The 71,333-nt window shown below is 34.3% G+C and overlaps 8 protein-coding genes and 1 pseudogene across 9 annotated transcripts; 2 read left to right on the top strand and 7 right to left on the bottom strand.

Moving 5' to 3' along the window:
- On the top strand, positions 263 to 964 carry LOC18599671 (agamous-like MADS-box protein AGL80). Its single transcript, XM_018121043.1, has one exon. It carries the CDS (start codon positions 263 to 265, stop codon positions 962 to 964), a length of 702 nt encoding a protein of 233 aa, XP_017976532.1.
- Positions 3,368 to 7,858, bottom strand: LOC18599670 (3'-5' ssDNA/RNA exonuclease TatD). Its single transcript, XM_007029734.2, has 8 exons — positions 7,632 to 7,858; positions 7,434 to 7,507; positions 7,270 to 7,351; positions 6,930 to 6,980; positions 6,320 to 6,420; positions 4,439 to 4,592; positions 4,132 to 4,365; positions 3,368 to 3,681 (listed from the first exon to the last, which is right to left on the bottom strand). Exons 1-8 carry the CDS (start codon positions 7,752 to 7,754, stop codon positions 3,565 to 3,567), a joined length of 936 nt encoding a protein of 311 aa, XP_007029796.1. The 5' UTR covers positions 7,755 to 7,858; the 3' UTR covers positions 3,368 to 3,564.
- On the top strand, positions 9,575 to 17,320 carry LOC18599669 (DNA-binding protein SMUBP-2). 2 transcript variants are annotated; one of them, XM_007029731.2, is made up of 8 exons: positions 9,858 to 10,689; positions 10,856 to 11,164; positions 11,325 to 11,608; positions 12,847 to 13,878; positions 14,547 to 14,715; positions 15,798 to 15,955; positions 16,788 to 17,044; positions 17,163 to 17,320. In XM_007029731.2, the coding sequence occupies exons 1-7, from the start codon at positions 9,858 to 9,860 to the stop codon at positions 17,028 to 17,030; spliced, it is 3,027 nt and encodes a 1,008-aa protein (XP_007029793.2). In that variant the 3' UTR covers positions 17,031 to 17,044; positions 17,163 to 17,320. The 2 variants fall into 2 exon arrangements, with proteins under 2 accessions (XP_017977299.1, XP_007029793.2); XM_018121810.1 differs by having other exon boundaries at positions 9,575 to 10,689; positions 16,788 to 17,320.
- LOC18599667 (protein BOLA4, chloroplastic/mitochondrial) lies at positions 22,036 to 25,713 on the bottom strand. The gene is made up of 3 exons (XM_018120576.1): positions 25,261 to 25,713; positions 24,140 to 24,207; positions 22,036 to 22,475 (listed from the first exon to the last, which is right to left on the bottom strand). Exons 1-3 carry the CDS (start codon positions 25,588 to 25,590, stop codon positions 22,322 to 22,324), a joined length of 552 nt encoding a protein of 183 aa, XP_017976065.1. The 5' UTR covers positions 25,591 to 25,713; the 3' UTR covers positions 22,036 to 22,321.
- On the bottom strand, positions 28,697 to 31,320 carry LOC18599666 (benzyl alcohol O-benzoyltransferase). Its single transcript, XM_007029728.2, has 2 exons — positions 30,716 to 31,320; positions 28,697 to 29,794 (listed from the first exon to the last, which is right to left on the bottom strand). Exons 1-2 carry the CDS (start codon positions 31,160 to 31,162, stop codon positions 28,868 to 28,870), a joined length of 1,374 nt encoding a protein of 457 aa, XP_007029790.2. The 5' UTR covers positions 31,163 to 31,320; the 3' UTR covers positions 28,697 to 28,867.
- Positions 36,263 to 38,607, bottom strand: LOC18599665 (benzyl alcohol O-benzoyltransferase). Its single transcript, XM_018120585.1, has 2 exons — positions 38,097 to 38,607; positions 36,263 to 37,262 (listed from the first exon to the last, which is right to left on the bottom strand). Exons 1-2 carry the CDS (start codon positions 38,541 to 38,543, stop codon positions 36,351 to 36,353), a joined length of 1,359 nt encoding a protein of 452 aa, XP_017976074.1. The 5' UTR covers positions 38,544 to 38,607; the 3' UTR covers positions 36,263 to 36,350.
- LOC18599664 (benzyl alcohol O-benzoyltransferase) lies at positions 41,756 to 45,669 on the bottom strand. Its single transcript, XM_018122270.1, has 2 exons — positions 44,973 to 45,669; positions 41,756 to 42,895 (listed from the first exon to the last, which is right to left on the bottom strand). Exons 1-2 carry the CDS (start codon positions 45,411 to 45,413, stop codon positions 41,972 to 41,974), a joined length of 1,365 nt encoding a protein of 454 aa, XP_017977759.1. The 5' UTR covers positions 45,414 to 45,669; the 3' UTR covers positions 41,756 to 41,971.
- Positions 56,210 to 58,579, bottom strand: LOC18599663 (benzyl alcohol O-benzoyltransferase). The gene is made up of 2 exons (XM_018122310.1): positions 58,056 to 58,579; positions 56,210 to 57,567 (listed from the first exon to the last, which is right to left on the bottom strand). Exons 1-2 carry the CDS (start codon positions 58,503 to 58,505, stop codon positions 56,503 to 56,505), a joined length of 1,515 nt encoding a protein of 504 aa, XP_017977799.1. The 5' UTR covers positions 58,506 to 58,579; the 3' UTR covers positions 56,210 to 56,502.
- Positions 65,851 to 67,732, bottom strand: LOC18599661 (annotated as a pseudogene).

Below are 71,333 nucleotides of genomic sequence, written 5' to 3'. Positions count from 1 at the left end.
CAAAGATATTTTGCCAATGTTTGTATCAATCCACAACAAATAAAAGACTAGATTTGTATTTTCTGACGAAATTCAAGGGGTGCCCTGATAGTTTTTTCTTTCCTTTTAAGTCCCTATATTACTATATACAATAAGGACCAACACCACTATAATTTTGTGATAAGAACAATGGAATCTCTTCATCTCTATATATAGCATAGGCTGTTTGGGTAGGAAGTGCATAAAAAGCTTTCAATTCCAATTCTTTGCTCTCTAGGTAGCCATGACTAAAAATACGGTGAAGATTTCCTACATCACCAAAGATTCTGCAAGGAAAGCGACCTTTAGGAAAAGAAAGAAGGGTCTGTTGAAGAAGGCGAGCGAACTAAGTACCCTTTGTGGGATAGATGCTTCTGTGATTATTTACAGTCCTTATAACACTCAACCTGAGGTTTGGCCATCTCCTACAGAAGCCGAACGCGTGCTCTCGAAGTTTAAAAAGATGCCTAAGATGGATCAAAGCATGGAGATGATGAGCCAAGAGAGTTTCCTTAAGCGAAGGATCGAACTAGCCAACAAACAGCTCAAGAGACAGTGTAGGGACAATCGTGAGGAGGAGATCACACAAGTCATGTTCCAATGCCTGGCAGGACAAGGGTTCGAGAATTTGAACATGATGGATTTGAATGACCTCGAGTGGTTGCTCGAGCAAAACATGAGGGATATTGACAGGAGGATTAATATGCTTACCAAAGCATCTCATTCCCAAGGGTCCGTAGCAGCAGCATCAGCAACAATGGCAACACCAGAAGCGATGCTGAAGAGTGGAGAGAAGGTGCACGTAGAGAGTCCCGAGCGTGAGGTGAGCCCAGAAACAGAGCAGAGGCAACAGTTGATCAAGGACCTGATGCATTCACCAGAGAACATAGGACTTGATTCGGTGCTCTCATTTGGGGACAACAACCCTATTGCTTTTTTCCCTTAGGAAAAATAGGAAAAACATCTATGAGTATCACAGTTCCAATATTTGTCTGCTTGTATTAATTGTTATGCCTAAGGGATGTTCTTATTGCATGTTTTTATGTTCTATTTTAAGTTATTTACATTTTCTTTTCTTGTTCATAATCACCCGTTGAATCTAATGTACCTAAACAAATTCCTTAGGATCAATCATCGTGATTATTATCTTTATATCAATTGATATCAATCTTCTCTCCATTTTAGATTTCTAGTATTTGATTATTAAACTGTCCATATAGACTCATTTGCAAAAAGATTATAGATTAGTGTTGGCTTTACAATCAAAACTTGCACTGCATCCAGTAAAAAAGAGTAAAACAAAGTCAAATCACATATACTGAGTTTTAAATTGCTATAACCAACTATCTTGTTTGGGTGTTGGGCGTTGTTCGAATTCTTGTTTTTTGTGATTTATGTTGTTGGGTGCTGTTTCAATTCTCTCCTTATGGTGTGTTCTTGTAAATTTCAATCTGACATCCTTTTGTTTATCAAAATTTGTATTAGTCGTTGATATTAAATAAAATTGTTTTTAATTAAGCATATATATATAAGCCAAATCAACATAAAATGTAAATAAGTGATCGTAAGCCCTATCAATTTTTTCTTGTATGTAAATATGAGCAATAGGTTTATCAAAATCATTTTATAAAATATCTATCGTTGATTATTTAAAGAGATGATATATTTAACATATTTAGTACATCAATGAAAATTAATCTTAATTTGCAAACCATTTGCAGCACATCAAAAAAAGTTATAGACTTCCTCATTAGTACACAGCATTGCATCAAATATATATCAGCCATTTGGTTGGATATGAATCCAATAAGTTACTTATATTTCATCATGCAAAGAGCATAAAAATTAAAACAAGCACTCTAGAATTTGTGACATAAACATTATGAATAAATAATTGGATGAACAACTGGTTCTTATCATTTGATGTATTTCATTTATGCGTAATTATTTTTAGATTTCACGAAAATTTTGTCTAATGATATTACTATTGAGATGTTGATAATATAGAAACTTAATCTATGCATATATGTAGATCAATGGATTAAAATTTCTTAGATATTCAATTTACCATCTAGTTCTACCTTAGACTGTAATAAACCCAAATTCATTTCTTGGTCAATATCCTGATATTTTCTGTTGATGCCCTGAATATGAATGTTTGAAAGCATATTAATGAAGATGCTGTTCATAGTAGCTTAATCATGATACGATACTTTCGATATCAAAGTTAGAAATATGATAAGAAAAAGGACTGGACTTCATGCAGCGCCAAGGATACATAAGAGCACTCTTTTTACACTTTACCAGGACGAACCGATCAAGTAAAAGTCAAAAGGTGGTAGAAACCAGAACCTGACCTCCAATGGAATATCGGAGGGATTGAACATACTTGTACTCAAAAGATATGTTAGTTTTTATTTAAATATAGATTAAAATTCCATATATGAAAAAATGAAAAGGGTATGGAATGCAAGTATGATGAGAAGAGAAGGATAGGCAACAACCTGACACTCAACTTCCTCCTGACAAACCCTATACCTTGGCCTCAGAGCAGTGCATTGCAATAGAAATTATAAAATTGGAAATTATGTACATAAGCTACGCTAAAAGTTCATGATTAGGATTGATTTGGTTTGCTTTTCTGGACATGAACAAAATCAGCAATGAATTAGAATGCCGAAAGGAATGAAAATTAAGAGCCACCTTTGATTATTCAGCACTAGGTTGTAGAGTAGGACTAAACTAAACATTAATGTCGTGTCTAAAGGTCGAAGAGTGGGCTATATATTTTGTGAAGAAACCAAAAAAAAGAGGTATGTAGTAACATAGATGTAATCGAAGTAGTGAGTGAGTAATTGATAAGAAATCGTCGACTTTTTTTATCCAAATTGAAAATAATTAGTGAAATAAGAATCCTTATAATTTTCGATAGAAGATAATAATATAAATTTAATAAAAACATAGAGTTAGTTTGTAACAAATATCGTTTTTTTTTGTTTTTCTTTTTGAAAAGATAATAAAATTTTATTTAATTTTTAAAAGATCAATTCTTTAAATTATAACTAAAAACGGACAAAAGGAACGAAATACTTAATAAATAATAATTATTTCAAAATGTAGAAAAATCTTTACCATGAGATACTTTTATTTTTGTCAACCCAGCAATTATAAGTTTATGCAAGTGCAATATATGTTATTCCTAGTGCAAGAAATGTTCTTGCATTTGGCATTAAAACAAATAGTCATCTTAGAGAGTGGGTTATGCAATTGCAAATGCATTATTTCATTTGGATTTGAAGAAAGGAATCTTAAGTGCACAAAATAAATCCACCAGTCAAAAAAAAAAAAATGAAAATGTGAAGGGAGAAAAAATGGCCATAATTATGTATGAAGATCTTGTACATGTTAGAAGTCTCCAAATGCACAAAATGGTACAAGATTTTCTATAAACACATTAGCAGTTACTCAGGTTTTTCACATTTGCAAGATGCACAAAATGGTACAAGAACATGTTCCCAGTGCTGAAAAGGATAAGACACTGATCTATCATTCCAAGGGAACTTTTGAACCTTGATAAGAAAACAATTGGACTGCATTTCTGTAGCTTAATTCTGCAAGTTCTTCTTTTCTCATTTCCAGCAAAGAAGCAACATAATCAAGCACCTGGGAGTAACAAAATTCTCCATATGTTACATATATGATGCTCTCAAGGGCATATCCAAATACATACAAGGCAAATAGGGTAAAGAAATACAGCATATTATGTGGTCAAGACTCAATGGCACCTCAAGCAAATTTAATATCGGTCTCAGAAGCAATAATCAAATCTTTCTTCATGATGACCCAACTCACTGGCATTGCCTATTTAAGGGCTCTTTTGACCTTAAACTTCCATATTCTAGAGCAAACAACACATGAACTTATAATTGTAGTGCATTAATTACTAGAGATGAAGGGCATTGTCTCATATTAGATTTGTTTAAATTAATTTCCTTTATAATTCTTTTGTCTTCTATAAGAAAGTGTGTTGAATGTAAGAGATCAGGAGAAAGATATAAGCAGGATGCAAGCATACATATAAAAGACAACCTTCAACTTTAGTAGAAAACATACATTATGAATGTTTGCCGGGTGATTAAGCATCTCTTTTGGCAATGCTGAAGCATCTCTTGAAGCTAGGGACTGATGATCAGAGGGAGTGCAAACATTTGAAGCTGAACTTCTCCCTTGAGCAAAAAACTCTTGAGGGAGGGAAGGATCTTCGTCAACCAAAAACAGAGAGCCCAACTCTGAATTTGGAAGTGCATCAGGTGCGTCTGACTCTAACAATATCCTTTCAGAAGGTATCTGCAGGAGTTTCAGATATAAGAAGACTAAATACTTTGTCACATCCATAGAACAATGAACCTGATGAACTAACCGCCTTTAGCATTTTCTTGGCCTTCTGAGTTTTCATAGGCATAACATATCCTGACAGTGAAAAGTAAGCACCAGATTTGGCAAATTCAGGAACCATCTCTGCAGAACCTAGGTAAGAATGAAGAATGATGCCATCTGGGAAAGGCCCAATATCTCTGGGGAAATAAATTCATCTTGGTAAGAAAACATGTATACAATAATGGCTAGAGCATGTTACAAGTACATCAGTAAGCAAGTAGCTAGATAACATGAATGCTGAAGGCATTTGAAAGGCATGATACCAACAATCATAGGCATAAAAATAATAAACCCAACAACACATTGACAATATTTAAGTATTAAACTATGAAAATTCAGTTGATCTAAATACCAGCATGACCTGCAAAACATCAGAAGTCCCCAAACACTAAATATGAAGAAGTGAATAGAGGCTGTGAATCGACCGGTACAAAGCAAGGTTGTCATTACTGTACTGGTAAGTGTTTCAATTTTTCTCTTAAAATGGTACACACTGGTATTGATGTGTTTTGATGTACATTTCGGATTTACCGGTATTTAATGATATATATTTTAAATATATTATATATGTAAGTATGTAATTAAATCACTATAAATAAAAATTATGTTGATAAATATATGATATAAACAAAAGTTTATTACGATGATAATATAAAATCAGTAAAAGTTGATCCAATTTTGAATTTATATGAGAGCATAAAATTCTAAAATCAATTAAGCTGTTAAACTAAATAATAAAAAATATCTTTTCAATAGACTAAGCTAACCATAATAAGGCCCACATTTCTCTCTTAGAAACTAAGCCTACAGCCAGTGCAATGGGCCAAAAGATAAGAATAAAGAAGGAAATTAACTAGAAAGAAATTGTCTAGGTTCTAAGCAGATGAAGAAATGTGGTCTTCACTCTTCATAATTTATGCACATCAATCTATTAGCTCCAAACCAAACATATCATTTCTTCAAAGATTGAGAACGAGGTTGGTTGAGCTGAAAACTATAAAGTTTTTGACCAAGACAATAACAAGAATCATACAGTTCTGTACTAACCAAATTCATTGTTTTGACCGGCACCACCAGAATCTGTTGATACCACTGAAAATGACCAGTGCATCCCAAAACTAATAGCAAAACAGAAAATATGGTCGATGAATATTCGCTTTACCTGAAAGGAGTACATACAGTCTGGTACCATCAAACCAGAACAGTATTCTTAGTCCCATGATGCTAATTATAGTACCCAGATGGCTATTACTCTTTTAGGAAGATAAAACATATAGGATTCATGCCAGCGTGCCATGAATAGACAAAAACTCTCGAGGTAAAAAGAAGTGAAACATTTTCAAGTTTCGCTTCATATGGATAGACCACCTGAATTTTCCTCTTTCTCCCCTATCTGGTCATAAAGAACAGACAGATAAAACAAAATTCATATTTAAAGGTAATTCCCATAGGGTCTATAGATATTTGCTCAGAGAAAAGAGCAATTGCTGAGAAAACTTAGTGAACATGATGAAACTTATTATAGTGCCACAGCTAGGATTATGCAACTCCATCAAACTTGTTCCCTAATCAAAGAGAAGATTGCACAAAAAGAAATAGTCATTTGCACAGGGCTGCCAAAAATTGAAAGGAAAAATCTGCCACTGTTCCAATGAAATTTAAATATGCACTTCTACCTAAGATACTGACAGTGAAAAACTTAGGCAATTGTTTCTTAAAGCTTGCTTCCCTTCCTACCATTATTTGCTACCTGCTAACTACCCCTATCTTAGATAAATTGCACTGAACCATTTTCTGAATGATCCCCAATAATTTAATTAAGATAAATAATTTTCATGAAAATCAAAAAACATAAATTCCATACTTCATTATCTGAAGAAGATCACCAAATGCACGAACACAATGGACAGATGCTGGTTTTTTCAACTCTTTTGCAAGCTCTAGCTGTTGCCGAAATACTTCAATCTGGAAGATTTGAACTTAATAACTCAGAAAGCTTTTAGAAAATGCCTATGAAACATCATAAAAAAGTGAAACAATATTTAATCCATTTAAAATGACAAAAAAAAAAAAGAAAGAGATTTTCTTAAGCCTGCTAAGAGGTCCCAAAAAGTTGCAGATAGCCTGAATGAATTTGCATGATTGTGAAAATCTAATTAGCACATGAGTTCTCCAACTGTTGCTTTGCTTAACTAAATTTCATTTACATGTCTGCTAACAGATAATTTCACTTGACAATAAAAGCAAATATGAGGTAGTAACATCTATACAGGATGCATTACTTTGAGGCTTTCTTTTTACATATGAAGAGACCCTTTCTGCCACTAATATACATGCACTCACACAAAGTAAGGAATGGAAGTAATGACACCAGAGAAAGAAGAAGCCTCATCTATGAGAAGCAGTTATATGTAAACCTGTAACAGAGAATAAATGGCAATCGAGTAGCAAGAAACAATAAGGACATTGAAAACCTGATCATTAAAATCAATCTCCCTGCCTCTTGAACCTTTATCTAAACCAATCTGAAAAGGCCCAAAAGCATGTTCTTGTTAGAGGTACCGCAAAAGCATATAGCAAATTCAAGTAGAAATAGTATAAGAATCTACTATCCCACTTTGTCATTGTCTGAAACCTTTTATTTTAGAGGTTTTTTTTAAAAAAAATATGAAAATTGAAAAGCTAAGTTAAACTAGACATTAAAATTCAGAACTATTCATTCATAAACCTAAATAACAAAATACTAAATACCCTTAATTAGATTCTGTGAAATAAAATAAAATTAAATTAAATTAAAGAAAAAATGAAATTTACCTCTCCAACAGCAGCAGCAGGAGTGGTCTCAAAGAATTCCTTGAGAGTACTGAACCAACTCGGACTTCTCTCGGCGACATACCTGCAAAAAAAAAACAAAAACTTCAAAAGGAAACAAAATTGAATTTTCTTAAAAGCTATATGAAGTATTCACTTGACTTTACCACGGATGAACCCCAAAGCAAGGAATAACAGATGGATACTTATCTCCCATTTCTTTGACCAAATGCCAATCTCTCTAAGCATGTCAACAGAAATCCCAAGTTCAATATTATCATAAAGAATAAAAAATCAAATAAAAACAAAAAATTGATTGAGAGAAACAAAGTAAAAAACATATAAATTGTTGCAAAAGCAGCAACCTCAGAGACACCATTGACAGCAAAATTAAGGACCCCAGACTCCAAAGCTGTGGAAATAAGCTTGGGAGCTTTGTTGAGAATTCTGGGATCTTGAAGGTGGCAATGAACATCAAATAACTTCATGCCTCTTTTTTCCTTTAGTATGTTTTTTGTCTTTTTTTGTCTTCGAAGCGGTCTCGTTTTTTGTTTGTGTTTTCAGTTTATGGTTGGCCGGAAACCGTTTTGGGTGTTTTAAGACTTTCAGTCGGTTTTGTCACTGACACTACCTCAGCCAGGGTGATATCCACGTGGCGATATTTCAGTAAGTTGCCCAAAACAGTTAAGCCTTGTTTGGTGTAGCGCTGCTCAGCTGTTGTTGGGTCCAAGGCCCAAACCTTAGGTGATAATTGGGCTTGAAGTTGGATTTCCGGATTTGAAATTGACAATAAAGATTTTTAGTTTAGTCGGAGATAAGTGAATTTGTATTTTTATATTTTAAATGTATTAAATATGATTAAATAAAAAATATATTAAAATTAAATATAATCATGATACAAATAATATTTATATTTTAAATTTAAAATATATACATGTATATATTTAATAATCGTATAACACGATTCAACATGATTAACATGTTTATTAAATATGTTAATATAAAATATAACACGATTAATAACATATTTAATATGATTAAATAAAAATATTTTTAATTAAATAAAATTTTATTATTTAATTTAAAATTGATAATTATAAAAATAATTATAACAAAACAAAAAAAAACATCAAATATAATAAATTTTAACATAAATAATATACATAAAATTTATTATCATATAATATGATAAAATCCATCATTAATATATAATCTTAAAAGATTAATAATATCTAAAATGATCCAAAATGATCACAAAGTAAAAGTTCAAAATTAGGGTTTGGACATGGCATAATTACATTATTATCTTTATAAAAATTAAAAAACTTGTTAAAATAATTGTTCAAAATTATTTAAGTAAAACTAAAATAGTTTTTGACTAATAAATTCTAACAAGTTGATAAACGTGTCATGTATATACGTTTAAACACGATTAATACGATTCATTAAATGTATTTTAAACATGTTATTCGTATTTGACACGTTAAGATACAAAAATTTTTTACCTTAAATTTGTCAAATATGATATTGTGATATTTTAACATGTCATAGTAGATAATAATGTGACATCCTGATATGATATAATGATATGATCATATGATTTTTTTACTTTTCATATTAGTGTTATATGAATATAAAAGTGATAAATGATATTTTGATTAATTACAAATAATTAATTGTTAATTATAAAAAAAATTTTAACTCAAAATAAGTGAATAAAGATTTAATTGAATGTAATTATTTTAGATTTTTAAATAATTTAAAAATATTTTATAATATTATATAAAAAATTATTTAAAAACAACAAAAAAAATAAATAATTGGCCGATGGCCTCTACAATCCTTTTAAAATCCAATCCCTTATTTCTATTTATATTTTTTTATATTTATTTTTTCAACAAACCTAGCGGGAGATTAAAATTCAAAGATATGGTATTTTTCTCAAATCAAGATTCACAATTACATGTCCCGTATAGCGTGAATCTTTGACTTCTCCAGATATTAAAGGAATTTTCAAAACAATATTTCCATGGCTGAGAGGAGCACACGTCTACCTTCCACGTGAAATGGTTTTCTCAAATGTTGCGTTTACCACAAATAGCTATCACCACGGAACAAAACACAAAACGTAAGAGAGAAAAGATAGAACAGCAATAGAACACGTTTACCCCACATTCCCTCTCCACACAATCACTTGTAGCCAATCAAAACACTGTCTCTTAGATCTCCTCCTTTGATTTTGACCCCTCAAATATCTTCGTTGTTCAACTCTCTCTCTCTCTCTCTCTCTCTCTCCTGTGCATGACTGTATTTTTGCAGTACATTCATAAGAGAAAAAGGTTACAAAAAAAGTCTATTTTTTCTTTTCATTCTTCACCTCAAATCCATTTTGAGGCTCAAATTCAAAAACCCATTTCCGCTTACTCAAAAACAAAGCCAAGAGAATCTCCAGAGTATATTTATATTGAAGATCCCTAAAGAATCATTCTTGAGAGAGGCTAAGAGAGAAGGGGAAAAAAATGGAAGCTTGATTTTTCGCGTTATGATGTGGGATTTTTTCTTGGAAAATAAACAAGCTTTTTGCAAGTGAAATGGAAAAAGCCTCATGCTTGTTTTGTGGAAGCATTCCTTCAACAACAACAAGAACATTGGCTTTGAGTGTTCAAAGGAGTAGCTTTTCGAGTTCTTTGCCACTCTCTTTCTCTTCTTCTTCTTCTCCTGTGAAATCTATTTGTTTATTTGTTGGTCATAAATATAATTACCCTTCAACAAAATTTCAGTCCAAGCAGCTTGTTTGCAATGGTAGTAGCAGCAGCAGTCGAAGTAGCAGAAAGTTTACTACTGCTACAAAGAAGAAGCCTAGAAGCAAAAGCAATGTTGCCAGCAAGCCAAAGATCAGTGAAAATGATAACGATGGTATTTCTTCGAAGTCTACTTCTAAGCCTAGTAGTAGTTGTAGTAGTACAAAGATAATAGTGGAAGAACTGGGGTTGTTGAAGAACCAAAAGCAAGAGAAGGTTAAAAAGACTAAGGCTGTAAATGTTAGAACTTTGTATCAAAATGGGGATCCTTTGGGGAGAAGGGATCTTGGGAAGAGGGTAATTAGGTGGATTAGTGAAGGGATGAAGGCAATGGCTTCAGATTTTGTGACAGCAGAGTTGCAAGGGGAGTTTTTGGAGTTGAGGCAAAGGATGGGGCCTGGATTGACTTTTGTTATCCAGGCACAACCTTATCTCAATGCCATTCCTATACCTCTTGGACTTGAAGCAATTTGTTTGAAGGCTTGTACACATTATCCAACTTTGTTTGACCATTTCCAGAGGGAATTGAGGAATATTCTTCAAGAGTTGCAGCAGAACTCTGTGGTTGAAGATTGGAGAAAGACAGAGTCTTGGAAGCTGCTTAAGGAGCTGGCAAATTCAGGTTTTTTTTTCCCTTTATGGCTGGAACTATTTTCTTGTCCAACTTTATTTGTAGGTTAATTATAGCATAAGTTACGTGTTTTAATATAATGCTTGGAATATGCTAGTTAATAAATTTAATAGTTTGGTTAAAGGGAGAGTTTGAGCTGGGAATGGTGGATGTGCAGCTCAGCATAGGGCAATTGCTCGAAAGATTACACAGCCAAAGCCTGTTCAAGGTGTTTTGGGAATGGATCTGGAGAAGGCTAAGGCCATGCAGGGTAGGATTGATGAGTTCACAAAGCAGATGTCAGAGCTTCTTCGGATAGAGAGGGATGCAGAATTGGAATTCACACAGGAGGAGTTGAATGCTGTCCCTACTCCTGATGAAGGTTCTGATTCATCAAAGCCTATTGAGTTCTTGGTTAGTCATGGTCAGGCTCAGCAAGAACTTTGTGACACCATCTGCAATTTGAATGCTGTTAGCACATCAACAGGTTACTACTAATTTATTTTTATTACCCATAGTTGCTTCTTTTATAAGAGGTTGATAAGCCCTGTGTTTATGCCTCCATTTGGTCTTTTATGTAATTTAGGAGTTTGTAGCAAAAATAGTGGTTTGGTTTGGTTATACCTTTGGAGCTGTGATCTGCACAGGATTAGGTGGAATGCATTTGGTGCTATTTAGGGTTGAAGGTAATCACCGACTGCCACCTACTACCCTGTCTCCTGGAGATATGGTCTGTGTGAGGATTTGTGACAGCAGGGGAGCAGGTGCTACTTCTTGCATGCAGGGATTTGTTGACAACCTTGGGGAGGATGGTTGTAGCATCAGTGTGGCTCTGGAGTCTCGTCATGGTGATCCCACTTTCTCTAAGTTCTTTGGAAAAAATGTGCGCATTGATCGTATTCAAGGATTGGCTGATGCACTCACATATGAGGTATTTGATAGATGCATTTAATTTTTTCATATTTTGCTGTTACATTTCCTGGATTATGAAAAGATTAGTTTTAGAACTACTATTATATTTAATAATTCTTAGTTGTATTTAAAATTTTTGCTTGACCAGTATAAGTTCATTCCTACTTTTATTGGCTATACTCTGAACTAGTAAGATGATATTGATGCTTTCTTGTGATGCTTTTGAAATGTCATGAAATTGAAGGAAATTATTTTAAAATGTTAGGAAATAGATGTTCCTTTAATAATATTTACATGAAGCCATATTGCCAAGGCTCTGTACCATTTTTAGTCTCAGTATATTGCTTTTGGAGTTCCATAGACATTTAAGTGGGTTCTGGCTATAATATTTCTGAGATGCTTTCTGGATTACATATTATTTTTTTCACTTGTTGTAATCTGTTATTATGCTCATAAATATGCTTAGAGCATAGATTCTGTAACTCTATTATCCATCCTTCTCAGTGCTGACCTAATGAAATAACTGGTTTCTTCATTTTATTTAAGGAACACTGAAGTTATCCTTCCTTACATGACTAGCGAATCTAGGTGATTTGTAGTTGGATCTGCCCAAGAGCCATCATACTGACAAAGTGAAACACAAACCTCTCCTTTCAGAGGTATGAGGGATTGCAAAAAGCTAGAAAACCGTAATGTTTGATGGAACTTATTTAGTAGTTTTTGGGACTAGACCCAACGCTAGGTCAACATGTAATGTAGGTTTCTTGATCTCTACACAAGATGGTGGCACAATGTAAACCTTGTTATTTACTTATGAATGCCTTTAGTAGCATCTTGAAGACTTTTCCCCCTCTTTCCTTATGGTAGCATGCAAATTGTAAAGTGAAACCAATAGATTTGCCAATGTAAATCGGCTATATTGAAACTCAATTGACCCAAGAAAATTTCTATAGATTTCCTATTCTTTTTTCTGGTGATTTCAAGGTGCAGTTATTGACATAGGCTACGCACTTTTTTTACTGAGGTTGCATGTGTTGAATGATTCACTCTGCCACATGCTATAAGGACTTGTCTCATAGAAGAAGACATTTCTTAGCTTTTGAGTTAGTTTTTATCAGTACTAACTCCAGACAAATGTTTCAGCCTCTTTGTAATAGTTTCTATTTTACCCTACTTCAGCTAATTCACTTTCCTGTTTGCTTCTGTTTGCATAAATGCTTACTATGTCATTAACGGCCTCTTATGGGTTTTTTGTAGCGCAATTGTGAAGCCTTGATGCTGCTTCAGAAGAACGGTTTACAAAAGAAAAACCCTTCAATTGCTGTTGTGGCAACACTGTTTGGGGACAAGGAAGATGTGACATGGTTGGAGAAGAATAGTTATGCAGACTGGAATGAAGCAAAGCTGGATGGATTGTTACAGAATGGAACATTTGATGATTCCCAGCAAAGAGCAATTGCCTTAGGCTTAAACAAGAAGCGACCCATTTTGGTTGTCCAAGGACCTCCTGGCACTGGAAAGACAGGTTTGCTTAAGGAAGTTATAGCACTTGCTGTCCAGCAAGGTGAAAGGGTGCTAGTAGCAGCGCCTACTAACGCAGCTGTTGACAACATGGTTGAGAAACTTTCTAATATTGGATTGAACATAGTACGGGTTGGAAATCCAGCACGTATTTCTTCAGCTGTAGCTTCAAAGTCTTTGGCTGAGATTGTAAATTCTAAGCTTGCAGATTACCTAGCTGAGTTTGAAAGAAAGAAGTCAGATCTAAGAAAAGACCTTCGACATTGTTTAAAGGATGATTCTTTAGCTGCTGGGATCCGCCAGCTTTTAAAGCAGCTTGGCAAGGCACTAAAGAAGAAGGAGAAGGAGACTGTGAGGGAAGTACTATCAAGTGCACAGGTGGTGCTTTCTACCAACACTGGAGCAGCTGATCCACTGATCCGAAGGATGGATACTTTTGACTTGGTTGTAATCGATGAAGCTGGGCAGGCAATTGAACCCTCTTGTTGGATCCCAATATTGCAGGGGAAACGTTGTATACTTGCTGGTGATCAATGCCAACTTGCTCCAGTAATTTTGTCTAGAAAAGCTTTAGAAGGTGGCCTTGGAGTATCTTTACTGGAGAGAGCTGCAACTATGCATGAAGGTGTTCTTGCTACCATGTTAACAACTCAGTACCGAATGAATGATGCAATAGCCGGTTGGGCTTCAAAGGAGATGTATGATGGAGAACTGAAATCCTCTCCTTCTGTCGGATCTCATCTTCTTGTTGATTCTCCATTTGTCAAGGTATGACACCCATCACTTTTTATTCATTCTATAAATTGGAGCATAGATCTACCCTGTTGTTGGATGTGATTTAGATCTTTCTTAATGTTTTGAGCTTCTTCCACCTACCATAACATTTAGTTGTTTGGTTACCTAAAATTCTCAACAACACTCAGTTGATAAATCCTCCTTATAAATGAAATAGTGGCTACTGGAAATGCTAAAGGGCAAAACTCTTGAAATTAATTAAAGGTTGAGAGAGCACAATATTTTTATCTAATTGATATTTTAAGTTCTAATGATCTGAACTTCTCTTTTTCTTACCGTCCATTTTTTTTTTAATCTGAATTTGTGTTCTCTTCTCTTTTTCTTTCCCCTTTCCCTCTTATGACTTTTATGCTTGTATGGCTTTCCACTGTGTGCTTGATATTTAATAGGGTTTTGCTTTCTGATAACAAAGAAAAAAAAAGCATGATGATTTATACTAATAATTGTGATACTACAGCTGTACAATGGGAATAAAAATTCTATTAATCCAAAGCTTTTCTTTGAGAAGGTTTAGGATTCTAATTTCGTGAGTTCTTGGCACTTTTAATTATATATTTCTTGTGGGGTGGGTTGGGGATGGGGTTGGGAAAGGAAGATAAGGAAAAGGTTTGAGTTTTGACAATTTTGTTACATTATTGCAGCCTACATGGATAACACAATGTCCATTGTTGTTACTTGATACAAGAATGCCATATGGAAGTTTGTCAGTTGGCTGTGAAGAGCATTTAGATCCAGCGGGCACAGGATCATTTTACAATGAAGGGGAAGCAGATATTGTTGTTCAACATGTCTTTTATCTGATCTATGCAGGTAATGACTCCTTTCTTCATTCTGCATTTTTTGAGAGTGCTTTCTTGTGTTCTCATGGATATTTGGATAACAAGTTGAATTACGTCTTAAGTCCCTTACTGATGCAATTTTATTCAAGTTTTGCATTGCCTCAATAGTACAAATGTTCAAATTATAATGGGTTTGGAAATGTTAGAGGGCAACATACATGTACACGTATGAACATGCCTTTAAAAAAAAAAAACATATATGAGCATGATCATCTTCCATTGTCTGGGTGATTATTTTGTCCTTATACGTCAATCAGGAGTTGTCAAGAAAATGCCTTCTGTCTAGGCATATAGCAAGACACTTTCTTGTAAGAGTTAAGCTGTTTTTTTTTTTTGTGTGGTGCATGAGCAAGCAACATGCTTTGACATCTCTGCTATCAGATGTCTCCCACATGTATTATCTGTTGAATTGCATTTATAAACTGCAGTAGGAAATTGAGAATCTTGATTTTCTTGGGTGCCAAAAATTATCACTTTGTGCTTGGTGAATCTCTCTATAGTTTCACAATGATTATCTATCTGCTTTTAGAATTTTATTGCCTCAACATGTAGTCATGATGGTTCATCCGTCAACTTTTAAACCTCTGATAATTAACTCTTGGCTTTGAACATGAAAGACTTGATTGGCCCAAAAAAACAAAACCTTGAGGACTTGTGAGAATAAGAGTAAAGGTATATGACATAGTGATTGCACTGTTGTTGTAATTCGAATTTAGAAAATTAATAAGATTGTGGCACCTTCTTGTATATCATATCTAGCATACTTGATGGTCAGCCTTGTATAGCACTTCTTACAGAAAGTGTTCTATCCCTGATTTTCACTTTGCACGAGTTTTAAAGCGATTTCTGTTGTAGCTTCTACATAATACTTATTGATTGGTATATCAACGCCTTCACTCAATAAAATTTTATGGTCCACTTCACTTTCTGTTTGTTTTTTTTTTCTTTCAAGTTACATCCTTGTTTGCTTTGTAGCATCAATAGGCCCTGATAGATGCACCATTTCCTTACTAAATGAAGTTAAATTATTTGTGGTTCTAATATTTCACACAGGTGTCAGCCCAACGGCTATTGCTGTCCAATCACCTTACGTTGCTCAGGTACAGCTCCTAAGGGACAGGCTTGATGAGTTTCCTGAGGCTGCAGGCGTTGAGGTTGCAACAATTGATAGCTTTCAGGGGCGAGAGGCTGATGCAGTAATTATATCAATGGTATTGTTCAATTTTTTTTTGCATGAATTATCATTTATTTTTTGAAATAATTGAGATAAGGTCATTATTCGAACCATTGAATTTATGTGATTTTTGTCCTAGTTGCTGATCTCTCTAGAATTTGCTAGTAAAATGTCCATTTTTCTTTAAGTTATGAACATGTTTATCACACAAAGATGTTTGAAGATCATTTATTCAAGGGAGTTTGACATCCTTTAGTTCTTGAAGCATGTGATGCTTTATAGATTTGAGATATAATGGCCACCAACTTAACATTTCAGTTTATTGACATTGTAGTTTATGACAACAGAATAGACAAATGATATGTTCTGTCCTTTTTTCCCAGTTGGGTTAGAGAAGATTTTATCCTTTTCTCACTCTATAGTACCAAGTTATGAAATATTGGAATGTATTATCAGAATTATGATTGTTCAGACTTGCTCTGTGTTCTTGTATTTCATTGAGCAGCTACATTACAGGTGATGCATGTTAAAGGAAGTGGTTAGTGCCTAAGTACATCAGATCTTATTATACACACCCTATAGCAAGATTGTTATCTATCATTCAGTTTATCTAATTAACGCCATTTATATTTACTTGATATAATTTGGCATTTTTTTTGGGTTAAAGCATTCATAGTTTATTTATTCAATGCTTTTTTTTTTTGGGAAAACTTTTAATGGTTTACTAAGTATGAAGTTTCTTTACATGCCACGTGATAATTCGAAGTTCTAAATCAGTGCTTCAATCATGGATTGCTTGAATGAGTTGTTATTGACAGAAATGCTTGACTAATTTTAAGACTCATGTTGAATGCCTGCTACTGTTTTAGGTACGGTCAAACACATTAGGAGCTGTTGGATTCCTGGGAGATAGTAGGCGAATGAATGTTGCCGTAACAAGGGCACGTAAACATGTGGCGGTTGTGTGTGATAGCTCAACAATTTGCCACAACACTTTCCTGGCCAGGCTGTTGCGCCATATCCGCTATTTTGGTAGAGTGAAGCATGCTGAACCTGGTACTTCTGGAGGGTCCGGACTTGGCATGGATCCAATGCTGCCATCCATTAGCTAATATGACACGAACAGGTCAAGTACCAATCTTTAAGCTTCTTCGCGATGATGATTATTTGGGAGTTCAATCGGTATCTTAGATGCTTGGATTCATTTTAACTCGGCATCTGCTTCTGCATTGATTTATGTACAGGTGATTATTTTTGTGAACAGAAAAACTGCAGACCGCTGATTTAGTTGTATATAGAACTACAAATGTGATGAACCCTAATTTGTACTCATTTCAAAGGGGCAAAAAATATTAATGAAAAGGAAAACTAAAAAAAAATAAAATTACCTCCATTTAAATTACACTTCAGTCTATGTTTCATATACACTGTTGTATATGTTCCAAAACATCCAGTTTGTCAAAGCTCTGCAAATAGTTGAGGTGTTTGTGCCTCCTTTCTGGTTCATTAAAACCAAAAAAGTGCAATATTATTACTTCTATCTTCAATAAATAAAATATTTTCCCAGACTTGAGGAAGGAGAATGAAACAGAAATATAAGGATTGAAAACAACTGCCTTTTGCATTGCTTGCAGAAAGATAAACATATACATTAATCATGATTAATTTCAATTAATACTTGTATCCAATGTGCTTATATATTTGTGAAGATAAAGATATCAGTAAGGCAACTTCATACTAATGTTTGTCCCTTTGCAAATAATATATGAGATATTCTCAATATATATATATATATATATATATATATATATATATATAGTTATAGATTATAANTAATGAAATTCTCATATATATATATATATATATATATATATATATATATATACTTTTCACATATTGCAATTCATATTGTCTATATAAAGAATTAAATAAAAAATAATATCAAATTAAAATAGAAAAAAGAAATAAACTGCAGGTAGCAGTTGCAAAATAAAAGTAAACCATACTTTCTGTTCACATAAAAGCCATAGTCATAACTTTTAACTTTAAAAAAAAAAAACTTTTGTTTCTTTTGTATCCCAATGGTTGATTTATGTGTTTTCGTTTTTAAGAGTAATCCACCTAGCTTTATTAGGTGGATAAAAGTAAAGTTGACCACAAGTCCTTGACCAAGTGGTCATCCCTCCTTTTTCTCGACTAGGCTGAGGTATAAAATTTCCCTTTCACCTTTCCTACATCCTCAGTCACGCCCAATAGAAGAAAAGAAAAAACATTAGAAAGACGTAGCTTTAAAAGAAAAGTTCACAGCAGCTTTAAACTTCTTTTTTTCTTTGTTCTGTTCTTATTCCAAAAAATTTTATTTGAAGGTACTTGTTTAATCTTTAAGTAAAGATAAAATATATATAATTTTTTACGTCGAAATAAATATATAATATATATATTATTCAAAAGAGATTAATTTAATTAATAAGTTTATCCATTTTGATGTACGAAAATTACTTTTGATTAGGGCAAGTTTTATTCATAATTTTTTACAATGTTAATCTTGAATCGATTTATGTGAGAAAAAGATACAACATATTTTATTTTGATTTGAAAAATTAATCATATTATAGAAACGAGAAAAATTCGAATCTTCTCTCTCTCAATTATAAAAAAAAAAAAAATTATATTATAGACGAGAGAGAGAGATAAAGTGGGTAGAAAAGGAGGGAGGGAGAGTCCAAATAAGGTAACAAACATATAAATGTGATTCCCCTAACACTGAAAAGGGACTTTCTTCTATGTATCTGGCTGCCTGCAACCTTTCACTCCCGTTTCCTCCCTCATTAATTCTACAATTTGTCTCTTATTACCTCTGCTTTAATCCCACAATTAATTCAACTCTCTCTCCCTTTCTCTCTTTTATTTTTTATTTTTAAATATCTTTTGCTTTCTCTATAAGCATCCGTTACTTCCCAACTTTTTCCTTTGACATTTTTCTACATGTATATCCCAATTTCTGCATATCCTCTCAGATTGCTTTGCTTTTCATACAAAGAAATAAAAAGTCATATTTCCATCCTCTAATCAAAACCCAATCTCCTTTGACTTCTCTTCACATTTTCATTGTACAAAATCTAACCTACAAGCAAACCCCATCATTCATTGCTACTTCTGTTTTTTCAATGGCTACCAGACAGATTAGCCTAGCCATTTTTTTCCTGTTGTTTCTGTCACTTCTCCTTCTCCTCCCTGGAAGCAATGGAGCTGTATACAGAATCCATGATTTAAGCCTCCGAAGCAAACAGAAAGATAAGATGATCAACTTCAGCAAAGTTTCCTTCAATCTCCTCACCAAAGGCGTCCCCATTCCCCCTTCAGGTCCATCAAGGAGACACAATGACGCCCCTGATGGTGATGGCTCGGCTGTTTCAACCAAAGATGGTCTAAGAGTTTAGCCATATGATTGCAAACATGGTTACAATCAACAAAGGGTGATTCGATGAAGCTCTCTGAACTCGAAATATGAAATTGTTTCAATGTTTTTTGGTCAGCCTAGGTAAGTTAGTTTTGATGTTCTTGGGAACAGAAACACACGATCAAGAGTTGTCGTGGCTTCCTTTTATCTACATGATCATGTTCATGTTTTTGTTTTTTCTTCTTTTTCTGAGTTGAAAGATTGTACTTGCAATTTTGATATTTCTTTAGAGCAATCAAGGACTATTTTATGATTTTTATTTAGCATATAGAGACAAGGTCATCATGCACTAAAAAGTCCATTGATGTTTCAATATGAATGTTGAAGCAACAATAATAACTGCAATGGCCTGTGAGATCCACGTAGATTCATGACGATGGAATACCAAACCAAAGCTGTGGGTTGGACAAAAAAGGGTAAACCTCAATCACCTTAGGCTAAACCCGGAATATTAATCTTGTTAATTCTATTATTAGTATGTCTGTATTTGTTACTGGTAGCTCATGTATTCCTTTACTCAAAGAGTTGAGTTTGAATTTGCTTATTTATCAAATCAAAGAAAATGATTTCTCTAAAAAAAAAATCAAAGAAATTAAAATAAAAATTTATAAATCGTGATAGAATAAGATATATGTGATTATCCTTTTTATATACTAATTACGTTATATTCTCTTATTTGATTCATATATTATTTAAATTCTAGAAGTAATCACTTTAAAAAATTTTCCTTCACCTCACTTATACTAATAATTATAAGTTATAAATTATACGAATCCAAATTTCTCGATCAAAAAAATACTACGAACTTATTATAAAGTCATTGATTCTCGTGCTCGTAATATGGAAATATCGATAAAAATAAATTAGATTAGATAACTTTCTATAGATACATGTATAAAGACAATTCAAAGCTGCTCAGTGATCCCATTTTGAACTAAAGTTAATCTTATTTTGGAAAATAATGCATGGATCAGTGCCAAGTTTATAACCTTAAAAATGTACTAATTTGTGAAGAAATTAATAAATGATAACATATACTTAAAAGGATTGAAGTTAACATGTAACATCCTTGGTCTCCGACCTACTAAAGTGTGGTGACATCGGTAAAAGATAGTAATTTATAGCTACTTTGACATGAGTGCTCCCATTTGCCCACTAGGGTATCCTCAATTCAATTTTATAGAAGACTTATCCAATGGAAATATATACTTAAAGCAACCTAATTTCAACTAGACTTAATGCGTGAAATAAATACACCCTGTAGGAAAATAGCACTATCATGACTAAATGAGGAAGAAAGTAGACAAAAAATAGTGTAATGGTTGCAAGTAACCTTAGGAAGTGAAGAAAGCACTACAAATTACGTTTTGTACAAGGGATAGATTTGTTTTCTAGGCTTTTGCTTTATGGGTGGGGCGAAGTGGCCATCACACTTTTTTTTTAATGCAAGCTATGGTCAAAATTTTTATATATTGTAAGGCACTTACTTCTCTGGAGTAGTTTCATAGACGCAAGGCATTATTATTCACCCTTTCTCCTCATATTGCTTCATATATTATAAGACTCTATTTTCAATACATATACACCCCAAGTGAGCAAGAATTATTGCTCTGAAATCAAGCATGAGTCTTCCGCTACAGTGATGGAGGCTGGATCTCAATTTCAGCTTGATTTTGCCATGCTTGGTGAGTGAGAATAGTGAGAGAGAAAATAGAGAGAAGTAGTCTTCCAAGAGTAAAAATGGGAGGTCCCGTTTATGGAAGCTAGCTTGACTTGAATAAAAAGGTATAGGAAATTACCTTACAAGCATGGTTATCTATCTCGTCCAATAGCTGCATAGCTCTTAAAGACCAGAGTTTAACCACCACAAGTTACAGAGGATAAAATAGTTTTAAACAAAGGTTGTTTAGTTGATTAGGTAATGATAGTACTACTAATAATGGAATAATTTATACAGAGTATTGATCTAAAGAGGTGCTTAGTGAATAAGCGCTTACCCAGTTAGTCATAAACGTAACAAATTAATATTCAACACTCATTCTTAATTAACACATTGTAACATTATATAATATATATATATATATATATATATATAAAGCTATGAACCCTTTATCTTGTCATGGCATACTGTAATTATGTATCACATCCTGGGTTCACAACTGACATGGTAACGAAGATTTGTCTAATTAATCCTAAACCCTAAAGCATAAACTCTAAACCTGCATATAAGTGAACGTAGACGCTATTAATTTAAAAAAGGTCACTTGGCTTGAAAGCAAAACAAATCTTTCCATTTTTCATTTTCCTTTGACATTTCCTCCCTACCAAGCACAAAAAGAAAATGCCTTAAAATTATATGGATGCTGTCCATTCCACTCCATTTTCGTCTCCCACCAAACACTGCATAAAGGATCTCCAACCTCATCATAAAATCATTGTTTGTCCATGCATGCGTCTGACCTCACAAGTCATGCCAAATTCCTAGCTGCACCAAACGGTTCAAACTTAATGAAGCTTACCAGAAACAATGCGGGCAATCAGAATCCACACCCTTGGCGACCATTGTGCCTACAAAGTCAAAATAAATTGAATGGCAGATAAATAAAGATATCAGACAAAAGCCAACCCAATTTAAAGATATACCCAATGGTAGTGACTAGCAATAAATTCCATCCTTTGCCTGGCAGAAAAAAAAGGAGGGGGGAGGGGGGAGGGGGGGGTGGGTGGTGAATGAGCAGAATTAATTGCCTCTCCCTTTTTTAGTCTATGCAGCAATTAATCCCATCAAAAGTTTTAACTGTTTAGGTAATGGAATACAAAGAAGAGGAAGAATACAAATTGCTACTAGCCAAACAGATTGAGGACTCATCATAAGACAAGGAAATAATGGAAAATTATTGAAAGGACTTTCGGTGACAGGTTGAAAATATTGGCATTGCTTTATCACTTCTGACTTGTTGCTTCACTTGGGGTTTTAGTAGTCATCTGGTCTACTGCATGCACTGTGCTTTGAAGCTCCTCCCATATGGCTTTGTAAACCATCCTCTGCCTGTTCACGATTGATTGCCCCTCGAATGCTGAAGATACAACATCAATGCTGCAATAAGGACAATAGATTCAGTCCAGAAATTGTGCAAAGTATGAAGCCAATCACAATGTAAGCACCTAAATAAGATGAATTGCACTTTGTACGTATGCAATTTCTGCACACAAAAAGCAAGTCTCATTGATCATATTTTGAAACTTAAAGAAAAGGTCATGTGAGCACATGTGCAACTGATGAGAGTTGGTGAATTGAGCCATTCAAATTCTTAAGCAGAAATAAACCTCGTACCAAAAAGCCCAACAATTTATAGGGTAATTGAGACTTAGTTGCTGCCAACTAGGTATTGACGGCATTAATTATCTTGCCATAATTGTGCTACATCATAGTTCTCAGAGACAAGCCATTCCAGATAATCAGATACATGGAGTCCAACAAATCAATCTTTATATTACAATTATATTAAGGAAAGACCCCACTTGGTCTCCAGCCTAAAAGTTCATTAGACCTCCATGATCAAATCCAATAACAGCATATGAGAACGCAAATATATTTAGGGGCAGCACTCATGCTTCACCTTTCAGTCTTTATTCCATTCATCAGACTCCCAACTTCATATTGTGACTGCCCTGTAAACTGCTAAAATGATACCTTACAAAATATAAATTTTACATGTATTTAAACATAAGCTATGCACTTATATCATGTCCCACTAAGAACATTAAGAAGATAATTTCAAATGAACTTGGGCACGTTTAGAACATGTAATAAAAATGAAGTTTCTGGGAATTATGTATTGGTATTTATTAGAGTGCATAAATTTGCAACAAAGGACAGCTATTGTGCTCTATTAGGCCCATGATAACTGTTATTGCAAGAAATAATTTTGGATATAGTTTTTATTTTAGTTTCTATCTTTTAACCTTTCCAATCCAATGCTGTACTCAAGTTGAACATGCAGTCTTTCACTAACTGGCCTCAGACTCATCCTTACACCATAGAACTAATGAGAGCAATAATATTTTCTAATATATTAATAGTTTTACAGTTTTAATGATTTACATTTTTTTTTTTGCAACAAAGAAAGATACTATAAAGATTTGTTTAAAGCAGACATCCACCAATCTGCTGACTTCTTAGAATCCAAAAGAACCTGCAAAATGGTGAGCTTGACTTTCCCTCAACCCTCAATGTTGCACAAGCCCACAACATCCATGTCCAATTCCATACAGCCATACCCCATATCCTCGCTCCTATTGACGCCTCTTTTGAGGCAAAGTGGCACTTTTTTCGCATAAGGAAGAATTTGGAGAATTTATAGAGGTCCCAATAGCTCAAGTAACAAAATTATTTATTTTACATTTTAGATGCTCATAATGTGACCTCAACACCATAGTAATGACTCCTTCATTATGATTTGTTACTTACAAGCATAACATAGCATCATATCCTAACATTTAGGACATGATTCAAAATCGCTTGTCATTGCTGCACATCTATGGAAGTAGCAAAGGATTTTCTTGCTGATAACAGAGCAATCTCATACGTTGCATCAGGATACTTATTGAGTACACAAAACAACTAATTGTATGGATTCACCACAACTTTTAACTACTACTTACTTGGAACAACAGTATTAAGGAAGCAAGAAGGCAGTGCACCTCTTAATAAGTGTTTTTGGTCAATCAACCAATAAAACCAATGAAAACATGGCTTACCAAACATGTCGGCCGTCTCCAGATGCATCTTTTACAATGACTGATTCTGCATTTAAATGTTCCTTGATCTGTGGAAGCAAAATAAGTCATCAACTCCAATAAACCACAGACCAAGTAGCAAGAAATTTACTACTCTATGAATAACAGTGGACAAAAAAAAAAATCAACGTTAAAATGAGGAAAAAAACTACTTGGTCTACTAATAACAGTGAGAAAGCAAAATCAAGAGGGATGTCTAGGCCTTTGTTACCTCATGTTTAAATTGATTGGTAAAGTTAAAAGTAATTTGTTGTAAAAAGTCCTGATGCTGTGGAGGCAATTCTTCGAAATCTAGATTAAGGCTTGACAAAGTGTGCCTTAGAATTTTCTTAAATTATATGGTAGATGAAATGCATAGATTTGACTGTAAAGATAAAAGGCAATAAGTAGTAATATTCCCCTTTTGGTTTGAATTGCCTTAGTAGGACACGAAGAATGTCTATAATTACTACAAGGGCGAATTACGACACTAACCTTCTAGGCTAACAAAGTTTTTAAGAAACTAGCCTTAGAGACAATGATCAACTAGTAACTACTAATATTGTCTCTCTCTATGCATTACTTCAATTGGGAATCTTGAGATTTTATACAAACAAAGACTAAACATTTTGAATCTTAAACTTGTAACCTTCAAAAAAGAATGCTGAAAAGCGAAGAAAATCAATGCCATGCATCTTGTTCTTTGTCTTCATTTGCATTTGAAATATAAAGAGAACAAACTAATTTAGAAAGCCTTTCATTTTCATACTCCAAAAAGTTTTCTTTTGTTTTTTTTTGAACGATAAGATATCCTTTCCATCAGCTTCACAGATTGCATTACAGAGTGTCAATAGCTAATAATCGATCAAATTGACAACAAATTAAACATAGAGCCCAACATAATTATTCAACTTATTGGCGTTAAGATAAAGTAGAAAAAATAATAAATGAATTATAACAACAATCAAAAAACAATATACCCCATTTCACTGAGCTAAACAGAAACAACTAAATACAATCCCCAACCCCGCCCCCACTATAAAAAGATAAAATCTAAGTAAAACCCAACAGAATAAGAGTACAAAAGAAAGAAAAAAAGTTACCTTTTTCTCCATAGATTGCATGAGAGGGGAATCGATGGAGCCAGGATCATTAACATGAGTGGCTTTGATGGAAAATTTGCGGTGACCCAGAATTCCAAACCCTGTTTTTGAAACAACCCTGTTGTTTTTATCATCATTGTTTATTGGTTTATTAATGTCGGAAGACCAAAACAAGCCTGAATTTGAGTGGTTTTTGGTTGCCAAGAGTGTGGCTTGAGAGGTAAAAGACTTGCTGGAGTGGGTAAAGAGTGGGAAGGATTTGACGAAAATATTGGTTTTTGTTGATGAGAAGATGATGTAAGGGCGAGTTGTTACTAGCGTCTTGGCCATTGGAGAGGTTTAAGGGTTGGGGAAGGTGAAACTGGTTTCTTCCTTTTGCGGTGATTTTCTGTTTATGTTTTGAAAAAGAAAACGGGTGGTGAGAGCAAACGCAAGGAAGGGAAGATGGGCTTCAAATTCTGAGCCAAAGGTGCCCATTTGTTTTTGTACTTGGGAATTCAAGAAACTGGGCCAACTCTCGCGAAGATTGTCCAAGTCCAAAACCGACGATGTAATAAACTATTGCTGGCTTGGGGACATATCTACAACATATAAAAGAAATTACGAGGAATACTTTTTCTTAATTAAGATATTTTAAAAATAATTTTTAAAATAAATTTAATTACTTTTAATCATATTTAGTAATGACTTGATAAAAATATTGTTAAAATTATTTCAAATAAATTAAACCATTCATCATAATTTTTTTTCATTTGTACTTTCGATTTCTCTTTCTCATCATCTCACTCTCTTTAATTTTATTTATTTCTTTCTTCGGCATTCGTCTGCTACACTTCAATTTCTCTCTCCTACGTTTTTAAATTTCTCTTTCCTATTTTTTTAAGACACCAAGTGATGATTTTGATGTGCTTGGTGGATGGCTATTTGAGGAATTTGATTTTTAGGTATTTTGAATAAAACTAAAATAGTAGAAATAACCACAGATGTTTGAAATAGCTTTTAATTGGATCAATTCAGGACCTAGATACCAATAAACTCAAAAATTGAAATTTATAAATTTAAGTTTTCAAAGGAAATTTTTGTTGATTTTTAGTTGAAATAGGTATTTTAGATAAGAAAATTTGTGTTTTGATTTATGAAAACATGTTATAAATACTTTAATCGATCCAAATTGTTAAAAAAATAAAAGAAATGGAGAAAGTTGAGAAGATTTGAAATTTTGGTTCGTAAGTAACGACTACATTTTAAGTATTAAAGTAAAATAAAATGTTTTTGAATATGACGTATAACAACAATATTTTTTCAATATGACGTGTAACAATAATATTTTTTTTTCAATATGGCATGTAACAATCTAACCATGACGTGACACATGTTATTGTACATGGCATGTAACAATGTGTCACATGTTTTTGCACATGACATGTAACAATGTGTCATATGTTTTTGCACATGACGTGTAACAACCTAACTATAGTATGTCACATGTTTTTGTACATGCACGTATAACATGTTTTTGTACATGACGTGTAACAACCTAACCATGTTGTGTTATATATTTTTGTATATGGTGTGTAATAAGTTTTTGTACATAGCGTGAACAACCTAACCATGGAGTGTCACATGTTTTTGTACATGGCGTGTGACAACCTAACCATAATATGTCACATATTTTTTGTACATAAGGTGTAACAACCTAATCATGGCATGTAATATGTTTTGTTACATGGCATGTAATATTATGACATGTAATTTCATTAAGGGTAATTTTATCCAATTTGATTAAAAATAGTTAAAATTATAAAGATAGTTAATTTTTAAAAACATATTATCTATAAGAGTTATTTTTTAAAATGTTCTTAACATATATAAAAAGAATATCCAAAGCTGCTTCTAGATTTGACCACGTCATCATAAGGAAGTGGGGATTTGATGAGTGAGAGTTCATGGAAGGTGAAAATGGACTTACAATTAAAGGATAAAATTCACATTGAGCCCTCTAACCAATGGGGATTCGAAGAGATGGAACTCAAGAGTCCCATGTATTTCTAATCATGCCACTCACTTTTTTATTTATTATTATAATTTTGAAGGAAGCCTCTCTCTCTCTCTTTTCATTCCTTCCGTTTTGACAATTAGATAGAGTTAGTTATAAAAATAGTATAATTATATTTTATATTAGATATAAAAACAAGGAAAGAAATTGCTTATACTTAAGTTTAAACCTAGATGAAAAGATGAAGCATTGCGGTATATATCAGATCACCAACATTATCCAAATAGATCTGGACCATTGCCTTTGCAAATGCTGCAGGGTCTAAGGGTGCAGTAATATTTTGTTTGCGGGTCTTAATTCAAGTACCATTGTGTAATAGATTAATGAAACATATGCACAAAGAACGTTGCTTCATCGATATTTTTTTTGAGTTGAAATAATATTGTCATTTTATGAATTCTAAAAAAAAAAGAAAAAAAAGAACTGAGTCGGATTCACTCAAGTCCAAATCAGTTTAGCTTTAGATTTACCCAATTTATTTTATTTATGTAATTTCTTTTTTTATGCATGAATTAAATTTATTAAATTACTTTAAAAAAGAGATTAGAATAAAAAAATGAAACTATTTTTTTGATAAGTAATAAAAATAAAATAATTAATTGAATAAAGTTAATAATAACTTACTAAAATTATTGGGGGATCCCAAAATTATTTGCAATGGATTAATGCTAAACAATTATGAAGGCATAAGATAAAAAAGTAGTAATTAAAATTGAAGATAATTTACAAAATTTTATCATTAAAATTAAGAAAATTTTAATATGCGTAATTAATATTCATTTTATTTTGACTTTCAAAAAAAATTCATTTTACTTTAATAATTTTGTTATATAATTTATGTAGCTTTTTTTTATTTGGCTACCCATATAAATTATGTAGCTTATGAATAATAACTTTCAATATATTAAATTTTCTTAATTTTAATATAATTTCACTATTAGTATCATTGTAATTAACAAAATATGTTTATATTAATATTAACATATATTAAGGTATAAAAAATCAAATGCTTTTAAAAATTAAAAATTATTTAAATAAAAAATTTGCCTTATAAAACATGGGAAAATATTTTTAAAATAACTATCTTTAATTTATTATTATTATTTTTTTTTTCAAATTTAAAAATACTCTCTTTTACTATTATTATTTTTTTATGAAATTATGTAATTTAAAATTATTTTTGATAAAAAATACACCCACGCAAAGCGAGGGACCACTCTAGTATCTCTTATCATGTTGTATTCAAAAGAATCCATAGCTGCATCTCGATTCTCAAATTTTTTACCTACTATGCCTTTTCTTTATTTCTTTTAATACTTTCTTTCACAAAAGGAACTAAAAACATTACTCAAACTAAAAGTAAAGAAAACAGTCTCAAGATAATGGAGAAAATAAATATTTTTGCATTGAAATTTAACAAAGACTATACTTTTTCAACAGTTCCCAACCTCATTTAACAAGATGTGGAGAAATACAACACCACATCACACATTCTATGCCTTCATGTTCAGTTTATTCCTCTTTTCTAAATTACCCATTATTTCTATAATTTTACAAAGCAGATGAAATAAAAACTGATTTACTCTCAACCTCAACTAGCTGCTCCTCCAACAAGCTATCCAATTCCTTGGCAAATCTTTCCATTGCCGGGGCTGGCAAACAAATTGGCATCGCGATTCCAGCTTCTCCTTTCTTATTCTTGACTGCAATTAAGAAGCTTGACGGCGCATGTAAAGTAGCACCCAACCCAGCTTTTGGAAGCCCTCCATACACTGCTTTACCCCACCCAAAATCAACTTCTCCAAATCCAGCACGTGTTAAATCCGATATTAGACAAGACCTCACCGTTGGATAATGGGGTCGACCCTTAATCACCATTAAAGCTGCCACTGATTTCACATACTCTTCGGTCACGCTCTCCTTGGCTTGTTTAACCAGTTTTACAGCATACCCTAACGGGTTCTGGCAAAGTTTTCTAGCTGTTGTTATTGCGGCTGGAAAGGCGACGGCATTACCAGAATATCCAGACGGTAATGGAGGATTGAACTTGCGACGTACATTAACCATAGATAGCATGCGCACCTCTTCTTCAGGATCAGGTTTTATAGCAATGGTTCGACAACGCCATAAGCAAGCTGCTAAGAGTTCGAATCTCGAGCACTTACAAAGGTGTTCCGGTAGGAGCCTTCGAAGAGTTGAAACTTCGTTGGGACCAAAGAAAAAGGAACGATGAACCGTGTTTTCCGATGGTGTGATGGAGGCTGCCTCAACTTGGTCATACTCGTGGTGCGTGAATGCGGCTCGTGGTGGATCTCGAGCATCTAAAAGGTGCCTCTCCCATACGGGTGGGATTAAAGGGGCAGCTCCATGCGCTATCTCGGCCATGGCGAACATGAATTGTATCATGCCACTAGCATCGCTCATTACGTGGTTAAGGCTGATGGCGAAGATGAAACCACCACATCTCAGTCGTGTTACCTATTGATTAATTTGCAGGAGAAGGCAAAATCAAAAACAAAGTGATAAACCGAAAGGTTACTTTACGATATCTATGCACATTCATCAAACAAAAGTAAAAACATTAAATATAATATAGTAAACTATCCATCACGGTTTTTCAAATTTTAACTTTATATATTGCATTAAGCTGATAAAAATTTAATTGTTTTCTCTATATTGAAATTTCGTGGTCTTTTTTTTTGTTCAGCCATGAGAAAGATATATAAAATCAGAAGAAAAGCAAATATGTGACTGGAAAATAAAAGCAGAACAATGAAACATAAGGAGCTGTGAGTGGGAAAGCAACAAGATGCTGCAGCAAAAACAGAGTCGTGGTAGTAAAGCCGAGGGGAGCAGTACACGAGAGACCTGGTGGCAGAGCAGGCACAATCCAACCAGAAAGAACATAAAAGCAATAACAGCCATCAAATAAGCAGCAAGCGCCAAAAGAGAAAGAATCAATGGCAACCAGCAATCAAGAAAAAGTCGAAGGACAGAAAAGTCATGAATCAATAGAGAATCAGCACAAAGCAGTGAAATAGAGTTCCGATCGGCCCCAAATTTCGTGGTCTTAATCTTGAGTAAATACCTCAAACTACAAATAAATTGATTGATGACTTAATCGAGGAGGGTATAAAGAATATCTGAGATTTTATATCGATTTTTAACTATATTTATGTATCTCTTAAGTTTTTTTTTATTATTTTGGTATACTTTCATCTACTTTTTATACTTATCTTTTTTACTATTATAATTCCTTTTGTTTATAAAAAATAGATAAAATAATTCACCTTGAATTGCAAGAAATTACAATCCGTGCTTAACTTTTTTTATTTTTTTGTATTTAAAAGTTAATATTGACCCCATTGCTGATAAGAACTTGGAGTTAAAAACATGTACCTGAATGAATAACAACGGAGAATTTAGCATCCCTTCGGAGCTTGGGGTATCATAAAGGAGCTCATGTAAGCAAGGGAATGGTGGTTGAAGGGCATCGCCAAATTGCTCAAGTGTAACATCAGCATCAGCCTCGACAAACAAGGCACCCTCCCCATTGCAATCCACCATAAGCTTGCGGTTAGGCCCTTCCCTGAGCCTACCAGCCAATGGATAATAAAATACTAGAGCTTGAGCAAGTGCCTCCCTTACAATCATAGCAGGATCCTTCCCTTGCATGCAAGGATTGTACCTATAAAATTGGATCACCGGAACTTGGAATCGGAAACTCTCTTGGTCATCAATATCGGATAACCGTTTGCACTCATTAGGGGTGGGCTTGGCCGGACCAACGAGTTCCGGTTCACATCTGCGGACAGTAAAGACCAAGGAAGTGGACAATGGTGCCATGGCATGGACGTTGTGGAACAAAGTGTTGGGTGCTTAAAATTTTTACAAGTGCAAGTGATGTTTATAGCAAAGGAACGAGTCGTGGGAATTGTTTCTTGTGGAAGAATTACGAGTCAAAGAAATGAAGAAAAACGTTTTGGTTTTTGCAAGTGCAAGTAAAGCTGCCGATAGCCAAACGTTTTTTATATGGTTAGTTATAAAAAGACTTAATCTAAAAGACACGTGGCAAACAAATATGAACGGAGCAGGGAAAGTGGCACAATGTAGGGGTAGAGGATTTCCGTCCAGGCCGGATAAGATTGTCTTGAGAGTTACATCGTACTAAGGAAAGAGATGAGAGAGGAAAATGGAAAAGAAGGGTCACTTTGAATAGCTGCCGTGCAAAAATTGATGACACGTTTTGTTTTTGTTCAAAAGATGTCATTATAGATTTTCAATAGAAATAGGAAACGAAGTGCGCAGTGTGAATTTCTTGACTAACCACTAGTGTTTTTTATTTTCTTTATTCTCGCCTTATTCTTTCAAAATAGTGCTGCATTAATTTGTTGGGTTGTTTTTCACTGAATGGCTATTCCCAAAATAAAAAGGCTTAGCCATTCCCTTTTCCCCTTGTTATTAGCCATTTCATGACTGAAATGAAATACGGTAAAAATGTTATTAGATAAAAATGTCCCTAGTTCATAGAAATAATTACAACATGAAAACCCTGCAATTTCGTTTCTTTCTCTCTCTCCCCAACTGAATCGAACACAAGTTATCCAACTTTTACAACCTCGAAATCATTCTATCACTACCGAATTTATAAACTCAAAAAATCCAGTGAGAAGGAAAGCTGTCGACAACTAATGTCTTTTCTATGGTTAAACAAAGTTAAAAAAAAAGACCTAATCTAAGAGACACGAGGAAAACAAATATGAACGAGGCAGGGAAAGGGCCACAATATAAGGCAGAGGATTTTCATCCGGCGTGGGACAATAGTGGTTAAGATTGTCTTGAGAGTCACATCGTACTGAGGAAAGAGATGGGAGAGGATAACGGAAATGAAGTGTCACCTTGAATAGTTGCCGTGCCGAAATTGATGACACGTTTTTTTTGTTTCCAGAAGACATCATTATCAATTTTCAGCAAGTTTGGTCGTCTACAAACATCCATTACTTTAAAAGAAAAGTGACATTAATGAGATGAGAAAAAATTTACATAACAACTCCACAAATAAAAAATCTCAGTGTTCATTTACAAACTTTCCATTACTTCAAAAGAAAAGTGACATTAATGAGATGAGAAAAAATTTATTTTTCTATTACGTAGCTTAAGCCTAATAAATTTTCATATGACTAAAAAAACAGACAAAAAAAATTAACCTTATCTTATTCATATATAATTCTTTTTTTTTTTTTTTGAAGTTCTTGTGAAATCATTAAATAACACCGTCATAGGTAGGATGTAGCCCTATGATGAATGTGGTAATTATTTGAGAAACAGGTTTAAATGTGAACTAAAATCAGAACAAAACGTAGGGGCAACATAATGTAGAAGATTTAGACTTTTGCATTGATATTTAATTCTTGTGGATTGAGTTTTTTTTTTTTTTCAATAGAAAGACGTCTTCGAAAGGTCCAAAACAACCTTGACCTTATTAATAATTTTTTAACTCTTGTGCAATTATAATATAACAGCTCATATATAGTCAAACCACGATGAATGTTGTAATTAATTGAGAATTAAGTTTTAACTTTTATTCTAAACTAAAATCATAACAAAATATAGCAAAAAGATAATGATAAGATAAAAGACTTTTGCATTGATATTTAACAAAACATTACTTTTATGCAAACTGTAAATTACAATACCCTTCCACACACACACTCTTGATATAAGTTTTAACTTCTAATCTAAACTAAAATCATAACAAAACATAGCAAAAAGATAATGGAAAAAATAAAAGATTTTTGCATTGATATTTAAAAAAACATTACTTTTATGCGAACTGTAAATTACAATACCCTTCCACATGCACTCTTTATATTCAGTCATAGCAAATCATTACTATAATCTTTTACATAGCAGATGATATAGGAACTGATTTACGCTTTCCCTCAACTGACAGCTCCTTCAACATTGACGCCACCAACATTGACGTTGGGTCGTTGTGAACACATCAATTTTGGTGAGGTTAAAAACTCTACTAAGTTGAACACCAATCTTGATGAGATTAGAAATTCTACTAAGGTGAACAATGGCCAAAATTTCATTTAATTAGCTAAACCAAAAATAGTAGAAATTCTTACACTATTAAAAAAGAGTCTAGAGAAAATAAGTACTTCTTATTTAAGAAAATATTCTTTATTTATTCTCAATTTGAATGTCTAACAATTAACCCAATAGAGCTTTGCATAACTATTTCTAAGGAAGAGAGCCTTCTTACTTTTCCATATGAAATTATTATAATTCTTAAGTAAAATAAATAAAGAAGTAACCTAATCTAAACTTTCTTCAAGTAAAAGTACAGTTAAAGATAAGGAAAGATAATTCTAGAAATAATCTTCCCTAACTTAATCTGCAAGTAACCTAATAACTTACTCATGTATCATTCTCCCTAAATTGGAGAAAAATTGCTTTCAAGATCCATGTCTTCTTCGTCTTCTCCATAGTAAGAAGACAGATCAGTTACGTCGAAGGTTGAAAAAACTTCATAATCTCAAAGAAGCGCGATCTTGTAAGCATTTTCATTAATACATTCCAAGACTAGGAATGGTCCATCAACTCGAAGAGATAATTTTGTACAAGACTTAAGAAAACACTTTTTCCTTAAGTGAATCCACACTATGTCTCATTCTTTAAAACTAGTTGGCTTTTTGTGCTTGATGGTTTGCTTTTTGTAGTTGGCAGTTTGACGAATAATCTTCTCTTGGACTTCTTAATGAAGCTTCTTGATCTGCTCAGCATGTTCTTCAACATCTGCATTAAATCACAAATAGTTGGTAACATAGGAAGGTCTAAAAGACTAAGAGGACATTTTCCATACACTATTTTGAATGCAAATCTTCTAGTGACTTGGCTCACAAAATTATTATATGAGAATTTCGCTTGTACTAATATAAGATCTCATTGACAAATATGTTTACCCACAAAGCTTCTCAATAAGTTTCTTAAACTTTGTTGATCACTTCTGTTTGACTATTCATTTGAGGGTGGCTTGTGAACTAAATTGCAAGTAAATCCTTATTTTGCTCCAAAGAATTCATAAGAAATGACTCATGAACTTCACATCTCGATCTAAAGTGATGATTTTGGAATTCCATGGCGGCACACAATTTCCTTAATGTACAAATCAGCTACTTGAGAAGTATCATCTATTTTTTGGCATCACACAAAATGAGTCATTTTGAAAAATCTGTCGACGACCACCATTGCAGAGTCCATTTACCTTTGGGTTCTTGGTAAATCCAAAATATAATCCATACTCATATCTACCCAAGGTGTCTCAAGAATGGGTAACGGTTTATATGTATTAGTGTTTAAATTTTCAAGTTTGGCAATTTAGCAAGTATGACATCTTTGAATATGTTGGATGATATCTCATTCCAACTTGGGTTAATAAAATTTTTCTTTCAAAACAACAAAATGTAGGCATGAAAGTGCCTTGTAGCGTTTTGCAATTTCCTCTTTGTGTTGTTTGATTTAAGCCAATGTAGGATTGACATACCTTTGCACAGAAGGATCTCCACGTACTTTAACTACATCTTAGAGATAGAAAGCCTTCAAATAGGTTTTCATCTTCACTAACTAATAATTAGTATTTGAGAAAATTGGAGGTGCTGAAGTATTGAAGCCTAGTGTTGCCATTGAAGCTAAGATCAATCAACAATTTGAAGAAGATTCAAGGTAAGAATCGAGTCATAAGTAGGCTCAATAATTTTCATTTCATATTCAGCTTTTATACAACCATTTTAAAATGAAAAATAAAGGACCAACTAACTAGGCATAGAAAACTAATAGAAAACAAACAAAGTTTTCTATGCAATACAACAGCTAAAATAACAGGAAAAATAAATAATTGGCTGTTAAGCCTTACAAAACTAAAACGACATAACAAGTAGGCGTTTAAGCCTGCGACACATGAAACGACACCACTGGTTGACGTTTTCAGAATACAGATAAAAATAAAAGACCAAAACGACAATAAATTGGTAAAGACAGAAACGCTCAATTTTGCACTTCTTTCCAGCTTCCTTTCTTCTTTAAACAATCGTTGCTTCCCTTCAAGACTCTGCTACTTCTGATTTAACAGGCTAAGTATCATTCTTCAACAAGGAGTATGTGGAGTCCTTTTATGGATATTTGTAATTACGATGGGTTATTCTTCAAAAGGGAGGTTTTTTTGTTCACCCGCAGAAATTTTGAGTGCTGGGGTAGGCTTTCTTTGTCTCCCTGAGGTTGCTGTTAATTTTCTGATAATAATGATATTCACTACCTTAAAAAAAACATATGGGTATTGAAATTCAAAGAAAAAGGTTACCAAAATACCATGTAATTTTTAATTTTTAAAATTATCAAATTGTTGATTTATTATTATTATTGTCATTAACCGTTTCAACGGTCTATTTTTTTTGTACTTGATACAAACATTTTTCTTTTTTATTAGATATATAGGGAAGTAAGAAAAATAAAATAAAATGAAGCTAGTTTATTTTTCTGTGTTTATTTGTTTTGGCTACGTGGCAAAACCTCCGGCACAAAGATGAGGCAACAAGAAGAGGCAGGTTATCAGAATACTTGTTAATTTGGAGTACAAATCTCCTGCCCCTGTTTAATACATCCGTTTGTGGCCTTTTATATTATCAAACCACGTGTCCAAAACAGCACCAGCATCATTGCATAAAAAAATGGACATAGCTACATTGGCGTCATCAGCATACTCACATAGAGGCAAATGAATATTGTCTTATTTATGTTTGGTCTATTAGGAAAATAATGTAACATTTATCGGAGCTAAAGATGTCTATATATGGGACCGGCTTGACATCTTTAAAACCTGTGTTTAGGTCTAACTTGTCTATTAAAGTCATGTATTTTAAAATTAAAATTAAATAAATATGATTATTTAGAAATGTAATAATATCTTGCATTGAAATTTAACGCCAGAAAACATTCTATCTTCAGGTCTAATATCTACCCATTATTTGTTTTACATAGCAGATGAAATCTTAATTGGTTTACCCACATCCTCAACTGGCTGCCCCTTCAAAATGTTGTCCAATTCCTTGGCAAAGCTTTCCATGGCCGGAGCTGGCAAACAAATTGACACCAAAGTTCCAACTTCTCCATTTTTATCCTTGCTTTGTATCAAAAAGCTTATTGGCCCAAGAGCTTTTGCTGGGCCTCCAAACACTGCCTTACCCCACCCATAATCGACATCTCCGAATCCGAAACTTGTTACATCTGATATCAGGAAGGACCGAACCACTGGGAAGTGGAGTTGTTTGTCCCTAATCACCATCAAACTTGACACTGATTTCACATATTCCTCCGTTACGCTTGCCTTGGCTTGCTTCACTAGCTCCACTGCATACCCTAATGGATTCCGGAAAAGTTTTCTAGCTGTTGTTTTTGCTGCTGGGAACACGAAGGCATTCCCATAATATCCCGATGGCAGTGGAGGATTGAATTTGGAACGTGTGTTAGCAATGCACATCATGCGAACCTCGTCGTCAGGGTCGGGATTTATAGCAACGGTTCGACAGCGCCATAAGCAAGCTGTCAAGAGTTCGAACTTGGAGCATTGGCGAAGGTGGCGGGGGAGGAGCCGACGAAGGGATGAGATTTCGTTGGGGCCAAAGAAAAAAGCACGTTGAACCATGTTGTCCGGTGGGGTGATGATGCCTTCCACCTCGTCGTACTCGTGGTGTGTGAACATGACTCGTGGTGGGTCTCCAGCATCTAAGAGGTGCCTTTCCCACACTGGTGGGATTGAGGAGGTAACCATGCCACGTGCCATCTCGCCCACGGCGGACACGAGCTGTTTTAGGCCAGCGCCATCACTCATGACGTGGTTGAGGCGGACGGCAAAGATGAAACCACCGCATTTCATCCGTGTTATCTATTAATTAACATAATCAACCAATAATTTAATATTGATTTTTTTTATTTAAAAAAATTAAAATATTTGAGTAAATTGTAGAAATATCGTAATTTTAAAACTTAATTTTAAAATTCATCATATATTAAAAATATTTCAAATTATTTCATTCATTTTATTTCATCAATCGTTATTAATATTCTATCACACAAATTTTCACTATTTCAAAATGTAGAAACCGTTTAAATTTATAATTAAGAAAAAGTCAACTTAATTTAAAAATTATTGAGATTGCCATAAGAATCACAGATAAGTGTGAACCAGACACTCATGCCAAATTAGTTATAGAAATTTTGAGGACTCCAATTTGAAGAGTAAGAATTTGAATTCCAATTTTGAGGTCTTATACAATATCGAGACTAAACAATATGGTTTAGGGGCTTTAATTGGAATGGCCATGATTTTCTTGGGCATTGCCTGCATTGAAAATGAAATATAGGTAGCACTAAATGTTAAGTATTCTTAATTTCCTTTGTATTTTAAAAACAAATTCCTATATATAAAGGATATTTAATGATTAAAAAAGAAATTTTAAGCTAAGGTAAGGTACTACTATTACCATTTTGTAAGAGGAAACTTCCTGACCAGTGTACCTAAAATGCATATTTTCATGGTGCATAGTCGCCAACTGCGGTTGATTTTCTTTCTTTAATGCAGATCTTGGTTTTCATTCCAAGTATGTATCGGCGGGAAGACAATTAATAACTTATCTCATATTGTTTTAACTGAACTTGGACAAAGAAAAAAAGAAGAATGGTGCTGAGTTTATTAGAGCTTGGAAGTAAAAAAGGGTACCTGAATCAACAACAATGGGCAATTTAGCATCCCTTCAGAGCCTGGAACATCATAAAGGAGCTCATCAAAGCAAGGAAATGGTGGGTGAAGTTCATCTCCGAATTGTTCAAGTGTAACATCAGCATCGGCCTCAATAAACAACACACCTTCACCAGTGCAATCCACCATAAGCTTACGGTTAGGCCCCTCCCTTAGCCTACCAGCAAATGGATAATAGAACACAAGGGCTTTCGCAAGTGCCTCCCTAATAATCTTAGCAGGGTCCTTCCCTTGCATGGAAGGGTTGTGCCGATAAAATTGGATAACGGGAATTTGAAAGCGGAGACTCTCTTGATCATCGATGTCGGATAATAGTTTGCATTCATGTGGTGTGGGCTTGGCCGGAGCAACTAGCTCGGGTTCGCATCTTCGGACAGTAAAGGTCAGGGAAGTGAATGGAGTTGCCATAACACGAAATCTAGTACGTGAAGGAGAGAATACCAAGTGTCGGGTGCTTAGTAAGTGTTGGTGGAAGTCATATTTATAGTCAACAAATCGCATTCTTTCTCATTTTCTTTTTCCTCTTTTCCATGGACGGTCTAGATGGATGGAAATCCTCTGCCACATACTGTGGCCCTTTCCCTATCCCGTTCATATTTGTTCACCACGTGTCTCTTAAATTAAGTCTTTTTTAAACTTTACATAATCATATAAACAACGTTAGTTATCTATAGTTTTACTTTTGGCTGGTTTTTTTGAGTTTATAAATTCAATTGTAATAAAACAATTTATAGGATGCAAAAGTTGTATAATTTCTGTTAGATTCAGTTGGGGAGAGAAGGAAGAAACGAAATTGCAGATCTGAAAATTGTAGAGTTTGCATGCTGTAAACTCAAAAAACTAGTATTTATAAGATAGCAAGAAAACCTAGAATACAAATCAGCAATTCAAAAAACCAAAATCTACGAAACAACATAAAACTTGACAAAACATTCGACCTTTCCTTGTGTAATTTTTTGAAAATGAAATAGAGTCTTAAATTTTCTGAATTAAAAAGCAAAATGTCAAAATTTTCTACTTATTATATTATTGAGTGAGATCAAAGTAGATTTATCAAAAAAATAATTTATATACCAATAATTAGATATTACTTGAAAAGTCAAAAAAATTTCTTTTATAATTTAAATGCTAATATGTTTATTTATCAAAAAGTTATTTATATACAAATATTTAGATGTTACTTAAAATGACAAAAATATTTTCTTTTATAATTTAAATATTAATATTTTTATTTTTCAAAAAATAATTTATATATTAATATTTAGATATTACTTAAAACGACAAAAATATTTCCTTTTATATTTTAAAAATTAATATTTTTTAATTATTGTTATTATTATTTAAATTAAACACTATTCCAGAAATTTTTTGAATCCTCCTAATTATGGACCAATTATTTGGACCTTAGAGTTAAGTTAAAAAGAGTGGTGGAGAAACATTGGATGTAGAGATCTGGGTATGAAAGCCAATTTGAGGTTTGTTACAAACTCATGCTAGCGACAAACCTATTAAGTTTCAGAGTTGGTTCTTGGCTACAATGAATTCACGTGCAAAAGATGGGGCTATGAGAGCCACAAATATTAAGAAGCGTGGATAGACATATCTACTTGTATAGTACGTAACCATGACCTCTTTTGTTTCATTACTATTCAATGTGTCTCAATGTTCCAAAAAAGAGTAAAAAAAAAAAACGAAACCTTTAGTATCACGAAGAACCCCGTCAATATCTCCTGGTCCATGCTTTCCCCAGGAATAGCCGTTGAACTGAACCAATGAAGGCAGAGGTGGAGACCACAAAGTCTTAACACACATTTAGCAGAAGGATGACAATGATAGATGTCAGCAATATCTTTAAGAAAATCATTCCATTTTTTCCTTGAACCACCGCCCAATTCTTGTTTTAATTATATCACAAAGTCTTAACACACATTTAGCAGAAGGATGACAATGATAGATGTCAGCAATATCTTTAAGAAAATCATTCCATTTTTTCCTTGAACCACCGCCCAATTCTTGTTTTAATCATATCACAAATTTTTGTTCAGCTAAATTTTAAATCATTCCTGGCAAAATCACCAGGACCAAATAGTTGCAAAAAAGGTCATCATCCACACAACAATTTCTGAACCAGACACAATGATATCTAGCCAAAGCGAGAGTAGAGATGAAGATCTTTAGGCAAGACACAAGAACAACCCTACCAAATTGAACAGGTTGACCAAATTCTCCAGGCAAAACGACATGTAAGAAAGATATTGCTTACTGAGTTTTTTTGCTCAGACAATATGGCTTACTGATTCAGGGCTCCCTCCTCACTGAGAGCAGGAATTTTCGACATTGAGTAAGCAACTTTTTTTGTGTAACCGCAACTGGATGATGTCTTCTTGTACAGTTGTCTTAGTGGGTTGGATTGTGACAGATATTCGAGATGCAAGATCTAACCCTGGTTGTCTTTCTGTTAGGAATCTTATCCATCGATTTTGGGCTGATACCGGAGGGCTGTATTGTTTTGGTCATTGAAAACAGAGCAAAGGCTATGGCAGCATTTTGTAAGTATATTTAATGATATCTAAAAACTCACTTTTCACAAAAAATAAATTAAAAATAAAAAACTTTTGTGTAGCCCATCAATGCAGCCAATTTATACCTTTTAAAGCAAGCCAATAAACGCTTGCAACTTTGAGAGGTGCAAATCTCCAAATTAGACTTCCAATTGGTTGAGGGAGATTCTAATTGATTCCAAAACAATGGAGAAAAATTTAGAACAGATACTAGAAGAACTCTGAGCCCACACAAGCTTATCCTCTTCATGTCGGCAAAGGATCATATAATTAAGGTCTTTTATGAATTTGTTCCACACGTCATTCTCCCAATCAAATAGAGCAGAATTAATTAATAGTACTGAGGTCTGTAAGGGTGCTCCTCGGGTTGAATGGATAGCCACAGGTAAGTTTAATTTTGTGCTTCTGAATGGCTGGCTAGTATCAAGCAATTTTTACTCTGTTACTCTGGTTTTTGATTGGTAAATATATCTGGTTTTGCCCCTTTATGATCTATGAGGGGATCGAAGTACCACTAGCCTCGGTAATGGATGGGAAAAGTGTGTAAACGCGGAGGGTGGGGGCTTGCCAAGGCTATACCAGGTAGTTACTGCAACGAGTATTTTTGTTCCCCTGCAGTTTGCGTTCGAAGGGTAAAAGGCACTAGGCGTAAGCCTCCTCTGTACGTACTTGTATAAAGTCTGATATCAATACAAGGGGTATAACTAGATGACTCTTGAGAGGTTATTATTCTAAGTGGTGGTACAAATATATTTCATGTAATTAGAATGAAAATGTCTCCAGTCTTTAAATATAAGAAAGTTTGTTCACCTATATATATTGTCAATTGGTTGAGTAATGTAAAACTTTAAAACATAATATATAGTAAATAATGTTCTTTTTGTTGAATTATTTATATACAGTAATTGATGGGATTGACAAATTAAAAATGAACTAAAATTTTATAATTACTTTATGTTTGAGGGAAACCAACTACCTGCAAGTCGAAAGTCAAGAATATACACCAACATTGATGTGGGCTAGACCAAACAAGAAATGGCCTGAAACTTGACAGTGCGCTGACACCCAAGAAACACTCTTTGCAGCTATATGCTATCCACATAATTGGGCTTCAAACCCAAATATATAAGCCCAACGACATCAAATGAATTTGAAAGATCGAAGAATGAATATTTGCACTCAACAGGAGAAATTATTTTCCAACCCAAACAAACTACATGGTACACTTATCAAACATTAGTCTCACTACTCTGCTCTCGTATACCAGTTTACTTATTACAGAGAAGATGAAATAAAAACTGATTGACTCTCAATCCCAGTTGGCTTCTCTTTCAGCATGCCATCAAGCTCTTTCACAAATATTTCCATAGCCGGGGGTGGCAAGGTAATTGGCAACACAATTCCGTCCTCTCCTTTCTTGTTTTTAGATGGTATCAAGAAGCTTGCGACCCCAGGAATAGCCCCCACCCCTCCCTTAGCCGGACCACCATACACTGCCTTACCCCACCCGAAATCCACATCTCCGAACCCGGCACGTGTCACATCAGAGACAAGGTAAGACCGAACCGCTGTAAAATGAGGTCGCCCCCTTATCACCATCAAATCCGCTAGTGATTTCATGTACTCTTCTGTTACATCCGCCTTAGCTTGTTTCACAAGTTCTAAGGCATACCCTAATGGGTTTTGACGAAGTTTCCCTGCTTTTGCTACCGCCACAGGGAATGCGAATGCGTTCCCGTAATATCCCGACGGCAATGGAGGATTAAACTTGGAGCGGGAGTTCACGATACATATAATACGAACCTCTTCTTCGAGATTAGCTTGAATGGCAATGGTTCGGCAACGCCATAAGCAAGCGGTTAAGAGTTCGAACCTTGAACACTTACGAAGGTGTAGGGGAACAAGTTTACGAAGTGCTAAGAGTTCCGCGGGGCCAAAGAAAAAAGAGCGATGAGCCATTTCGTCGAATGGAACTATGGTGCCTTGTACTTCTTCGTACTCACGATGTTTACATGTGACTCTTGGTGGATCTCTTGCCCCTAAGAGGTGTCTTTCCCATACTGGTGGGATTGATGGGGCAAGCCAGCCGCGAGCCATCTCCCCTACAGCTGACATGAATTGGGTTAGGCCAGCTGCGTCACTCACGGTGTGGTTGAGGCGGAGGGCGAAGATGAATCCACCGCATCTCAATCGTGTTACCTGTTCACCAAGATTGATTAATTCAATCTCAGGATTATTTAATCTAATCACTACTATTTGTTAATTTAAGGGGGAGAAACCAAGTATATCTGTTTAAGCTTTTTCATGCTGACCATATTAATTGGAACAAATCAAGTTGTTGTCCAAATTTATGAAGAGCTCAATTTCATATCAATATATTCATGCAATCTTTTCATCCTACATCTTTTTACCTAAATTTTGAGGGAAAATGAACAATCATAGAGATGTAAAATATACTATGGGTTAGTTTATATTAATCGCTAGCATATATAGTGGTTTCATAATACTAATTCTATTTAATTAAAATTTTTTCTAGTTTAAGTAGTTCATAGATTTTAATGCAATAAAAAACAACCAACTAACTTTGTTACTTTAAAATTTAATAATAAGATTAAGTTGTGAAAAACGTTTTAGAAATCAAAACCTATACGCCTTTGAGATTAAGACATATCTATAGTTTAATCTTGAATTCTTATTCCTTACATAGTTTAATCTTCTATACTTTACATATGTTCAAAATCATAAGAAGAATAAATCAAATTAAATAGTCAAACTCTAATTTCATAATAATAATGACTCATTGAAAGATTATGTCTAAAGTTGGGAAAAATGCAGTTCCATCGGTGGGCCACTGGTTAATGTTCCACCACACAAATTTTGTTTGAGAAAAAGGTAAAGTTGCGAAAAATGCAGTCCCATCGGTGGGCCGCTGGTCAATGTTCCACCACAAAAATTTTGTTTGAGAAAAAGGTGTCGTGTTTCGCAAATCCATGCGATTCATGCTACTTCCGTAAAACGACGGAGAGCTCTTCATTATTATCCTTTTGTCTGTGTAGTCCAATTCATGTGATTGAGGACCAGTTCCTCAATCCCAATCTTTAGAAGTAGTGGTCATTCCCAGCCAAACCTTATACTCTTCAAGGATTTTATGGTTCCAAATTGTTGATATAAACACCTCAATGTTTTAAATTGGCACATGAATGTATTCTTTTAACTGTGCAAAAGGTTGGCTATCAATCAGTCAAATTTCTTAATTTTCAGCATTTTATGTCTTTCAAGACCTTCATTCATTAACCTACTTTCTCGTATCATTGGTTAATCAAATTATCACTTATTAATTAACAAGTGGATCCCATTGTCTCAATAATGAATGACTACTAGACTAGTGCAACTAGCGAGAGTCAAAAGCAACTTTTTCAGAGTGGATATAGATTTTTCTTTTCTTTCTATAATTTAAGTGGAGGGCCATGCTTGTCTCATGAATGATCATTTCTCCAGAAATTGCAAATTTGCAAGCTTTTTTTTAGAACTCTCTCTCAGGGAATTATTAGCTATAGGAATTAAAAGCATTTTTTAGAAAAATTACTTATTCCAATATTTCGGTTGTTTAATAATCAATGAGAAAAATAAATATTAATAAATTTATTGTTTATTATGAGTAGTCAAATTATCTCAGTTGCAATCTTATTAAAAAAGAATTATCCTGATTAAAAATAAAATAGATATCCCTTTTGTTTGTAAAGCGGATGCCAAATGATAAGCACATGTCCTCCACTATTTCTGTTTTTAAAGTTTTCCGTATTTTTAATCTTTTGCAGGTAAAAAAGAAATATTCTCCTAATTGCTAAGAATAATGGTGAGACCCCATTAACCTAAGCTAAAGAAATGATTTGATAGGTATGCACACAAGTATATCTCTATGATTTGTCGTTTTTGAATCTATGGCCAAGTCAACTATTCAGGAGACTCTATTTCTTTGAAGGAAATTAAAAAATTACAAGTATATTCTACTAATATCATCAGTAACCTCATGTGTTAATTTAATGTATGTATACATATTCATAAATATACCAAAAGACAATCCATATCAATGGTTAAATTTTATGTAAAAAAATATGATGTTAAAAGTTGGGTTAGTGACCTTGTTTGCTGTCTGTTTTTAAAAAAACATTAATGAGACAGTATTATTTTGGAATCGAAGCTACAAAGAACAGGAGAAATAATCCTATTGTCTTTTAATTCAGAGCTGATAGATAAAAATTTATGACAAATATACCTGAATAAGCAATAATGGGCAATTCAGCACCCCAGCGGAGCCTGGAACATCATGAAGGAGGTCCTCCAAGCAAGGGAAAGGTGGCTGAAGTGCATCACCAAATTGCTCAAGTGTAACATCAGCATCAGCCTCAACAAACATCACACCTTCACCAGTGCAGTCCACCATAAGCTTGCGCTGAGGGCCTTCCCTAAGCCTACCAGCAAATGGATAATAGAAAACAAGGGTTTGTGCAAGTGCCTCCCTAATCACCCTAGCAGGATCCTTCCCTTGCATGGAAGGGCTGTATTGATAAAATTGGATCACTGGAATTTGGAACCGGAGACCTTCTTGATCATCAATATCGGATAATAGTTTGTACTCGTGAGGGGTAGGCTTAGCTGGAGCGATCAGTTCCGGCTCCTGCCTATGAACCGCGAACACTAAGGATGGGGTTGCCATGACACACAAGTGGTAAAGAAGATGGAAAGATAAAAGGAGTAAGAGTGCCTTTAATATGATTGTTGAGGGGGAAACGTTAGTGTTGGTTTGCTCAAATGTTAATGTGAGAGTGGTATTTATAGGAAGAAACAAAACAGATAAGTTCTTTCCTTCTTGCAATCTTTGTTAAAGTTTTCCAAGAGAGAGAGAGAGAGAAAAAAAAAAAAAAGGAGAAAGACTTGCTTCAGTAGTTTTGGACAAAATGGGGGTTGTTGCTGCATCGTAAAAAAGGAAACGAAAGTGGGGAGGAAAAGGGGAGATGTTGTAGTGTGAATTTCTTGGCTGCCGAAGACTGACTAACTCATTAAATAAAATTGACTTGACTTGGAGTAGTAAGCTGGATGGGTCCCAGATTGCATATTTCAAATACATATACAGTAATACAGAACAGAAGCCTAATGGATCAACTTAATCAAGGTGTTTTCCTTGCTTTCAACATACATATTTATTGCTACCAAACTATTTTTTTTTTTGTTTTGGCAATTTTTTTATTTGCATTCTATCTCCAATCCTACTTCTCAAAATCATGAGTGCAAAACTATAATCTAAAATCTTGAATGGCACCCATAATTTTTTTTATTTAAAAAAAACTCTCAAATGGACATATATAACTTGAATTTTATATATTTGGTTGTTTGATACCTAGCAGATGGTGCCGAGGAGAGAATCTTTTAGTAGGGCATATGGCTTAAATGAAAATATATTACGACTTTCATGATCTTACAGATGGACAATACTATAGTAATATGTTTTTTTTTTTTTTTTTTTGTGGTTATCTTCTACTTGTTTCATATGTTTTTGAATGTTGTGTCTTAATTTTTAGTTACAAGATTCTGCAATAATGCATGGGCCTAATGTATCATGTACCATTCATTCTCATGTCTTTTTGTTGAACTCGTACCATGCATGATTTGAAGTCCAAATCTAACTGGAAAAATTCATGAAAATGGAATATGTTCTTTCCCATCTGTTACATATGATATCAATTCTGTAAAAATCCCATGTCATTCCTGCATGTCTGAAGCTAATTAATCATCATGACCTTATAAACAATATTAAATTATACTATTAATCAATAATATTAAAGTCAATGAAGCCTTATCTTAGTGTCAAGCAAGTTGAATTGTTGGTTAGTTAATTTGTCTATTAAATTCGATTATAGAAATTATAATTATTATTACTACTTATACTCCTCACTGCATAAAACATAATAACTATATTAAATATTTAATAGCTACTAAACATGTAAAATGCTGCTTAAATACTAAAACAACATATTCAAAATTTTACAGTCAAAACAAGTCCTTGGAAAGGTGCTTTAATAATTCTTTAGTACGTATGGTCGGTTTGCATATATTGAGTTTCACAGCATTCTTACCAAATTATTCTTTCTTTCTTTCTTTTTTATTTTTTTAAACTCGATCAATGATACAAGATTTATTATAATCACAGAAGGTTCACACATCAACTTGGCAAAAACAAGGAAGGATCGAGCAAATGATCAAAGAAGAGAAACCAGAACCAATCTGCTCTCCAAAAGAAAAAGGACAGAAGTCACCTAAAAAGCAAACAGAAAACAAGATAACCCCGACACAAGCTTCAAGACATAAAAGCAAACCAGTTCCCAAAAAGGAGGTGCAGTCGCCAGAGATAATTAAGAAAAACAAATCCATCAAACAAAGCGAAAGACAGCAAAGCCCCGCCAACACATCCAATCAAGAAGGGTTAACAGCCCGTCCCACCAAATCGAAAAACTGAAACAACGAATACACCGTCACCGGGGAAAGGGCCTGAGAAGATAACCACCGGAACCCATCACAGCAGCAACAAATAGGCAAAGCTGGGTTTGCGTATTAAAATGTTTATATCGTATTAGTTCTATTTTTTTAATTGTTAATTAATAGTGTTAAAAATCAAAAGGTTAAAATCATTATTTTAAAATTAAAAGAGTCAAAATATCCTTTTAAAGTGTTTTTAGGAGAGATTTTTTAATTTTTAAAGGGGAGACTCTCTTGCTATTTTTTGCGTACAGGGGTTGATTTGAGTACAGTGCTGTTTTTCTTGTCCCTGCTCCTCTCTGCTTTTAAGGGTTTGGTTTCTTTTTGTACAGGATGGCTCGTAGCCATGAAAGGGACATGAGTTTTGATTCGAGGATATTGCAAACAATTGGACATACTAGTCAAACCTCTGGTCGACTTGAGACTTTTATACTTTTAGACTTTCCTCAGAATAGTGAGTTTTTTCACACCCGTTGTTAATGACACCCTATTACTATTAAAAAAAAAAAAGAGATCAAACTCCGAATCATAATGGTAAAATTACCACCAGGCATAAAACATTTGTCTTAGATCAACACCAAATTTGGTCGAAGTATCAGCTATTGTGTTTGCTTTCCCAAATGCAGAAATACTATTTAGGGGTAAATTACATTTGTTCCCTTGTGAATTCATAATTTTTCACTTAGCATTTTATACCCTCTTTTCACATTTATAATCTTGTGATTATATGTTGTTCTTAGCATAGTTATGTCGTTATTTTTATTTAAAATAGTTATAAAAATACTCTCACATTCAAAAGGTGCTCTAGGTTTGTGGTATTTTTATAAATTAATTTCTTGAGTGAAATTAACTACAAAATCCCTTTGGGAACAAAACAAAACCAGTAAACATTATGGCACATGATAAAAGAAAACACAAGTTGTTAAAGTGAGAAACCTCTTGGTTGGTCTAACTGTATTCCCATTTGATAAGTAGTAATTGGAATAAACTAGTTATTTGTGTGAAATTCATAAATTATTGGATAATTTAAATTAAGAGTAAAATATCTCAAGTCCTTTAAGTATTACCTTAATTCATTTCATATTCAATACTCAAAATAAACATATTTTACAAGGCAGTACTAGGCTAAACATTATGCTTCCCCTACTGTCTGAAGTGGATCAAAGTCTACCAATAATCCTTCTAATAAAAGTGAGTAGAAAAAAAATTTAACTTTTTAATTAAAATAACTAATATATCCTTGGATTTTATTCACCAAAAAAATTAGTGTTGAACCATGATTTATTGGCATTTGCTTGAGTAGAAAGTAGAAAATAAAGAAACAATAGAAGATAAAGAGAAGTAGCAATGAGGAAAATTTTTAATTAAATAACTCTTCATTGTTGTTTAAATGAAAATAAAGAGAAGAGAAGTTGCTTTCCTAACAAATCAAAGACAAGGCTCTACCAAATAGCATGTTATTCTTAGTTATAATTATAAAAAGCAGTGATTATAGCTTGCTTACATTATGTTTAAGTAGGTTGAGTTTTTTTCTTTTGGTAAGAAAAGAAAAATGAGTATAAAATGATATTCAGTTATTTTATTTACATAAAGTCAAATGATAGATTAACGGTAAGGTTTATACATCTTACAAAATACATTATTTTGAAAGTAAATATTTATTTTGAATATTAATAAACTTGAAATGAATTAAAATAATATTTTAAAAATTTAGAGATATTTTACCTTTAAATTAAAGTAACAAAAGGGACTTTATCATTTTGTTTATAACCATATCTTTAGACCAAATGTGGTGGGCTGCTGGAATTCAAAGCACAAGCATAGTTTCCTCCCTCTTTCAAAGCGTCTTGCAAAGTAAGTGGAAGATAGGACAAGTGAAAGTTAAAAGGCACAGGCTTGGGCTGTCATCCTCTTCTACAGCCTTTTCTAATTGCTCTGTGTTTGGTCAACAAGTGAAGTGCAGACACTCACTCATAGAGATAAAATATAATACTTGAGATAAGATTCGTTGAATCAAGAAAAGACCATAAACAGAATACTCTTCCTTTTTTTATTAAAAAAGCATTTGTTTTGGAGGCTAGTGAGACTTAATGGTTTCTTATGTCACTATAACATCACGTATTACTATTCCTCCTCTCCTTTTCTTCCTTTATTTTTTATTCTTAAAATTATGTATTTTTTAAATATTTTGTTTTTTTTGTTATATCCTGATAATATGATGAATGAATCGGAAAATTTAGTATAATATGTCAGGTATTGCTCAATTTGCTATATAATGATCACCTTGTAAATTGAAATCAATATTTTTGTTCCGTTGTATTTGAATTGAACGATTGTATGTCACAATCTTTTTGAAAGGGTTATTACAATTTATTTTTTGGAGTTTCAAAGTTTATACTTATGGCTACGATCACCAACAACAAAGAAAAAATAGAAATAAAATTATTTTTTAAACATTTAACGTTTCGAGACTTTTAATTATATTTATCTAATTTTAAATTTTAATATTTTGATTATTAATTTTATAAATATTATTATTTTAATCACTTATCATTTTAAAAAATAACGAACATTTTATTCCATGTCAGATGCTCTGTTACTAGTCGTATTCAGGTAAAAAGGTTCTTTTCTGTTAAAAAAATTCACTTTTAGTTTTTTTTTTAAATTTTTTGTTACGACATGATCATGAAAATATGTAATCTTTTATAGTCAAGTGAACAAAATTATAATATTTATAAATATTGATGATTAAAATATTATTTTTTAAAATGGGACAATTAAAATAGAAAATTTTGAAAATTTAAGTGATCAAAAAAATAAAATACTAAAAAAAAAATGATCTAATCACCTCTTAATGATATCATTAACGTATGTTTGTAATAGTTATAAAATAAAAAAAAATGAAAACCATTGAAGAAGAAAGTTCATCATTCAACGACAACTGGGTCCACTGCCTAGAGAATCTTTGAAATGCATTTTCCAAGAATTTGCCTTATACCCGGAATATCGGAGCTTCTTTGAAGTTTGAAAAACCAGGGTTTGGTCAAACAAGAAGATAATTCAAATCCCGTTACAGTCGTATGTTGAACATTAGCAATTTGGATGGAAAATCACTCCTTTTCCTTGATGTTCCCTTATGCTAGAAGCCTAGAACAACCATGTTGCCTTTCTTTTTCATCTCTTGGTCAAAAATATAAAGAAAATTACATTGGAATATTTAGTTATTTATTTGCAATGATCAAGACTAACGGGAAGTTGCTTAGAACTTTTGCTCGGTTGAGCTGTAACTTCAGAATCTTAATCCATCGGCATAGTTGAAGTTAAAGAATACTCAAGGTAGTTAATTAACTCAAGCCCTTTTTAAACTGATCAGGGCCTTTTTTTTCTTAGTCAATTCCTCTTCTACTATCTTTCTTTCTAACTTCCCTTTTTTTAAGCTTAAATAGCAAAAAAAAAAAAAAAGAACACCAACATGACCATTTTTACAACTAAACTAGTAAAATTTTACTTTTAACTAAACAAATTTTTAATCTTTGATTTGTATTTAGATAAGCTTTTTAACCTTAACATAAAATTTATTATTATTAAATTTAATATCAATTGATATTCTCTATTCACGTGACATACAATTTAAGTATCTAACATGATTGATGTATTTAATCATCTTAAACGCAACATGTCCATATCAACTATTTTGTGATTATGTTAACTTATCAAGTCATATGTCATATGAGAACAAAATACTAGTTGGTATTAAATTTGACGACAAATTAATTTTTCATTAACATTTTGAGTTTACTTACTTATAAATTAAGGGTTAAATTTCGTATGGATATCATAAAAAGTAAAAAAATTTAGTTAAAAAAATTACAATAATACAAGTTTTTTGAGGGACGGAAATGGTAAGGTTTTACTGCTTTTCTCTTTCTCAGTGGGAATTATGAATGCCGATACCGTTGAGATTAAAGATCTTTGTAAAGCTCTTCAAATTTTTTGCTGCATCCAGATAAGCCCTTCAAAAGATTATATCATAAAGTGACTCTAAAAACGCTGTTAGATGGAGACTAAACCCGACCACAGCTCCATGGAAACTAAGGTCCACCATTATTCAGATTTCACGTTTTAAATCTTTGATTGATTGTTGTGAAATTATTAAAATTCCTAAGTCGGCAAATGAGGTTGCGTACTCCCTCACCAAGTCAGGGGTGCTATGAGAAGACAACGATTAATAACTGCTATTTCCCTCCTCCTTCTCTCGTCTGCTGTGTGTTGGATTCCTATCATGTATGGCTGCTTTTGTTGAGCTGTGACACACGGGATGCTGACGTTTTTCTTTTTGCTGATATCTTTTATGAGTGGCTGGTTGCGAGGGATACCCTGCTTAATTTTTTGGGGGCTATGTTATGTTTGTTGCATATAGCAGCCTCCTTTCAATGTATGGGGATTTTTTGCTACCACTTAGGAGGTTGGGACGCTGCTCTGTTGCGGTTGCCATGGAGATGCCTTTTGTTTGCCTTTTGATGGTTATTATTTTCCTCTGCAGCTGCTGGTTTTGCATTTTGCTTGCTTTTGGGGGGTGACACCTTGAAGTTCCTTTTTTCTGCTCCTTTTTTTGGAGACAGGGGCCATCATGTATTTATTTTATAATTACCTTCGTGAGTGCCTTCTTGCACTCGGTGTTGATAGTCATTTTGTAGGGAAGGACTCCTGGAAACCAATGGTTGAGGTTATGTTTTTCTCTCTCCAGTTCAAGTTCGCTTCTTGGGGACCAACTGAGTGGGGATTCTTGCTTCTCTCCATTGGAGTTTTCTGCAGCTTTTGTACAGAAAGGGGTCTGCCTTTCTGATTTTCTTACTCAATATATTTCTACAGCCTTTTAAAAAATAATAATAATACAAGATTTTTTTACTATTTAAACATTTTTCAAATAAAGATTCCTCTAGCTTTTTGGACTCGGTTTCAGAGGAATGTATCATCTTTATTCTAATGACATATTACCATAATTTGGGGGTTTCAGATTTTGCAAGCTAGAAAAGCTCATAGAATAGAAATCAATTACTCTGTCAAAAATGGTGAAGAAGACGGCGCTTAGGTATGGGAGAAATGTCAGAATATTTTTCATTGAGGTAAAAACCTTACATCAGGGTATACATATCTCCGCAGGTATGTTGAGCAGGAAAGAGTAAAGATAACTTCCTAACTATCTAATAATCATCAGCTAACTAATATTTAAATACAATTGAAACGGTGAGTTTTGTATGCTATTCTAAGAGTCTGCAAAGCCTTATTCAAACGGTGCACTTTGAGTTCCCTGTTTGTCTTCTTTCCTCACCGTCGAGCATCCTGGCTTCATACTCATGTATCTGTGTTTCTCTTCAACACTTATCTGCACCCTCTATTCATCAATTTGATGTCTGATATATTCCAGGTTCTATTCCCCCAAGCTACTGAGATACTGATTTGTCGTTAATTGAAAAAGGTATGGTTTCCAACCATGCCCAAAAGCCACCCAAAGCCCCGTCACCTTGGTAATTGTTATGCAATAGCTTTGATAAAAAAGGCTACAAGACTTTATTATAATAAATTATTGTTGTTCTTTTTTACATAAGGAGATTAATTAGGTCTTGACTTGAGGTACAAAATTGGCATTGTCAACGGAATCAAATTGGGGTAAATTGTTCCACATAAAACTAAAACAAAACACAAAAACCAAGGACAAGAACAAGATGCGTTAGAGAATTAACTACATCAAGTAATCTGTCTCTGTTTGGAGCTGAGTTCTTTCCTTTTTTGCCCCTTTGAGGAGTCATCTGATGTCTTCTGTGGTGGTGCTGCCTCGAGTATTTCTATCTGTTCTCCGCTTCTGCCCTAATCATCTGACTACCCCTATTGTCCACCACTGCTGATGGTGCATGTGGAGGACTACCTCAACTCCTTTTCTTCTTTTTTGTGTCTGGTACAGATTAGTTGTCTTGTCTTTGGGGTTTCATTGGGCGGGTTCTTACTTTCCTATTTGTGGCTTGTGAGACATTTCATTACTCTCACCAGGTGAATATTTCTCTTATGTTGGAGACCATCTCTCTTTTTAACTGATCTTTTCTTGATTAGCTCCCAATAAAATTTCATCTTGAGAGAAGAGGAAAAAAGGGGGAACAGCCTCAATTACTCAACCTGAAAAGACCACCAATAAAACATCTTTTCTATTTCTTATCAATAAAAAACCAGATCGAGAAAGTTGGAGGTATTAATTCTTATAAATGGATGGGGTTTATAATGGGTGTGTCCTAACTTCACGGAAACATTTACAAAGCATTGGGATGAATGTTTTTGGTGGGGGATATCTAGGAAGAGTGGAATGTGGTTTTTGAGGTTACCCTTTAGTTCATTTTACTTGTTCGCGATGATACAATTTTTAATGACAAAGCTTGGGATGAGATAAAAATTTTGTTTTTAATCAATATGAGATCTTTGTTTTGGCTAAAAAGCTGTGAGGGTGGTGAGGAGATTGATGATATTGGATGCTGGGTGACATCATGGAAGTGTAGAAAGAATGCACAATTTGTTAGCCTACTGATTAGACTAGCATGGAATCCCCTTAAACTGGATCAGCTAAAGTTTAACATTGATGGTTCGGTATGAGGAAAATCGGGATCAACAGGTTGTGGAGGAGTATTGAGGAACCATCAGCAATCAGTATTGAGACTTCTTTTCGGACCTCTTGGTATACAAGAGTCTAACTATGCTGAACTTACGGCTACCATACATGCATTGCAAATATTTACATTATATACTATGTTGGTCTCAAAAAATTAATGATTGAATTCGATTCAAAAGTTACTTTGTGATGGGTTCATGGACCACCAAAAAGTTCATGGATTTTGTGAAAAATTTTCAATTGTATTGATAATTGTTTGAAGTTGATCGGAAATTATGAGTTTATTCATACTTTGTGGGAAGCCAATACATTTGCGGATTCATTGGCCAAGTTTGATATGGAAAGACAAGAGATGTTCTTTGCTTGGTGGTAATTTGAGTATCTTAGTCAAACCTATGGTTTTTCTTGAATGTGTGCTGCACGCGTTGCAAAGGTGGACACTACTTTGATGCTAGGTCTGTGAAGGGACACAAGAATGTATGCTGGTAATACGCTATCTTGTGTTGGTGGAATAGCTGTAGTGCAATTGTTGGGAGGTTTTCTTTCTTAACTATCTTGATGTTATGGTTGAAATTAGGGGTTGAGGTGAATTTATTGAGGATGTACAGGATTTGCATATTATGGAACTTCTGAGATGGCTTAAAGGCATTGTGGGAGATTTTGTACTGGTATACCCCTATTATCTTTTGTAAGGGCATAGCCTTACAAAATCTTTGTAAAAAGGTGAACGATGGTTCTTTATTATGATTAATGCATTACGATGGGGATGCCGTACAACATTGGGTGGTATCTATAAGGTGTTGAGTAATTCTTTTAATTTCTATTTGGGAATCTGGTTGTTTAGTTGAAACTTGTTAAGCAAAATCCTTTGTGATTTTCTGGTCTTTGTATTAGGAACTGGTACTGAATAAAATGAACTTGATTGAGAAAAAAAATCTTATCAAACACCAAAGGTTAACTAATAACAATTAATATCATTCCCGCTAATTTTTTTTTTTTTGAGATCAAGAGGAGTGTGCTTTGACAATGATTCCTATTTGTGTGGATGGTGTGGGAGGTGTGAGGAGGATTGTGTACATATTTTGACATCTTCTCAGTCCTCATGGGTGGTTTGGAATGGATTATTCCTAACTCAATGGAATTTCCTTAGATCTTGTGTTGAGGAATTCTTTAGTGGTGGGGTGAAAAAATGTTGGACAATTGTGTGTGGTGCTACTTTTTAGTCAATTTGCTTCGTACGTAATGAGACTATTTTCACATGTAAAACTTGGGATGGTGAGGAGATTAATTCTATTCCTTGTCAAAATACGATTTCTTTTTTGGATCAAAGCAAATGAGAATTAGAATTACGTAAATGATGTGGGGTGGTGCAATGAACCTTGAAAGATTACTACTCCCTCAGCCTCACATATGTTTATAGGTTGGATGTATGCTGGGTGCCATGTGAGGAGTGTGAGATGAAATTCGATGTGGATGAATCCTTAAGAGGAAAACCCAGTCCGATGGGATGTGGAGGAGCAATTTCTGACCATAATGGTAAGGTACTAAGGTTATGGGTTTTTTTTTTTTGGAGCATTAGGAGTATAAGCAAGACTGTAATTTTGTTGAGCTAATAACGACAATTAAGAATGCTTGACAATGTTTTCCTCCTCTTCATGGATGGGTGTTAAACATTTGATGATTGAGTCCGATTCAAAGGTTGCAATGTCATAGATATGCAATGAATCATTGAGACCATAACCTCTACTGAATGTCTTAAATGACATTGATTTACTATGGAGGCACATTGGAGATATCAAATTTTGCCATACATCTAGGACTCACTGGCGAAAGTTGGTTTGAACAGGGCAGACATGTTTCTTGCTTGGTGGTAATAATGTGAGTGGAAGGAGTTAAAACCGTGTAACTGTTAGTATGGGTATGTAAGTTAGTTGGTTAATTGAGTTAGGCGTTTGTTGATGTATTCTTACATCTATTCCCCTGGTTTACCAAGTGACATGTATCCGATTTATCCTGATTATAATAAAAACTTTGATTAGTTGAGAAAAAAAAAATACTCGATTGGCTTAGTTGATTAAATGATTACTTGCTTGAATCTTGTTTTTGTTTTACCCATCTTTTTAAGTAGAGAATGACTTTCTTTTGGGAAGACTATATGTTGGTTCCTATTTAAGCATGAGAATACTTTTACATTGGTCTACCAACTTAAATATTTCAATTCCCTGCCATTATGACTAAGGGATATGAACTAAAATTGACACCTAAGATCTATGTGATTAAAATTGTTGCCTTAGACAGTATAAAGATTTATTAGTAAAAGAAAATAAAAAAAAAGAAGCCATTCTCTCCTTTTTTTCCAAAGCAAATACACAAATAAAGTAGAACTAGATACAATTATTTAAAAAAAGAAAAACTCCTAAGAGATTACAACATGGATTTTATCACACATTAGAAAAACAATAATAAAAAAACAAATAAAGGTGCCTGTCACCAAGCTAAATGATCTTTTAACATGATGAGAGTAACAAATTTGTTTGAAATGAGATTAAGCTGTGATGGCCTAGAATCAGTTAGAATTACTCTCAACTTTAGCTGTTGTTTTGTCTTCGGACTAAATTCATTTCTCAGCTCCAGCTGCGGCCTCGTCCTTGGACAAAATTAAAATTCTGTTCTCTGCTCCAACTGCGGCCTCGTCCTTGGACAAAATTTCATTCTCAACTCTAGCTGCGGCCTCGTCTTTGGGCAAAATTCCGTTCTCAACTCCAGCTACGACCTCGTCCTTGGACAAAATTTCATTCTCAGCTCCAACCACTGCCTCGTTGTTGGACAAAATCCCATCTAGTTCCTTAACAAAGCTTTCCATTACTGGGGCTGGCAAGCAGACTGGCACCACAATCCCACCCTCTCCTTCCTTATTCTTGGATGGTATATAAAAGCTTATTCTATCCCCACCATAGGCTGGTCCACCAAACTCTGCCTCACCCCATCCAAAATCAACCTCTCTGAACTTGGCACGTGTTAAATCTGACACCATGAAGCACCGAACTGTGTTAACATTTGGCCGACCTCTTATCACCATCAAATCAGCCGTCGATTTCATGTACTCTTCCGTTATCTTTGCCTTGGCCTGTCTCACTAGCTCTATTCCGTATTCCATTGGATTTTGGCATAGTTGTCCTGCAGTAGTTAGAGCCACAGGGTAACCGAGTGCGTTCCCGTAAAATCCTGACGGCAAGGGAGGATTAAACTTGGACCGTGCATTGACAATGCAGATGAAGCGAACATCGTCATTAGGGCCAAGTTTCAAGGCTTTTGTACGACAACGCCATAAGCATGCAGTTACGATATCGAACGTTGAACAACGGAGGTTGTGAGGGACAAATCTACGAAGAGCTGAAATTTGAGTTGGTCCAAAAAAAAAAGAGCGATGAAGCAGGTTGTCTGGCATTTCTATGCCATTTGTGAGAGTGGCATTGTCGTACTCGTCGTGGACACATGTTATGAGCGGTGAATGTCGAGCATTCAAGAGGTGCCTTTCCCAAACCGGTGGGGTTGACGGAGCAAGTGCACCTCGTGCCATTTCCCCCATGGCACACATGAATTGGATTAGCCCAGCCGCGTCGCTCATGGTGTGGTTAAACCGGTGGGCGAAGATGAAACCACCACATTTCAAACGGGTCACCTGTTTAACCAAAGTCAGTTTAATCTTTTATATTTGTCGTAGTAAATAGTATATATATATATATATGAGAAAGTACTTTTGTTCTATTTTTTTTTATGAAATTTATTTATAAGTATCCTTGTAACATATGTTATTACATTTAAATTTAAAGCTTTTATTATAATATAAACTTAAATTGATGCTCACTAAATATAAATTTTTGTGTTTGAGTTTATATCTATTAAAATCATTCGTTAAAAAATTTAACTTAAATTTTTAAGTACATAATTAACTTGTTACTGTTTAGAGATTTTTTTAATGATATCTAATAAGTGATCACAACAGTAATAAAAGTCCACGTCTACATGTGGCGAAATTTCATTTAACTTATCTCTCAATCTTTATATAAAATTAATTGAAAATTGCATCTTAATTTGAATATAGTTAATAAAAGGTTGAATCTTGAAATTAAAAAAAAAAAATATATAGTTACTTTGTAAAATGTATACCTGAATTTGCAGCAATGGGCAATTTAATAGTTCGTTGGAGCCAGGGACCTCATAAAGAAGCTCCTTATAACATGGGAATGGAGGGTGTAGTGAATCACCAAATTGATCAAGTGTAACATCAGCATCAGCCTGAATAAACAGCACACCTTCTCCGGTGCAATCCACCACAAGTTTGCGGTTTGGCCCTTCCCTTAGTCTACCAGCATATGGATAATAAAACACTAGGGCTTTGGTAAGTGCCTCCTTTATAATACAAGCGGGGTCCTTCCCTTGCATGGAGGGTTTGAACCGATAAAAATGGAGCCCTCGAATTTGGAACCGGTGACCGTCTTGGTCATCGATGTCCGACAGTAATTTACACTCACGAGGGGTAGGCTTAGCCGGGACCACTAGCTCGGGTTCATGCCTTTGGACTGTAAATACTAGAGAAGTGGGTGGTAGCAGTGCCATGGCAAAAACTGATGAAAAAGCTAAATGAGAAGATTAAATGGAGACTTCTACTTCGTATTTCATTCACTATGTTGTTCTCGTATTTATAGGTGAATTTTTGTTTTAATTTTTTGTTGCTCAGCCATTTGTCGGTGAACAACTACAATCAGATTTATGAAATATATACGGAAGTGGCTTAATTAGATCTGGAGAATCATTTGCCACCAAGTGTTATAAGGACCACCTAATACACTGGATAAAATGATGTCGAATGTAGTTGGCATTATTATTACAATTATTATATGGATTACAAGGTGCTCTTCCACAGTAAATGGAAAAAAACATTAATCTGTCGCCTTCCCGAAAAAAGTAAAAAATTCACAAAGCTGAATTTTGTCAGACAAAGTCCCACAGTAAATGAAAAGAAAAATTAATTTGTCACGTTTCAAAATAAAAAATCACAAAAAGTTAAATTTAGTCAGACAAAGTAGAACAAGATAATTCAAGTCATTCTGAGCCATAAAATGTTTTAAAATAAAAGGTCCAAAGAAAGCAAACCTATTTTCTCCTCTTTCTCTCACAAGACTAACGACTGCCTCTCTTTTTCTCTTTAAACCCAAAATCTGATAGTCATTCACTGTCGTCCGATGTCTGTCGCCGATCATCTATGTAAACGTTAAATACAAATATCAAATCTCAAATCACATCAAACAAATTAAGATAAGGGTGTCTTTCCAGTGCATTGCACATGGTCTCGACAATCCTAAACAAAGTTCCATGAAATATAAAATGGGAGGAACTTTTTATACGCCGGTCTTCAAGCCATTAAAACAGTATTCCACGCGCATTGACATCACTCATCATTTTATTCAAGGATATCTTTCCCGAGACTCCAAATTTCTTTTGCCTCTTCAAAGATCCGATTACTTTTGTTAATAAAATCACCATCCAATAAGGTTCCATTCATTATCTTCAGATCTTCAGCATCTGCCCCTTGAAGCTTCTGTTTTCTTCCTCTTTGGCAATTGTGTGCTTCACTTTCGTTGCTTTCCCTCTCAACTTCACTCTGAAGATTAGATTTTCAATATTCATCTTGGACGACAAGGAAAGATGAGCGGAAATGGGGTTTGTTCCAGCTCTTCCTCACTGTGGGCTCTTCTTGTTGAAAAAAAGCCACAGATCCTTTCCTTTCCAGCCCTATATCGGAAAGAGACTTGTCACCAACATTTCAATTATTTTGTCATCTTTTTCCCCATGTCATTCTCTTTCCTTCTGGCAGCCACCTGTTCTTCCGGCGCTGCCATTAATGATTCTAAATTTGTCCAAAGCCTTCTCCATCACGATCAAGGCCTGATAATTATTTCCTATTTTTGACATCTGGAACGTCTTCATTAAACTCCAGAGTAAAGGAATTCAATACAAGATATTGAATATGAAGGAAAACTGTCTGCTGTTTCTATTTCACACTCATGTATTTATAATACAAAGATGATAATGTTAGTTTATAAGATAGTTATCACAAGTCAACATATCTTATCTATAAATTTAAATATGTTTGTCCCGTGTGGTTGAGGTGAGCTTATTTGCTGTGGCTGTAATAGAGGTGAGCTTATCTAGCTTATCTATTGTGGCTGGCTTATTAGCTGTGGCTGTAGCAGAGGTGAGCTTATCTGCAACACTAATATGCCCCCGCAAGATGGTGGCACCATTAGTGACTCCAATCTTGGATAGAAGGAAGTGAAACCTTGCTTTGGATAATGGTTTAGTAAGAGCATCTACTACCTGATGTTCTGTGGCAATATGGTGAACATGAAGTTGCCCCTGGCTCACTTTTTCTCGGACAAAAAAATAGTCTAATTGCAAATGCTTCATCTTTGTATGAAAAACTGGATTTTTGCAAGTGTAGGTGGCACTTAAGTTATCACAGTATACAGAGGGAGAGCTAGGTAGGACAAGTTGAATTTCATGAAGGAGAGATTGAATCCATGTAGCCTCTGAAATAACGGTTGATATAGCACGATATTCAGCCTCTGTAGAGGACCTAGCGACCATCTTTTGTTTTTTTGAACTCCAAGAGATGAGAGTACCACCAAGATAAATGATAAATGCAGAAGTAGAGGTCCTATCATTAGGATTTCCTGCCCAATCAGAATCCGTGAAGACTTGGAGAGATGGAGAGAGTTCCTTTTTAATGAATAGACCATGGAACATGGTGCCTTTAAGATACCTCAATACTCTCTTGAAAGCTTGAAAATGCAGTGTGGATGGTTTATGCATAAACTAGGATAGTTTGTTATAACAAAACAAATATCTGGTCTAGTAAGAACAAGATATTGGAGGCAACCAACAATTTTTAGGAATGCCTCATCATCGGCTACTGCAGAACCATCATGGAGACAAAGACGAGTTGTAGTAGATATTGGTGTGGTTGATGCTTTTGCACCAGACATACCAACTTTGATAAGAATATTTGAGATATATCTGTGTTGAGAGAGAAAAAGCCCTTGTGCTATAGGAACAACTTCAATGCCAAGGAAGTGGCGTAAAGAACCAAGATCCTTAATAGAAAATTGCGAGGCAAGACGTTGAATAAAGCTGGAGAGAAATGCGGTGTGGTTTCTTGTCAGAATCAAGTCATCCACATAGACCAGGAGATATGCAGTGATGCCATTGCAATGATAAATAAATAAGGATGCATCAGCTACTGATTGAGTGAAGCCAGAAGAAAGTAAGAAACTACTCAAGGCTTGATACCATGCTCGAGAGGCCTGTTTAAGACCATATATTGCTTTCTTAAGTTTGCAGACATGATGAGGCTTGGTTGTGTCATACAAGATCGGGGGTTGCTGCATATATACTTCTTCAGTTAGTTTGCCTTGTAAAAAGGCATTGTTTACAGCCAATTGATGCAAGTGCCAATTGTTAGAAACCGCCAAGCATAGAACCAACCGGATGGTGACAGGTTTGACTACAGGGTTGAACGTTTCCGTGAAGTCAAGACCAGGCCTTTGGTTGAAGCCTTTGGCTGAAGCTTTTGGCAACCAAACAAGCTTTGTGTCGAGAAATGGAACCATCAGGATGCCGTTTAATGCGAAAAATCCACTTGCAACCCACTATAGTTCTGTTAGGAGGAGGTGGAACTAGTTCCCATGTTTCATTATTTGTAAGGGCAGTATACTCATCAAGCATGGCTTGCTTCCAATGCAGATGACGTATTGCTTGTGAGGCAGAGGTCGGTTCAATGAAATTAGGGAGAGGATGAATGGTGGTCAGATGAAGCTGTTTAGGTTTAAAAATATTGTTTTGTGATCGAGTAATCATGGGATGTGTCCTCTGAGGTTGAGATGATATAGAAGGCTGCACGGTTAGGTGAGGAGAAGAGTGAGGAATAGGTAAAGATGGAATTACCTAAGTGGAAGAATTGCCACACATGTCAGCCACTTGCAGAGATGAATGAGAGGTGGGAGCAGAAGACAAATCAACAGCCTAAGAAGATGAAGGAAAATTTGGAGCAAAGATAGGAGTGTCATGTGCAGGATGCCATTGGGAGTAAGAAATATCGAAAACTGAGGTGCTAGAGGTAGACTTGGTAGCAAAGGGAAATTTTGACTCATCAAACAGGACAAGCCTCGATGTGAAAATTTTGTGAGATTGACTGTCAAGACAAAGGTAAGCATTTTGATGCGTAGAGTAATCAAGAAACACACAAGGAGTAGATTTTCTTTGAAGTTTATGTGTGTTATAAGGTTTAAGCCATGGATAGCATAAACAGCCAAAAACTTTTAGTTTAGCAAGATTAGGATCTTGATGGAAAAGGGACTGATAAGGACATTTGTTTCCAATAACAGGAGATGGCAATTTGTTTAGCAAATAAACGGCAGTAGAGAAAGCAAAGGACCAATAGGACAAAGGCATGGATGCTTGATGGAGTAAGGTGAGTCCAGTTTCAACAATACTTCTATGTAGACGCTCAACGATTGCATTGTGCTGAGGAGTATGTGGGGGTGTTTGTAAATGCTGGATGGCAAAAGAGTTGAAAAAAGATTTCAATTTTGTAAATTCACCCCCACAATTAGAATAGATAGTAACAATAGAAGTTTTAAAATAATTTTCAACCAAACTTTTAAATTTAGGAAATAAAGAATAGACATTGGATTTAAATTTTAATGAATAGAACCAATTATATCTAGTATAATGATCAATAAAAGATATAACATATCTATAACCATCAATGCTAGAGACTTTGGCTGGCGCCCAAACATCACTATATGTGATATCAAGAGGTCCTCCACTAACTAAACTAGACTTATGAAAAGGAAGTCTGTGAATTTTATTATAGCAACAAGCATCACAAGATGTAAATTTATTGGTTTGGGAGCAGGGTAGAGAAGAAGTCTTGATGACTGACTGTAGAGTTTGAGAGGAAGGGTGACTAAGTCTTTGATGCCATGTATAAATGTTTGTCTTGAGTCCAAGATTTGTAAGGGCAAAGGGTTTAATTAAAAGCTCAGTTTCTCGAAAAGCATAGACCCCACCTCTATTCAGGCCTTGAGCAAGTGGCTTCCTTGTTTGAAGATCCTTCACCAAGAAAAAAGATGGAAAAAATTCAACAAAGACATTATTAGTGGCAGTGAATTTTGAAATAGATATAAGATTGGTTTTTGCTAGAGGAACACATAAAACATTATTTAAAGACAAAGTTTGAGAGGAAAGATGAATGAAGGTGGAACTAGTATGAGAAATTGGTAAACTTGTGCCATCACCAATCAAAAGTTCATCAAGATCGCCATACTCAGATGCAAACTGTAAGTTGTGTAACTGATTAGTGACATGATGAGAGGCACCTGAGTCAACTAACCACTAAGAGGATGATGCTTCTGTTCGAGCATGATTAGTAATTAGAGTAGAAGACTTAGGTCAAATTTTGAAGCAATGCTTAGCAGAATGTCCTAGTTTATCATAGAACTAACAAACAACCTTGAAGTTTGTGGATGATGAATGTTTAGAAAAAGTAGATAGTGATGCAAACCAGGTATTGTGAGAAGGCCTAAAATGCTTTGGTAGATCAGAATGAGAAGAAATAGGTTTGGTAGCATGATGTGCAGAAAAGATGATAATGTCAATTGAGGACTCTTGTTTCTTGATAACCTCTTCATAATCGGTGAACTTATCTAATAGTTCTTCAAAGGTAATGAAGGACTCTCGAGCTTTTACACTAACAGCAATTTGTTTGAAGTCAGATCTAATTTCATTAAGAGCATGGATAACAAGGTCATCTTCACTTACAGGTGAATTCACCAACGCAAGTTCATCAATAACACTTCTGAGATTTTGGAAATATTCGGAGACTGTCTTGGTGCCTTTGGGTTTGGTAAGTTTTTCTCGTAGTGTCATCATACGAGATCGGGACTTGTTAGCATACAACTTATTGATTTTAGTCCAAGCATCGAAGGAAGATTCAGCAGAAGCAAAGAAAGGTACAACATTTTCAGTAGTTGAGGAAATAATACCATGAAGTAGTAGTTGATCTTGTCGTATCCAATGATCATATGCTGGATTGGCAATAAGAATGGGAGGGTCGAAGCCTTCTTATGGGATCATAATTGGAGGGCAAGGAGTGGAACCATCCACATACCCAAGTAATTTGTATCCAATTAAGAGAGATTTGAATTAAGTCAACCAATAGGGAAAGTTTATGGGTGTGAGTTTTATAGGTAGGTGAGCAGCAGCATTAATAGTGATCAAGGGAGTTTGTAGATTTAAGAAAAGAAGTGCAAGATTCAAGAGTGTTGTTGGAAGGTAGTTGGTCTTGTCTGAGCTTAAAGATGACATGGTAGTTGAAACGTGAAGAAAAAAAAACTCGATGGAGCTTATATCTGCTCTGATACCATAAAGGAATTCAATACAAGATATTGAATATGAAGGAAAACTATTTGCTGTTTCAATTTCACACTCATGTATTTATAATACAAAGATGATAATGTTAGTTTATAAGATAGTTATCACAAGTCAACATATCTCATCTATAAATTTAAATATGTTTGTCCTGTGTGGTTGAGGTGAGCTTATCTGTTGTGGCTGTAACAAAGGTGAGCTTATCTGCAACACTAAGCTATCTGCTGTGGCTGTAACAGATGTGAGCTTATCTAGCTTATTTGCTGTGGCTGGCTTATTTGCTGTGGCTGTAGCAAAGGTGAGCTTATCTGCAACACTAATACAGAGTACCCTTTTAAAATTTCTTCTCCACCAACGTATTAGCACAATCTAGTTCAAGTTTTGATCCCCACCTTAACATTGTCTTCCACCTCCATGATGAAACAAGGACTTTGCAGAGAATCCGTGGCTGAGAAAATGTCATTTTTTTTCTCTAGCTTCATTCACCTGTTTATCAACACCATCCAAAAACACAAAACCATCTTCCACAAGTAATTTATACTCGCAAAAATCGAACAAATCTAATTGGCAATCAACAAGTCAATGACCTCATCGATGACCTCATCAATCAATGCCTTCTTATCAGTGAAAATCAACATAACACCATAGTTGAAATTCTTGCATTTTGACGTTTTAGCCTCAATAGATATTAATTTTTCCCAGACATTGGCAAGATTGAAAAAGGAACTACAGTCTCATGCACGAACAAGAACTCCATGCACAACTAACCTATTTTTTACTATATTTGGTAATAAAGTTTTCAAACCACACTTTTTAACTGATTGAGTATTGCTTGTTATGTACTACTTTCTTTAGGGATAGATGGTGCTCTGCCACCCTTTAAAGCCTGCGCATAGGTTTAGGTGGAGCCTGGCCCAAAAATGGGTTGTTCAAAGAATAAATGCACGAAATTAGAGAAATAGGCCTTGGCCCTAGCAATGAAATTGGTTGAGCTTAAGCCACCTCATCCTTTTTCTCTAATTTCACTTTTTGGTGGGAGATTTTTTTTTTGGCCTCATTTATAAATTATCATCCAAGACAATTGTGCAAATTCCATAAAATAAAAATACCAAAATTTGAATACAATTAGTGTATATGTATCTTTTCCTTCATTTAGAAGACTGTGAAAATTTTACAGCATTTATTGATCATTGTCCACTCATAACAAGTATAAGCATTTAGTGTAACAAAAATTATCGAAGTTTTTTCATAAAAGAATTTGAAATTCAAAGATAATTACTATATGCACCATTTACCTCATTTAAAGAATTTCTAAAATTTTGTTTTGCTTATCGATTATCATCTTATCATGACAATCAAAATAATTTGATATAAAAAATTAAATTATGAAAATTTGTTCATAAAAAGAATATTGTGAAAATTGAAAGACAATTGGTGCACAACTAAAAGAGAAACTTAATGAAGTGAGATGTAAGACATGAAGATGAGGATAATTTACAAAGCAAATAGTTAATAGGAATTACACCATTCTCCTTATGACGCAGTACGTACGCACCCATTACTTCTACAAAGTAGATTGAATGAAAGTGGAATTACTTTGACTAGCAGATGGATGATCCTTTAACATTCTATTCAACTCTTCAACAAATCTTTCCATAGCTGGAGACGGCAACCACAAGTCCATCTTCCCCTTTCTTACTCCTATGAGGTATTTGAAAGCTTGCCACCACTCCTGTGGCAGGTCCACCAGCTTTACCCCATCCAAGATTAACATTGAAAAACTTGGCATGTCTTGCATCCGAAACTAGGTAGGCTCAAACCAAGCTAGTGGGTGGCCGACCATTTGTCACCAAAAAATCCACCACGATTTCACCTACTCTTCAGTCATAGTTTCCTTGGTTTGCTTCACTAAGGGTTTTGGCATAATTTTCCAGCTATTGTTACAACTACAGGGTGCACGATTGTGTTCCCGTAATATCCTTTTGGCAATGGAGGATTAAACTTGGAGCATACATTGACAATGCATAGCAAGCGAACTTGTTCATCAGGGTCGAATTGTAAGGCAAGTGTCCGGCAACGCCATAAGCAAGCAGTTAAGACTTCAAATGTGGAACAATGGCAAAGATGCAAAGCAACAAATCTACAGATGGTGGATATATGAGAGGGATTGAAGAAAAATGAGCGATGAACCATGTTTTCTAATGGGGTGAAGATTGAACATGATTTTATATCATCTACTTTGTCGAATTCATGGTGCGTACATGTGACCTGTGGAAGAGTTCAACAACTTAGGAGATGCCTTTCCCATACAGGTGGGATTGAAGGAGAGATTGCGCCTTGTGCCATCTTAGCCATAGCAGAAATGAATTGGAATAGGCCAGCGGCATCACTCATAGTGTGGTTGAGTCAAAGGGCAAAGATGATACCACCGCATTTCATCCTTGTAACCTTGCATAAGAAATATTGATTAATGTTATTTTGATATAGATGTATTATTTTTTTATTTTCTTTTAATAGAAAAAGATATGCTTAATTGATTTTTATATCTATTAATTACCATGAATAATTATGGCGTTAGCTTTGAAAAATTATTAGTTTCCATTTGTCTCCATGAGATAAGCAACATCTAAATTTTCCTACTTTTACTGAATAACAATATCCCAAAATTTTCCTAATTGTGGAGTAGAGAACAGGAACTTTTTTTTTTTTTTAAAGAAAACAACTTTCATAACTAGTAAAATGAACAATGGGCAATTTAGCACAAATTAAATTTTCTTAGAATCTTGATCATAACTTGGAGTAATAAACAAATTAATACCTCGATCAACCGCAATGGGCAATTTAGCATCCCTCTGGAGCTGGGAACATTGTAAAGAAGCTGATCCAAGCAAGGAAATGGTGGCAGAAGTTCTTCACCAAATTGCTCAAGTTTAACATCAGCATCGACCTTAATAAACAGCACGCCTTCACCAGTACAGTCCACCATAAGCTTACGGTTACGCCCTTTCCTAAGCCTACCAGCAAATGGATAGTAAAACACAAGAGTTTTTCCAAGTGCCTCCCTGATAACCTTAGCCGGATCCTTCCCTTGCATGGAAGGATTGTACTGATAAAATTGGATAATAGGGATCTGGGTCCGAAGACCCTCTTGGTCATCGATGTTCGATAACAGTTTGAGCTCACGAGGGGTGGGCCTGGCCGGCTTTCACGAGCTCTGGTTCACACCTACGGACGGTGAAGAATAGGAAAGTGGGTTGGGACACCATGGCAGAAGTGGTTGACATCAAAATCTGCGGTGGGATGGTTGCAGCTATAATCTTCTTCTACAATTGCTTTCTGTGGTCCGTATGAGGTCAAGCATATCTACACTGGTTGGATGTGTAGTATTGGGAAATGAATCAATTTATAATTGATCCTTTGTCACACGGATTTTGGTATTATTAGGAAGGGCAAATGATGTAGGGTACCTTAAAAAATTCTTATTCATGTTTTAATTAAAATAATCTATACAAGTGGTTGAACGGTAATGTCATGTTTGACTAGGACCATTTTTTTCATTCTTTTTAATTAATTGATTAAAATAACAAATAAAGAAAGAATGTATCCTTATGTTTGTATCTACGTACTTATCTAACTACACACACACGTATATATATATATATACACATATATTATATGTTAATTGGTTTTTATTTAATACATGTATATTATGGTAATCAATGCCATTCTTATTAAAAGGGTTGAACTCCATATTGATCTAAATGTTTCGATATCAAATATTGTTATTTTGTCGTTAAATGAAAATTATATAAAATGATAAATTTCAACCTTATTTTAAATGAAAATAATTATGGTATTTATAAAATTATTATTTATAGGAAATTTCTAGCATTAGAACATTAGAAGTTTAAGAAACTATTTGAAGACATATGCATAGTAAGAAAAATTGTCGATATGTACAAAGTTAAAATGGTTTTAATTCTAGAAACCAAACTAGGCGATTTTGGCCTTTTGTTGATATAAAATGGTTCTCGAGTCATACTGTGGGTAGGTGTCACGCCCCAAACCTAAGGTTTTGGGACCTAATAGACGCCACATACTCATGAGCTGAATCCCATAAGCATGAAAGGCAACAATATCTTACTAAATTAAATGTAATAACTCTAGAATCTCTTTAAATTTTTACACTTGACAAACCTCAAATCTCCAAATAATACAATATATATAATCTTGCAAAAGGTACAAATTTCTCATCTAGCTGTCATCTCTTTACAAACTAAAATCCTAATAGTTACATCAAAACTTATAAATGTCAATAGACATGTACTAATCTTGCTAACCAAAGTTCTCATCATATAAGTCTAATCCCCACACATGAATATGTGTTGAAATCTGTAAAAATGATAAGGATTATAAGAATGAGTACAACCACTTAACAAGTAACTGACATCCCTTCAGCTGGGTTAGGCATGCTCAAAACATTTAGGCCAAAATTACTAATACATATATAGATATCAAAACAAAATTTTTGGGTAATCTCATTCCAAAAGTATATTTCAAAATTTCATTTTTGAAGTACAAAAACAAACACAATTTCATTTTAGATAACATAGCTAACACAATTTCGAAACTTTCAGATAACAAAACAAAATATAATTTCACACTGATTTCAAATTTTTATTGATCTCCTGTAACATACCATGGCCATACTTAACCACTATGGCATAGGTCATAATCATAATAGAATCCACAATTAACCCTAGTGGCATGGGTTATAATCATATCAAAACCACAATTAACCATAGTGGCATAAGTCATAAGTATATCAGAATCAATCATTAGCTGCTCTAAGCAGATATCACAAATACTACTATTCTGTAATTGGTGGTGCAGTTGGGAGATCGATCTCTAATCGTATAATACATGTCGACATGGCCAACGTTTAGCCCTCATCGGCAGGATCATAACATAGTCATACTAATAGACAAAACAAAATATATTTTCTGATTATCCAAGTTCACAAAACGATAATATTTATTTTCACAAAACACATATCGTGCACACCAAAAGCATTTTTATTTCAAACTAAGTATTTATATATGTAATCACAAATATAATCGTATATGCATATGTTAGACAAAAATTATATTCATATTTCAAATTAGAAATCATATTTCACAAAAATTTACATTCTAAAATTTAAGATACGAAAATCACATATATCTATATATATTACAAGCTCAACCCGATTTTTACAAATCATAGGACAAAACATATTATACATAATATATGAAATTCAATTTCATATTGAGGCTAATTTTTTTTAAGGTGTGAAAATACCAAAGGGATATTAATCACTTACCTGACTTTGTCAATTTTACTTTCAAGCAGCAAATCAGAAAATCTTTCTAATTCACCACTGCTTCAACTTTCTTTGAATCCACCAAAATCCCATCCTTCGACACCACATGCCCAAGGAAAACAACACTAGAAAGTCAAAATTCACATTTCTTTAGTTTAGCAAACAACTATTTCTACCTTAAAAGCTCCAAAACAACCCTTAAATGCTTTTCATGATCTATCGAGCTTGGGGAATACACCAGAATATCATCAATCCACAAACTTATCCAAATAAGGCTTAAAAACCCTATTAACTAAGTCCATAAAAGTAGCTGAAGCATTTGTTAACCCAAAAGGGTTAACAAGGAACTCATAATGCCCATATCGGGTATGAAAAGCAGTTTTGGGAACATCTTCAATTCTCACTTTCAACTAATGATAACCAGACCGAAGATCAATTTTGAAAAACACTTCACATCCACGGGACCAAGATCTCACCAGAACAATGTGAAAGCTCATATCGGACTAGCACAGACTCTGATACTATTTGTAATGACCTAAGTCCAACCACTGGTCCAGTAGCTTTTTGGGCTTAAATCATGTGGCCCTTAAAAGCTCAAGCTTAAGTTGCTAGTAGTGATGGACTTAGATTGTTATATAGATTTTAACAATCATATTCGCATCAGATGTGGGACATTGGGTATCACAATCCTACCCACTTAAATCGTTTGCAACCATTAGTAATCGATCGCCTTGCTTTTAAAGTAGAGATAACTTGTAAAGGAGTGTAAATACCACTACCACAAAAACAAAAAGGTGTTTCCCCAAGAATCTCAAAGTCCACACTTTTTCCTCGACAGTCAACTTTAGCAAAATTTGCAGCTAACTAATCCATCCCTAAAATTACATTAAAATCTTGCATAAATAAAACATGAAGATTTGCAGTAGGGCCCTTGACCCCTAAGGGCAACTGTCGTTGGTGTAGCCCTCGCGGCGGACGAGCCGCGCAGGCTCCTTAAAGCGTAATTCCCACCAAGCGATGGGTAGAATCCTTTGTAGATGACTTAAGTACGCAACGGGGTATTGTAAGTGGTGGAGTGGACTTACTGCCACGATCCACTGAGATTCAGCCCTTTGTTGCTCTGATTCATCCAAAAAAAAAAAATAATTAACTAAATAAATAAAATAAAATAAAAAAGACTTTTTGAAATAGAGTAGATATATTTTAGTTGGTGTCAAACTACATTATCACATTCATAAGAAAATCGGTTAGTCTTACTTTATCATATTTAAAAAAAAAAATTGTAACGACCTAAGTCCAACCATTGACCTAGCGACTTTTTGGACCTAAACCACGTGGTCCTCAAAAGCTTAAGCTCAAGTTGTTAATGGTGATAGACTTGGATTGTTATATAGGTCTTAACAATCATATTCACATTAGATGTGAGATTTTAGGTATCATAATTCCACCCACTCAAATCCTTGATGTCCTTATTAAGGTCACGCATCACATCCACGAGATTAAAATCTCACCAGAACAATATGAAAGCTCACATCAGATGACATAAGCTTTGATACCATTTGAAACGACCCAAGTCTAACCACTAGCCCAAC

This window comes from Theobroma cacao, chromosome 5 (assembly GCF_000208745.1).
Source record: "Theobroma cacao cultivar B97-61/B2 chromosome 5, Criollo_cocoa_genome_V2, whole genome shotgun sequence".
NCBI classification, from domain to species: domain Eukaryota; kingdom Viridiplantae; phylum Streptophyta; class Magnoliopsida; order Malvales; family Malvaceae; genus Theobroma; species Theobroma cacao.
This window is presented reverse-complemented; position numbering and strand designations above follow the sequence as displayed.

Coding starts and splice junctions, on each gene's coding strand:
- LOC18599671 (XM_018121043.1), top strand. CDS start 263: ATGACTAAAAATACGGTGAAGATTTCCTACATCACCAAAGATTCTGCA.
- LOC18599670 (XM_007029734.2), bottom strand. CDS start 7,754: ATGAAGTTATTTGATGTTCATTGCCACCTTCAAGATCCCAGAATTCTC. Junction 4,593..6,319: donor GATCTTCTTCAGATAATGAA/GTATGGAATTTA, acceptor TTATTTCCCCAG/AGATATTGGGCCTTTCCCAG. Junction 3,682..4,131: donor ACCCGGCAAACATTCATAAT/GTATGTTTTCTA, acceptor TGTTACTCCCAG/GTGCTTGATTATGTTGCTTC.
- LOC18599669 (XM_018121810.1), top strand. CDS start 9,858: ATGGAAAAAGCCTCATGCTTGTTTTGTGGAAGCATTCCTTCAACAACA. Junction 11,165..11,324: donor TGCTGTTAGCACATCAACAG/GTTACTACTAAT, acceptor TGATCTGCACAG/GATTAGGTGGAATGCATTTG. Junction 15,956..16,787: donor ATGCAGTAATTATATCAATG/GTATTGTTCAAT, acceptor CTACTGTTTTAG/GTACGGTCAAACACATTAGG.
- LOC18599667 (XM_018120576.1), bottom strand. CDS start 25,590: ATGGCCAAGACGCTAGTAACAACTCGCCCTTACATCATCTTCTCATCA. Junction 24,208..25,260: donor TGCAATCTATGGAGAAAAAG/GTAACTTTTTTT, acceptor TTGCTTCCACAG/ATCAAGGAACATTTAAATGC. Junction 22,476..24,139: donor GGAGACGGCCGACATGTTTG/GTAAGCCATGTT, acceptor TCCTTATTGCAG/CATTGATGTTGTATCTTCAG.
- LOC18599666 (XM_007029728.2), bottom strand. CDS start 31,162: ATGGCACCATTGTCCACTTCCTTGGTCTTTACTGTCCGCAGATGTGAA. Junction 29,795..30,715: donor CTCCGTTGTTATTCATTCAG/GTACATGTTTTT, acceptor ATTAATCAATAG/GTAACACGACTGAGATGTGG.
- LOC18599665 (XM_018120585.1), bottom strand. CDS start 38,543: ATGGCAACTCCATTCACTTCCCTGACCTTTACTGTCCGAAGATGCGAA. Junction 37,263..38,096: donor GCCCATTGTTGTTGATTCAG/GTACCCTTTTTT, acceptor GTTAATTAATAG/ATAACACGGATGAAATGCGG.
- LOC18599664 (XM_018122270.1), bottom strand. CDS start 45,413: ATGGCAACCCCATCCTTAGTGTTCGCGGTTCATAGGCAGGAGCCGGAA. Junction 42,896..44,972: donor GCCCATTATTGCTTATTCAG/GTATATTTGTCA, acceptor CTTGGTGAACAG/GTAACACGATTGAGATGCGG.
- LOC18599663 (XM_018122310.1), bottom strand. CDS start 58,505: ATGGCACTGCTACCACCCACTTCTCTAGTATTTACAGTCCAAAGGCAT. Junction 57,568..58,055: donor GCCCATTGCTGCAAATTCAG/GTATACATTTTA, acceptor TTGGTTAAACAG/GTGACCCGTTTGAAATGTGG.